This window comes from Artemia sp. Qi Xiang Cuo, chromosome 6 (assembly GCF_049724085.1).
Source record: "Artemia sp. Qi Xiang Cuo chromosome 6, ASM4972408v1, whole genome shotgun sequence".
NCBI classification, from domain to species: Eukaryota; Metazoa; Arthropoda; class Branchiopoda; order Anostraca; family Artemiidae; genus Artemia; species Artemia sp. Qi Xiang Cuo.
This window is the reverse complement of record NC_142799.1, coordinates 36,374,361-36,436,185: the sequence shown is the minus strand read 5'-3', so window position 1 is coordinate 36,436,185 and position 61,825 is coordinate 36,374,361. Positions and strand designations below refer to the sequence as shown.

Sequence of the window (61,825 nt, the reverse complement as noted above, 5' to 3'; positions counted from 1 at the left end):
TAATGTTATTATATAGTATTGGTTATTTGGAAGTATACAGACGTTTACAGGGGAGATTTTTCCTGGTAGTGGGGGGGGGGGTAGGTGGGTCGGTGGTTATGTGGGAGGATCTTTCCATGAAGGAAGTTTTCATGGGGGAATGGACATTGCTATGAAGGGGACGCCGGACTTCCCAGCATTATTTAAAAAAAGATCAGAAATTTAATATAAAAAAACAAGTATTTCAACTGCAACAGCAGCAACATCGAAACTTTAAACGAACACAAAATATTACATATGCAATTGGGTTCACCCCGTAATCAATGCCTCGCTCTTTAAGCCAAAGATTTTTTATTATTTTCATAAGAGCTATTTATTCTAATTAACGGCCTTTGTGATTAAGCGGTCATTTTTAAAGAATTGGAACAAAATTCGAACTTTCGCTTCAAGAGCAAGGTATTTACTAGGGGGCGAACCCCCTAATAAACGTATTAAAAATATATGAATATAGAAGTTCGTTACATTAGTTAATTCGTAAGTTACGCATATTTATTACTAATAAAAACGTTTGTAAATAAAATTAAACAAGTTTCGAGAAAGCCATTTAACTAAATAAAAGTAAATTAATATGAAAATTTTGTTTTAATTATTCATGTACGGTGAGCCAAGATCAAAACCTGCATTTATTCAAAAACGTTCAAAAATTAAATAAAAAAAACAAGTTTTTTAAACTGAAAGTAAGGAGCGATATTAAAACTTAAAACGAACAGAAATTATTCCGTATATGAAAGGGACTGTCCTCTCCTCACGCCGCGCTCTTTATGGTAAAGTTTGAATCTTGCTAACAAATTTTTTTTTTAAAACAATAAAAAACATTAGCGTAAAGAGCGAGGCGTTGAGGAGGGGACAGTCCCTCTCATATAAGGAATAAAATCTGTTTGTTTTAAGTTTTAATATCGCTCCTTTCTTTCAGTTTAATAAACTTGTTTTTTTTTTTATTTAATTCTTAATAGAACAGGCCTTTTCTGAAGCGTGTTTGTTTGGCGAGCAGGAAAGTGTAATGAATTAATTTTTTTTCCCGAAGTTCTCTTGATTTTCCTTATCATCTATTTCCGCTAATTTTCGCTTAAAATGAGATTTTATCACTCTTTTAGGCAACCCATTAAGCCATTGTTGAAGAGGGGTGATCTAATCTTTTGAACATAAAAGAGTTTTCTTGGTTTACTTGGAAGAGTTTAAAAAAAACTGTCCATAAAATTCACAGTGAAGCTCTGTTTTCTAATATGTAAAAAGTGGGTGAAAATACAACCATTCATAGCTAGAAGCTTTCTGTCTCCCAATTATATCAAAAACCGCTACTTGCACAGGATTTTTCAAATTATTTAAAATATCTCAGAAATGGCCAAAGGAATCGACTTTGAGGGAAAATTAGAGGGGGGGGGGTCAACTGAATTTTAAACAGAACTGGGGGGGGGGGGCAAAGGTAAAATGAAAGACACTATGTGTACCCAGGTGTCGAAATAGTATGTCCGCAATATCTCACGGACGACTTGGAGAATCGAGTTGAAACTTTCAGGCGCTGCTGGAGGAAAGAAGAGGGACAATGGGGCAAAGTACATTAAAATTTAGTTTTAGGAGAAGGAGAAGGGGTTAAATGATTTTTGTTTCCAATCTAGACAAGATAACATTTTTTCCACAATAAGCTTCTGCGGGACTTGCTACGAGAAAACTCATGCACGGTTGAATTATGACCTAAGAGAGAATATGAATGTAAATTAAAAGACACTATGTGAATCCGGGTTATAAAAATACCATATCTGTAATATCCCGAGAACGGAGATGGACCTTTGAAATGGGAAATCAAAAACTCTATTGCACTTTTTAAGAGTAAAAAGTGATTAGAGGCCAACCAACCCCAGTACCCTGTTTTCCTACCCACCCCCCAGAGTCCCAAGGATATCCTATCAGAATTTTGAGATAGCCATTTTGTTCAAAATAGTCGGAAGGCTCAACAAACATCCCTCCGGGGGATGACAAGGGTACCAAAGCCTCAGGGACAAGAGATGTAAATTATGCAAGTTGCCCGTAGTTTATGCATAGGTTTTACAAAGAAAGGGGAAAGGAACATGGGTGTTCAATTAGCTCCAAACTTTCAGAGACGATTTCCTGAGCTAAGAAAATTCTACATTTCGTAGAGACTATGTTTATGTGTGTGGTGGTGGGGGGCGGGGGGTGTTAGGGGCCAAGAACTAGGCAAAAAACTTTTTGTTCCTAAAGAGTTGTATTTCAAATGAGCTCCTATGGATTATTCGCAAGGCCAAGATTCCCAGGGTTTCCCAAAAATATCCTGTGGAAACGGCATGTGTACCCGATTTAATTAAAAGACGCTATGTGCACATACTTTTTCTGACTTAAGAAATTGAGTGGAAACTGTGAGGGAGTATTGGGGGATAAGGAATTCAATTAGATTTATAGTTTCGAATTGGAGGGGGGTCGAAAAACAAATATACGTTCATGTGGATTTCAGGATAGAATTTCAAAGGCGGATACACACAAACAAATAATGTGTGCTCCAGTCATCGAAATAACACACCTCCAATATCCTTGGAACGACTTTACAAATATTAATTTTATTAACCGATAAAAAAAAACAATGTCAATTAAAACAACAGACATTAATTGAAGAAAATAATTTCCAGCAAAAAAATTTTCAAAGAAAAGTAAAGAGCTGTTTTGAATCAAAATGAGCAGAAGTAAAGTCATATAGTTATTCAAACCCATACGAACCAAATATTCAGATGAAATTTGAATTGCGGACGCACAAAACGTCTTGTCCTGCTTCAAGGACAAGTATGCAGTAAGTATAAGGAAAAGAAATTACAATAAACATTGAGAGCAATTTTAAAATGAAAGGAAATTGCCACTAACAGGCTGAAAATCCATATAAAAAGGCCAGACCGTCATTTGCACTTTATTGAAAACAAAATATATTGTCAACATTTTCTCTTTTTTAACAGTAATTTATCAGAGACTGCTGACAATTCCAGGAATGAATATAATTATTTATTAAGCAATTTTTCAACGTTCACTAGTTCTTTTCACGAACCTTGCTCTATCATGGTTTTTTTTTTTGCCGATGTTCTGACAAGTAAATACAACACTGTTCCAAATACATTTCGGTTTCAATGAAATGAAAATGATATACAAGTCGTTCAGAGGTTTTGAGAAGGATGGAAGGCACAGGTAGCATATTCTTTCTGTAAACACTGATTAGCCTATTTTGTTGTTGTGTTGTTGTTTCGTTTCCAATCTTTGCACGGAAGTGCTCAGATCCGCTTGGAAGATACGGGGCAATAACTTTGGATTAAGGAGACCGAGGGGACGGATTTTCAGAGAAGCACACCAATTCTGAACACCACGAGCCTTCTATATGATGATACCCGGATCTACTATAAATGATATCTACGATAAATTTCTAGACCATACAGTTGTCACAGAGACTTCCATCAAGAGATTCTAGACCCCTAATTCTGAAAATATAGACGCTATGAAACTATAAAATTTTAAAGTCATGGATGCCCGGACTATGAAACTTCGAGGCTTGCTAGCACCTGGACCGTAAGGGCTGACGATCTTGGACTTTCTTGGGAAAGTTTTCTTGACTCTAGATATCCGCTTACCAAATTAAAGATGTATCAAGACCCTTTCACATGAAAGGTAGTTAGGGTAAAAAAAATTATGCAAGTCAAAGCTAAGGAGTTTTACAGGATTACCACAGTCTGGATCAGTTCTTAAACGTGTCAAATTAACCCATAAACGTCAATTTTGCTACCTAGCCTCAGAAATAAGCAGAGCTGATTGAACTGGGATTTATATAGTTTTAAATATAAGTTTAAAAGGGCTGTACATGGCTTAAGTTATGATATTTTAATATCTTGGATAAGAGCTATGAATAATATCGTAACAGCTATTATGATGTTGGTTCTACCTGACAATACACGTAATTCTGTTTCGACGATAGGAATTCGCTTATAGTAATTTTTTTTTTTTTTTTTTTTTTTTTTTTTTTTTGAGTCTATTTAATATAATTAATTAATTTAGTTTATTTATTCTAATTTTTTCTATAGTTTCCATTTTTATCTATATTTTCTTTTCTTCTCCTTCATATGTGAGTAGGTGATGATTTTAAATTTTCTTTTGTTTTTTATATCTGAGTTTGTAATTCGTATGTCTTCCCTCTTTGTACAGGCCAATGAGCCTTTGAGGGATTAATAACATGTAATACTGTATGTGTATTTAATGAAGAATAAAACTTATCTTATCTTATCTTCGAAGTTCTGAAGTTTTGCAGCATTCTTGTGGACATTATTTCAACCAAAATATGAAGCCAATCTTGAGGAATTTTGGAACATGCATTCCAGAGAAAACGTTGGGTAGCTCAGATCACACTCAAAGTGTCTGTTTATGGAGGGAAAATTTACCATAACCCTTGCAGGAGCCCTTTATAAGCAAATTGGCTTTCAAAGTACTTTTAGTTTGCGCAGTTACTCCTCTATCAGACAATTAAAAACAAGTTAAATAGTATTACACAAGTCGCACGAATTCTACCACATGAAAGTTAGTCAAGGATACAAAAAAAAAAAATCGATAGAAGTCATTCATTAATAGGGAATAGAAAAAAAGAAGACGAGATCACTCTCCAGACAATCAGCAAAGTTGGACTTTTAGGAATGTTCGACATCAATCGATCAAGGGAAACTTCTAATCAGATACAGAAAAAAGAGGGACATTAGATTTAATTTCCTATGGTACATAGGCTGCCAAAGACGAACATAATGAAACGAACGCCTAGGTGGTAGATACCACTACATTTCACACAGGAACGAAGCCAAATTATACGAAAAAACTAATGCTAGTTGAGATTAATACTTACTTCCCAGCATTCAATATAGAAGACGGGAGGTATCAATTAACCGCGTTAATCAAAAAAGGTTAAAACACTTTCTTTTCAAAAAATAATGAACTTAAGTTAAGTACTGAAGTGAGAAAGCAGCTCCTAGGTAGGTTCACAACTATGTACACAACTTTCGGAAAGGGTATAGGGAGGGGGGATTATAAAAACACAAAAACATGCAAAAATGCAAAAAAATAGTAAACCCTACAAGAAATAAAACAAGCATGAGATTTAGGGGGGGGGGGCAATGCTTTGAGGCCCCCGCCCAAGTTCATACTTGGTCTTGAGTATCCATGAAGGTTATCAATTCATAGAAGTTATTTAAAAATCGGTTAGTATTGTTGAAATACAATATCACATACAAATGGGCAAAAAGAAATTGTATAACAGACAAATTTTTGTCCATGTGTATAAAAAAAAGCAGAAACCAATGATAAAAAACGAAAACAAAAATAAACTTATAATGTACCAAAAATAAAATTGATATTCAACTCAAACTAAATACAAACAGAAACTGATAGATATATGAACTGGGAAGTCGTCCCCCTTACACCCCAATTATAGCCCGAGTGTCAGTCTCGCTTTACTGAAAGCATAATATGCTTTACGCTAAAGTTTGACTCTGTCTCACAACTTTATTTTTTAAAACAATAAAAAACTTTAGCGTAAAGAGCGAGGCGTTGCGGAGGGGACAGCCCCTTTCATATACGGAGTAATTTCTGTTCGTTTTAAGTTTTAATGTCGCTCCTTACTTTCAGTTTAAAAAACTTGTTTTTTTAAATTTAATTTTAGTAAAGCTCGAATGACACCCGCGCTATAATCGGAGTACAAGGGAGACGGCTTCCCAGTTCATATATCTAGTAATTCCTATTTGTTATGAGTTAAAATTGAATATCAGTTTTATTTTTGCGTAGAATATAAGTTCATTATTGGTTTCATTTTTATTAAGTCTAATATCTGTTTAAAAAACTTGTTAAACAAAAAACTTTTTTAAACAAGTTTAAAAAACTTGTTTTTTTAAATTTAATTTTAGTAAAGCTCGAATGACACCCGCGCTATAATCGGAGTACAAGGGAGACGACTTCCCAGTTCATATAGCTTGTAATTTCTGTTCGTTTTGAGTTGAATATCAGTTTTATTTTTTGTACATTATAAGTCCATTATTGGTTTCATTTTTATTAAGTCTAATATTTATTTCTTTTGACTTTTAGTTCATTGTTTTTATAATTTCTTTTATCTATTTTGCTCTGCCCAAGACATACCTTCGCTTATTACTTTTGTTGACTTTTGTTAATGATACTCGTGCTATAATTGGAGTGCAAGGGGGAGGGCTTCCGAGTTCATATATCTAGTAATTCCAATTCGTTTAGAGTTTAAGTTGAATATCAGCCTTTTTTGTACATTATAAGTTCATTATTGGTTTCATTTTATAACTGCCCAAGACGTATGTCTTGGGCAGAGCAAAATAGATAAAAGAAAATATAATAAACAATGAACTAAAAGTTAAAAGAAACAGATATTAGACTTAATAAAAAATGAATCAATAATGAACTTATATTGTACCCAAAAATAAAACTGATATTCAACTTCAAATCAAAATGAACAGAAATTACTAAAATATTTGAAATGGAAGTCGTCCTATGTCTGCTCAAGACATAGGTTCGCTCATTACTTTTGTTAACGATACTCGCGCTATAATTGTAGTGCAAGGGGGACGGATTCCCAGTTCATATATCTGGTAATTCCTATTTTAGATATTAGAGTTATTCAGATATTTAGATATTAATTTAGATATTTAGATATTAGATAACAGATATTAGAGTTAATAAAGAATGAAACCAATAATGAACTTATAACGTACCAAAAATAAAGCTGATATTCAATTCCAACTCAAAATGAACAGAAATACTTTGATATATGAACAGGGAAGCTGTCCCCCTTGCACCTCAATTATAGCACGAGTATCATTAATAAATGTTAACGAAAATAATGAGCGAACCATTGTCTTGAGCAGAACCAAATAGATAACAGAAACTAGAATGAACAATGAACTAAAGGTTAAAAGAAACAGATATTAGAGTTAATAAAAAATGAAACCAATAATGATCTTACAATGTACCAAAAATAAAACTGATATTCAACTTAAAGTAAAAAACAAAAAATACAAATGTTTTTACTTTTATAGCTTTAATAAATCCAATAATATAAACATTTTGATTACTAAATATCCGTATACATACATATATATATACATATATTATATATATATATATATATATATATATATATATATATATATATATATATATATATATATATATATATTAAACTAACAATGCACATTCATTTGTATTTTTTCAGTAAAGTACAATTTTCTTCTGGCCTAGGTAAGGCATAAGAGGGTTTTGCGCCCAACTTATGTTAATTTCTGCTCGTTTTGAGTTTACTCGGTTAATTATTGTAATTTCTGTTCGTTTTGGGTTTCATTTATTTATCTGATTTGTGGTAGTTTCACGCTTGGTAGATTATTTGATTTTATTTTTGCCAATTTTTTGTTTAATGGAGTTCTTTACTTTTCTTTGAAAAACTTATTTTGTGGAAAAAGTTTTTTAAATTAATTTCTGTTCGTTTTATATTGACATAGTCTTTTCAGGGAAAAAGAAAATAATACTTTAAATCTTTTCGTTTTTTATAACTTTATAGTTTGGCCTGCAAAATTTTGATTGGATGTGTTTTGGAAAATGGTGGGCGTGAGAGGGGCGTTAGTCGCTATCCAATCACTTTCAACTATTAAAAAGGCACTAGCCCTTTCAATTCCCAATTGAATGAGCCCCTTTGAAGTTTCTACGGCAACGCTTTCAATAAAAACTTTATATGACCCAGGGCATACCTTACAACCCTTGCCCTGAGGGCTGTGGGGGGAGGGGTTGTCATCCTTAAAGACCTAATTTCCAATTTTTCCACAACGTTGAGTAAAATGGCTATACAAAAATTTGGATTGGATGCGTTCAGGGATAAGGTTGGGGCGAGCCGGGAGGTTGCTGTCCTTCAATCACTTTTGACTATCAAAAAGGGAGCTATAACTTTGAATTACAAATCAAATTAGCCCTTTTTCCAGTTTTGACGATAATTATTTCAATAAAAACCTTGGATTCCTCCAGGGCATAACTTACAATCCTTGCCCTGAGAATTGTGGAGGAGTGTCCTCCTTGAATATATATTTTCTATTTGGAAATCAACTACGCTGAACAAAATGGCTATATCAAAATTTTGACTGGATGTGTTTGGGGGAATGAGGGGCGCGGGGGGGGGCGGCTAGTTGCCCTCCAATCTTTATCGACTATTGAAAAGGGCACTATCCCTTTGAATTTCCAATCAAATGAGCTTTTTTAGAAGTTTATACGACAACGCCTTCTTTAAAAACCTTATATGCCCCTAGGGCATAACTTAAAACCCTTGCCTTGAGGGCTAGAGGTAGTGTCCTCCTCAAAAATATATTTTCTATCTGGAAATCAACCACACTGAACAAAAGGACTATCTCAAAATTATGATTGGATGTATTTGGGGAAATGATGGGCATGGGGGGGGGCTAGTTGCCCTCCAATCACTTTCGACTATTAAAAAGGGCACTAGCCCTCTCAATTTCCAATCAAATGAGCCCTTTTTGAAGTTTCTACGAAAACGTCTTCTATAAAAACCTTATATGCCCCCAGGGCATAACTTAAAACCCTTACCCTGAGGGTTGTGGCGAGTGTCCTTCTCAAAAACATATTTTCTATCTGGAAATCAACTACGCTAAACAAAATGGTTATCTCGAAATTTTGATTGGATGTGTTTGGAGGAATAATGGGCATGGGGGGGGCTAGTTGCCCTCCAATCACTTTTGACTATTAAAAAGGGCACTATTCCTTTGAATTTCCAATCCAATGATCCTGTTTTGAAGTTTCTACGACAACGCCTACTATAAAAAACCTTATATGCCCCCAGGGCATAACTTAAAACCCTTGCCCTGAGGGTTGTGGGGAATGTCCTTCTCAAATGCCTATTTTCTATCTGGAAATGAACTATGTTGAACAAAATGGCTATCTCACAATTTTGATTGGATGTGTTTGGGGGAATGATGGGCGTGGGGGAGGGGGGGGCTATTTGCCATACAATCAATTTCGACTGATAGAAAGGGCAATAGAACTATCTATATCAAAACAAATGAGCCCATTCTGACATTTATAAGACGACCCCTTCCATATGAAGTGCCCTTCTCTAAAGGAAAAAAAAATCATATATAGTACATTGTGCCAATATCGTTCTTATATGTCCTAGGGCATAACTTAAAACCTAAAGTTTTAAGTTAATCTTTATTTGCCCCCCAATCACTTTCGACTATTAAAAAGGGCCCTAGCTACTCCAATTTCCAATCGAATGAGCCCTTTTCGAAGTTTCTACGACAACTCCTTCGATACGAAGTGCCCGGGTATGGAGAAAAAAAACACATTGTGCCCACATCGTTCTAATGCCCTTTCAAAGGGCACTAGCCCTTTGAATTTCCAATCGAATGAGCCCTTTTTCAAGTTTCTACGACAAAGATTTCAATAAAAACCTTATATAACCCAAGGTCATAACTTATAACCCTTGCCCTGAAGACTGCGGGGAAGTGTCCGGCGCAAAGGTATAATTCCCTGAACTTTGAACTGCGTGGAACAAAATGGCTATCTCAAAATCTTAATTGGATGTGTTTGGTGAAAAGGTGGGCGTGGAAGGGGTGTTAGTTGCTTTCCAATCACTTTCGACTGTTAAAAAGGGCAAAAGCCATTTCAATTTCCAATCGAATGAGCCCTTTTTGAAGTTTCTACGACAACGTCTTCTATAAAAAACCTTATATACCCTCAGGGCATAACTTAAAACCCTTGCCCTAAGGGTAGTGGGGAATTTCCTTCTCAAAAACATATTTTCTATCGGGAAATCAACTACGCTGAACAAAATGGCTATCTTACAATTTTGATTGGATGTGTTCGGGGGAATGATGGGTGTGGGGGGGGGGGGCTAGTTGCCCTCCAATCACTTTTGACTATTAAAAAGGAGCCTAGAACTCTCAATTTCCAATCGAGTGAGCCCCTTTTGAAGTTTCTACGACGACCCCTTCCATATGAAGTGCCCTTCTCTAAAGGAAAAAAATTATATATAGTACATTGTGCCAACATCGTCCTTATATGCCCTAGGGCATAACTTAAAACCTAAAGTTTTAAGTTAACCTTTATTTGCCCTTCAATCATTTTCGACTATTAAAAATGGCACTAGCTACTCCAATTTCCAATCGAATGAGCCCTTTTCGAAGTTTCTACGACAACTCCTTCGATACGAAGTGCCCGGGTATGGAGAAAAAAAACACATTGTGCCCACATCGTTCTAATGCCCTTTCAAAGGGCACTAGCCCTTTTGAATTTCAAATTGAATGAGCCCTTTTTCAAGTTTCTACGACAAAGATTTCAATAAAAACCTTATATACCCCCAGGGCATAACTCCTTATAACCCTTGTCCTGAAGACTGTGGGAGTAGTGTCCTGCTCAAAGGTATAATTTCCTGATCTTTGAACTGCGTGGAACAAAATGGTATCTCAAAATCTTTATTGGATGTGTTTGGGAAATGGTGGGTGTGGAAAGGGTGTTAGTTGCTTTCCAATCACTTTCGACTATTAAAAAGGGCACTAGCCATTTCAATTTCCAATCAAATGAGCCCTTTTTGAAGTTTCTACGACAACGCGTTATATAAAAACCTTATATTCCCCCTGGGCATAACTTACAACCGTTGCCCTGAGGGCTGTGGGGGGGTTGTAATTTCCAGAACTTAAACTACGTTGAATAAAATGGCTATCTCGAAGTTTTGATTAGATGTATTTGGGGACAAGGTGGGCGTGAGAGGCCGGTTAGTTGCCCTCTAATCACTTTCGACTATTTAAAGGGGCACTATCCCTTTGAATTTTCAATCGAATGAGCCGTTTTTAAAGTTTCTACGACAACGCCTTTCATAAAAAAACCTTATATGCCCCCAGGCCATAACTTACGACCCTTGCCCTAAGGGGTACTGTCCTCAAAGACATAATTTCTATCTGGAAATCAACTACGCTGAACAAAATGGCTGTCTCAAAATTTTGATTGGATGTGTTTCGGGAAATGGTGGGCTTCCAATCACATTCGACCAACTTCCAATCACATTCGACACATAAAAAGGGCACAAGCCACTCCAATTTCCAATTAAATGAGCATTTTCGAAGTTTCTACGACAACTTATTCGATACGAAGTGCCCTGCTCTAAAGGATAAAAATCAATAAATAATACATTGCGCCAACATCGTTCTTATATGCCCCCAGTGCATAACTTAAAACTCTTGCCCTGAAGACTGTGGGGGAGTGTCCTCCTCTTTATTTAGTCCCCGTTTCTTGTCTCGTTCTCAAGTGTCCCCGTTCTTCACTTAGGCAGCGCGATCGCGTCGCCTATGATTTAAGCAACAACTTTCTATATAAACCTTATATGCCCCCAGGGCATAATTTACAACCCTCGTACTGAGGGCTCTGAGGGGGTTATCATCCTAAAAGACCTAATTTCTAGAACGTTCAACTACGTTGAACAAAATGGATATCTCAGAATTTTGATTGAATGGGATTTGGAAAATGGTGGGCGTGAGAGGGGCGTTAGTCGCTATCCAATCGTTTTCAACTATTAAAAAAGGCACTAGCCCTTTCAATTTCCAATAGAATGAGCCCTTTTGAAGTTTCTACGACAACGCTTTCAATAAAAAATTTTATATGCCCCCAGGGCATAACATACAATCCTTGCCCTTAGGGCTTTGGGGTTGTCATCCTTAAAGACATAGTTTCCTAAACTTTCAACTAAGTTGAATAAAATGGCTATATAAAATTTTTGATTGGATGCGTCTGGGAATATGGTGGGCGTAAGAGGGGTGCTAGTAGCCCTCCAAACACGTTCGAATATTAAAAAGCTAACTAGTCCTTTGAATTTCCAATCGAATGAGCCCTTTTTCAAGTTTCTACGACAAAGATTTCAATAAAAACATTATATGCCACAGGGCATGACTTAAAAACCTTGCCCTGAGGGTTTTAGGGGAGTGTCCTCCTCAAAAATATGTTTTCTATCTGGAAATCAACTACCCTAAACAAAATGGCTACCTCAAAATTTTTGTTGGATGTGTTTGGGGGAATGATGGGTGTGGGGGGGGGGGGGGCTAGTTGCCCTCCAATCACTTTCGACTATTAAAAAGGGCACTAGAATTTTGAATTTCCAATCGAATTTAGCTTTTTTTGAAGTTTCTACGACAACCCCTTTTATAAAAACCTTATATGCCCCCAGGGCATAACTTAAAACCCTTGCCCTGAGGTCTGTGGGGGAGTTTCCTCCTCAAAAACATATTTTCTATATGGAAATCAACTACGCTGAACAAAATGGCTATCTCACAATTTTGATTGAATGTGTTTGGGGGAATAATGGGCGTTCGAGGGGGGGGGGGGGGGGCTAGTTGCCCTCCAATCACTTTCTACTATTAAAAAGGGCACTAGCCCTTTGAATTTCCAATCGAATGAGCCTGTTTTGAAGTTTCTACGACAACGCCTTCTATAAAAACCTTATATGCCCCAGGGAATAACTTAAAACCCTTGCCCTGAGGGTTGTGGGGTAGTGTCCTCCTCAAAAACATATTTTCCATCAGGAAATCAACTACGCTGAACAAAATGGCTATCTCAAAATTTTAATTGGATGTGTTTGGGGGAATGATGGGCGTGGGGGGGGGGTCAGTTGTCCTCCAATAAATTTCGACTATTAAAAAGGGCACTAACCAACCCAATTTGAAATCAAAACATCTCTTTTCGAAGTTTCTATGACAACTCCTTCGATACGAAGTGCCCGGGTATGGAGAAAAAAAAAAAACACATTGTGCCCACATCGTTGTTTACTTAGGCAGCGCTAGCACGCTACCTATGATATTTCGGGACGCTTTTATCCCAAGAAGCATTTAAACATTCTTTTTGTCACTACATTGTCACAGTCGTCAAATAGACAACAGATTAAACTTTAAATTAATTCCTCATCAATCCAAGCGGCACTATGTTGTCTTTAAATAGTCCCTACAAGCAAATTTCTGGGTTTCAAAACATTACAAATTTCGTCCTCCTTTCAAAAAAAACAAAAAAAAACAAAAAAATAAGCTAAAATTTACAGCTTTTTGAATAGAACTTGTAGAATAATCATAATCTTCCTTAAGATCAAGAAGAACCAACAGATTATTAGGTACCTTTAAGCCCTTTTAATTTCAATACAAGATACTAGATAACATCTTTTATTAGAATGATATAAATTGATACTTAGCCTACTTTAAAATAGAATTGAAACTCAAATTGACTACTAATTTTCATACCGCACGACTTTTGTTATAAAGTAATCATAAATATCAATAGGAAAGTGGTAGTCGATCATGTAATCTGTATCTCTCCATATCAATATCCAAGCCCTCCATGTATCTACCAAAAATACATAGTAAACAAGAAAATACTATATGATATAGTATATTTGTATTGTGCAGTTAAATGTGCAATAAAAAAATAGTATTTTTTCCGAGTTTTGTAAATTCTTTACTTTAGTGAAAACAATCCTTATTTCTAGCCTAATGTTCCTATTTCACAAAATGTTGGAAAAAACATCATAGCCAAGATTATAAGCCCTTAAAGGTTATGAGGTGAGGGTAGGTGCAATATAATAAGAGATTATAGGAGCTGTGTGTAAGTGTGTGTGTGTGCGTGGGGGGGGGGGGTAATATTCCAAAAGACATAATTACTGGACTTTCGAACAATGCTGAACAAAATGGCCATCTCAAAATTTTGATTGGATGTATTTTGGAAATTTATGGGCATGGAAGGGGGGATAGCCGCCTTCCAATCACGTTTGAATCTTAAATGGGCACTAGAGCTTTCAATGTCCAATCCAATCAATTTCAATTTTCAAAGATATTGCTGACACGCCATTTTGACAATCTATATATCAAACACTATTTTCTGATTCAGCTATTTTCATATTTCTCCTCAACATTTCCTTTGTTTATTGATGGTGGTTTGTGGTAGTTTTTATGCTTGAAGATTATTTGACTTTATTCCTGCTCATTTTTGGTTTAATGGATATCTTTAATTTTCTTTGAAAAACTGGTTTTGTGGAAAAAGTTTTTTGATCCAGTTTCTGTTCATTTTTATCCACATAGTCGCCACATAGTCTTTTTCGTGAAAAAAATAATATCTTGTATCTTTTCGGTTTTTTTTTTCTATATGGATCCGTAGTTTGGCTTGATATTTTTATGCTCGAGGGACTTTTTCAACAATTTTTAACCCTAACACAAATAGTATTGTTTAATTTAATTTTATACCTTATACCTTTTTATACCTCAAGCTAACCTGAAAAATGAAACTTAACACCATTCCCAAAAAATTCAACCTATACTCTTTGACAACTTGGATACACTTACACTCTTTTCATTTATTTTAGTTATAGCCCTGAGTAGTAACAGTGATAGTAATAGCCCTGAAAGTTTCAACTTAATGTCTCCAGTCGTTCTTGAGATATTGCTGAGGGGTCTTATTTGCAAACATACACTCAGTGCCTTTAGATCAGTGCCTTTAGTTCAACACCCACCAAAATATTCCATAAAAGCTTCATCTTAATACCCTTAGCTTGCGTAGTCGTAACAGTTGTAGTAGCAGTAGTAGCATTAGTAGCAGTATGCGCATAGTACCTTTGGTTTCTTAAACATCCCCTTCAACACACGATGAAAGTTTCAACTTAATACCATCAACCGTTCCTGAAGCATTGCTGATACGTCCTCTTGGCAACCTATGCGGGCATAGTGTGTTTCCATTTAATTCAATACAGTTTCAACATTCCCTATTTTTTTGCCTCAATACCCTCAGATTTATCAGCAGTAGTAGTAGTACCACCAATTTCAGTAGTAGCATTAGAATTAATAGTAGTTTCCTTAGCTTTAGTGGCAGTATAAGTAGTATAAGTAGTAATAATATCAGCAGTAGCAGTAGTATGAGTAGACTCAGTAGCAATAGGACTCAAAAATTATCTTTTGATTAGTTCAACATCCTCCACAACAAGGCCTCTAAGTTTCAAACTCACACACCAAACTGTTCCTAAGATATTGCTAATACGCCCCTTTGACAATCGCCCTTTTTACGATACGTCCTTTTTTATTCGGTTTACCTTCCCTCTCCTCGAAATTCCACTTTCATACCCTTAAGCATAGTTGTAATAGTAGTCACAGTAGCAGCATTAGCATTAACAGTAGTAAAATTAACAGTAATAGCACTACTACTAGTAGCAGCAGCAGTATTAACGTATTGCCTTTAGGTCAGTTGAACATCCTTCTCATCAAGCCCTGGAAGTTTCAACTTAATACAATTAGCCGTTGCTATGACATTGCAATCCTTTTCATAGCCTGTATATTCATATCCTTCTTGTAATTTTCATCTTAATGCTTGTAGCCTTACAAGCAGTTACAATAGAAATAGTAGGTGAAGCGGTAATAGTAGTAGCAAAGTAATATTATTAGTAGTAGCAAAGTAATAATATTATTGAAGCGGTAATAGTAGTAATATTAGTAGAAGCGAACACATATTGCCTTTTGGCTAATTTATCTTCCCCTTTAAGCATTCTACGGAAGTTCTAACTTGATACCCAAATCCATTCTTAGTATACACTCTTTTGACAACCTACGTGCACATAGTGTTTTTGATTTAGTTCAAATTTCCCCTCAATATTTAAACGTAGTAGTGTAGTAGTAGTAGTAATAGTGGTAACAGTAATAGTGGTGGTAGTTGTAATAGTAGTAGCAGTGATAGCGTGCAAATATTGCCCTTTTGGTCAACTGATCATCTCCCTTATCATTACATGAAAGTTTCAAATTAATATAATCAGTCATTCTTGAGTTACGCCCATTTAACAAGACATATACACATAACTTGTTTGTTTGCCCACATCACTCCTTACTTAAGCATAGCTAATGCGCCGCCAATAAAAATCCTTATATGCTAATGAAAGACAAATTGCATAATATATAACAATTGCCCAGAGGCTGAGGAAAGTGTGTCAACTCTCAGTTATTGTTATTTGACTTTTGAATATTTGAATCTCAAAGTTTTTATCTGATACATTTGGTTAAAAGGGGCGTTGGGGGGGGGGATGATTGTTTTTTGATCACTTTTTACTATTAAAAAGGACACTTAAAACCTTTGATTTCCAATCAAATTTTATACGACCACCCCTACAATAAAAACCTTATACGTTAAGAACAAGCAATTAGCATAATTTACAACCCTTGCCCCTGGGGCTGAGGGGGGGGGGGAGAGGTTCAAATCCGGAAGCACAGTTAATTAGCCTTTGGAATATGTTAAAAAATGGCTATCTCAAAATTTTGACAGGATGCATTTGATGAAAAGGGCATTAAGCTGGTTGCCCTTCGATCACTTTGGACTCTTACAAAGAACTTAAAGTTCAGATTTCCGATCAAATGAACCCCCTCCAAAGTTTATACTACTAACCCCTACACAAAAACCTTATAAGTTAGCAATGGGCTACTTACATAAGTTACAGCCTTTGCCCCTCGGGCTGGGAGATTTGTTAACCCCTGAGTTATAGTTATTTGACTTAAATTCCCTAGTTTTCTCTAAATTCACTTGATTCTTCTTCACAGTCAAAATGTGTTAATTCTTTATGTTTTTAATGGCACTATGGCATACTTAGTATCACAGACTAAGAATCTCCCTGAGCCTTAACTGGATATTTCTATGGGAACTATTTATCCTGTCTTTCTTGTTAATGAGATTTTTTCACTAAGACTAGAAGGTTATTGACGATATGCTTGTGCGAGCCATGGCTCAGTAACGACTTCTGCTCTCCTTAAGAAAGTCATTAATTAGAATAAGGAGTGTCCCGTTCGTCTCCTAATCTTCTCTTTGTCTCTTGGCAAAGCTAATTTTCGGTAAAGAAATAAAAGAACTGGACTATAAAGAGGTAACTTCGCGTCCTTTGGTCCTGTATTTTCTTTCTATTCTATTTTGGGTAAGACATTATTGCATCAAAACTTGTGATTCAAGCAAAAGACTGTATATAATTACCGAAGATTAGACATAATTAAAAACCCCCACACAAAAAAATATTTAGTTTGGGTACATAGCCTGTAACTCAAGTAAACATTTTTTTTTCGTGATAGATGGCAATGTTTTCAACTTAACAAATTTTGCTATATTGAGAAAGGCCTACTGTTTGCAGTTGTCGAATTTTTAGCTTCTCAGGGAAGATAATAATTTAATTCTCTTACATAGTAACTTTTGTTGCTAAAATTTAGGACAAAGGTGACGCTTTGGTAATCTTATAGATGTGGGTACCAAACATGGGCGCCCAAACGCTGAATTCCCGGGGGGGGCAAACCTCGTCTAATTGGCACTTTTAATGCTATATAATAGAAATCTCAGAACAAAAATATAAAAATAAGGCAACATCATTCAGCCAGGGGGGCGGGCGGGAGCCCCCCTGCCCCCCCATATGGGCGCCCATGGACCAAAGCAAAGTAGATTTATAAGTTCATAATTCAAGATTTGGCGGGCTTAGACTATATTCTAGGTTCAGAATCCGAGCATGGTGGAGACCAAAACAAAACTTACAAGGTTTTGAAAAATTGTTTCTACTTCAAGGATTTACACGAGAAATTTTTTTGGCTCGTTTATTACCCACATTTCTTCTTTTTTCTTTTTTTTTAAATTAAAACAAGCTACTACCAAAAGTGCAAGTTTGCAGTATACATGGTTGCGTAAGTTTTTACGTAACAAATTCAATAAATAATATTTCATTTTTACTGCCCTTAATACTCTATAAGGAAAGTACCAGGCTTTATTTAATGAAATTCATTGAAAAAACTTTTTCCACAAAACAAGTTTTTCAAAGAAAATTAAAGAACTTCATTAAGCCAAAAATGAGTGAAAAATAAAGTCAAACAATCTCCCAAGCGTAAAACTACCACAAATAACTATCAATAAATAAACAGAACTCAAAACGAACAGAAATTACAATAATTAGCCGAGTCAAACTCAAAACGAGTAAAAATTAACATGATTGGGGCCGATAACCCCCATACCTTCTTAAGACTAGAATATAATTTGCGCTTTACTGAAAAAATAACAACAACAACAAAAAACGAAATGACCGTGGATTGTCAGTTTAATTGACATAAACTGATATTTGTTCCTTAAATTTTAGATAATTATTTATTTATGAAAATAAAAAAAGTGAAAACATTAAAAACGCATTTTGTTTTCAGTAAAGCGCAAATTATGTTCTGGTCTTGAGAAGGCATGGGGGTAAGGTTGTCAAGTTCATTGTTCCTGTCATCATTCTTACCCTTACGAAACTTTTCAATCTTTCTTTTGAAAATGGTGTTTTTTCGCAAGTGGTTTAAAGCTTGCTCGTGTTATTACACTTCTTAAACGTAGATCACTGAATAATCCTGCGAAAATCGTTCCATATATCTCTTATCGGTGTTTAGTAAAACTTATGGAAAAGCTATACTTTCTCGACTTCTAGAATTTCTTAATTTTAAACATTTTTTTCATGATTTTCAGTTTTGTTTTAGACAAAACACATAACTGAGCATGCATATGCAACCCTCTTGAATTATTTACATTCAGCTCTTGACTCTGGTTTGATCTCGCTCTGCTCTTTTTCTCGGTGTATGAAAAGCATTCAGTTTGTTCACACAAGATTCTACTTCGGACACTAGTATAAGAGGGACTGCCTATTCTTTTTTTTTATATTTATCTGGTCGAGTCATCTCGGTTGATCCTCTCTTTTGTAACCATTCCGAAATAGAGTTCACAAGGATCTGTTATTGGGCCAATACAATTTTAAATGTATGTTAATGATTTTGTAAATGATCTACCACTAACTGTGACAAAAGCTAATCTTTTCTGGATGCACTTATTGCTAATGACAATACTCTCAGCACAACCGGTAAAACTGAGTCTGATCTTTGTTCAAAGATAGCAGCCCTTTTTGAAAGAATTATCCAGTAGTTTGATGTAAGTTGCCTTTTTTTAAATTTGGAAAGCCATTATCTCTCATTATCTCGAGATTCTCGAAGGGTTGTCCGGACATAAATGAAATACATGCCTCGAGAGGATCTTTAAGTAGAGCTAAAGATCGGTATGTTCGATTCTGAGGCATCTTGCTTAATGAAAATCTTACGTTAAGTATCATATTGGCCTAATCAAAATAAAACTCTCTAGGAGAATCAGAATTCATAGAAGGCTAAAAAGAATATTTTCAGGGTCTGTTGTTAAAATCCTTGTCAACAACCTAGTTCAGTCTTATGTTCCATATCGTCCTGTTATTTGGATTTCAACCTTTTCCTAGTCACTGAAGCCACTTCTGGAACTTTATGATAAAGCATGGACTATTATTCAGGAAACCAAACGTTCTTCATTTAAACCCTTGGTTGAGTTGAAACCTCTTTATTTTCCGTCATGTGCTTTTCACTTTTCTAAAGTTACATGGCAACCTTTCTGTTGTTCTATTTAATAATATATCTTTTTTTTAGCTTTTGATCGGTAATTTAAACTTGTTGAGCTTTATATATTTGGAATCACCATAAAAAGCTGGTTCTTTTGATTTATATATTGCTGATAAAACTCATTTTTAGAGTTTCTTTAACAGCCCAGGTCACTCCTTACTTACTGTCCATTACCACGAACTGTTTGACAAATAGGAAAAATGTATCTTGATTATTCAAGGAGATTTTTCTCCGGATGAAGAATGACATATTGCCAAATATTTTCTTTTCGGCCAACCTTCTTGGGCTAAACGGAGAGCAGGTCGTCCACGGTGGGGTGGGAGGATGTCATGAATAAAGGTTTGAAGGAAATAAAAACTTCCTAGGAGGGTGTAAAAAGGGAGGCTTTGAATAGATTGGGGTGGAGGAGGAGCGGGCGTAGCTGTGTTGGCCTCAGGCGGCTTGGTGCTGCGGTGAGTTGTTAGTAGTAGTTAATAGATTTTTTTCCTATTTTATGTAACTTCTACAAAATTTTTTACTCAAAAGACTAAATAAGCGACTACTATAACGAAGCCTGCAACGAAATATTATAAACGAATATAATCACAATTGGTATCACAAAGGATTCATTTTATTCATTTTTTTCTTCTTTTTTCTGAAATTAAAAGGATCTGGTTCAGTCCAAAAAAGAAGAGAAATGGAAAAGTATGATTAAAAAAATTCTAGTATAAAACTCTGTTTTATCTCGCATCCTTACCCTGAAAAATTGCGAAGTCCCATCTTCTAGTAAAATTACACGAAATGAAGCAGGAGAAATTCCCAGAGTTCTAGGTACTCTTTCAAGTTGAGTGATAAGAGGGCATAAACAAAGGAAAGCAAATTGAGAAAGCACTGGCTTTCAAATTATTTCGAGTCTGAAAAATCCCATCTCATTGTATTATGATTGATCGCACTATAAGACTAAGAATGCTGGAAATTTCAGTCATGAAAGGAAGAGGCGAAAAAGCTTTTGAAAAGACGGAACTACAAAAGTATTCTAAGATTTAGAAAAAAAATGATACAAGCTCTATCTAATTTCGGTCTAAAACAACTTTAAGGGGGTAAATCCAAAAGGGGATAATAGCTTTAAGTTGGGATTTTAATCCATTCGAGAGCGCAAAGAACAATTTTTTTGCCTTTACAACCTATGGAGTGATGCAACACCTTAAAGTTCCACTAAATTAAATTGTAGTGTTTCCACACATCGCTTGGTTTACACAGAAAAGATTGATGACGACAAAGACAAAAAAGAATAGATAGAGGCAAGTATACTGACATATCGTTTACGCACATAGGCCAGACATCACACGCATATCATAAGTTTAAACCAGTGTTGAGGGAAACTTTATCTTTAGCATATAACATCCATATTGAACAGGCTTCTGGTGGTTTAAATTAAATTGGGCCATTCTAAGGTTGGGGCTATTGCCGTTTATATCTTCCTCCCCCAACTGGGAGTGCCATCTCTTGTGGGGAGATCAGTTTGAAACCCATGTAGATTTCTTTGTGTTCGATTCCCTTTCTCTCTTGCTAGTCCCCAAAAGAAGCAATTGAGGGGGGGGGGGATTAAATACGGCAAAAATGTACCAAAATCTACCAGAAAAGTAGACTTGTACCATTAGATTTCCAAATATAGCATACAGCTTTGTACCAGGACCTTTGAATTCAACCAAAAACGGAACAATGGTACTGCGTTGGCAATGATGCTTATATTTGAGTCGGGAGGGGCGCTGTAATTAATTTTTAGCAGACGCCACCAGCCCTAGGAAGGGCTCTGGCTCGGGTTTACCCTTACATCATTTGCGCTGGGCCAGCTAGTATACAGGAACCACTGATGCTAATCTGCTTTACTATATAGCAGTCATGTAAAAATTATTTATTAGTTCGTGGCAACGAACTGTATGTAGAGTGGGACTTGTGCTAATAGTAACCAAAATTCTAAAAAAATGAATTTGTGTTTTTCCACAAAAGGATGGTAACGGATGCGTTTATTTATTGTTTTTTTTTTCAAGGTGACCATACCAAACTAATGGTCCTAGAATGTCTGAAGAGGGCTCATTCCATAGAACATTGAAAGTCCTGATGGTCTTTTGAAGAGTATAAGAGATCATACCCTAGTAAAGTGGCGTTTTCTGCCATTTTACAGTGGAATACAACAATTTTGGCCCGGCGAGCCAAAATGCTATTGAGTGAAAATACTAAGAAAGACAACCAAATCGGAATTACGAAAACTTACCTTTGCGTTCACAGTTTCAGATGCAATAATACCGCGCGGTGATGCATCAGTTGCTACAGATAATGGAATCCATACCAAATAATCAGTGAATACACACAATTATTTTTAAATTTTATTTGATCCATTTGATCCCACTGATTTGATCCATTTTAAACTTCATAAATATATGCACAGTCTAATCAAAGAAGCAGTTAGGGAGCAAGAAGAAAAAAAGATAAAAGTAAATGCTAAGAAAACCAAAGAAGATTAAAAGAAAGTGAAGATACAAGAAATCAAGAAAAAGGCGAAAAAGTTAAGAGACTGGACCTCGGGCAAGATTCAGAACTTAGTGAGGTGTCATCTGTCGAATATGGTGACAGTTCTGATTAATTATTCCATGTTGGAATCAACGAAGAAGAAGAAGACTTTTCAATTAGCATTTGGATTTGTCCTAGTCAAGCTTCGATCCAAGACCAGATTGTGTTACGTTGTAAGATAAGGAACCGAAAATGTAGGGGAAGAAATCACCATATAGGACATGAAGATATTCAATGGAGGGCGAAAATTCGTCTGGACTGAAGAGACATATGTAGGAGAGAAAAGCTGCGTAGTTCTTAAGCTGAGATCGCCAGTTGCGTTAGGAGGAACAGACAGGTGCCAAACAATTCTCTTTTCAGGAACATTTGAGTGAATTTTTTTTCCATAGTTCCACCGAAAGAGTCTTTCAGTGACGTCTTTTAAGAAATATCTAACTGAATATCGCTGTAGTTTTATGAAGTTTTTGAATATTGCTGACTTTTAAATGCTTATATTCGAAAGTTCAGTAAAAAAGTAAGAAAATATGCGCCTACCCTTAAGATAAGGTTATGTCCCAGTTTACCCGATCATTATATTCCAGTTATGGAGGGTATCGCGATAACTGGGACAAAATGACTGACTCTAGACTTTTGAAAGTTTCGAAAAAATAACAGCGCTAAAAATTGGTAAAAATTTCTGGAGAAACTAGAATGTTTAGGCTATCGGATGGTCTTTGAAGCGTTTAGATAGCTACATCAGGACTCGAGCAATACCCAAAAGAAGATTTTTTGTCCCAATTATAGCCGGTCTCCCTTGAGCCACCTCTAAAAAAAATAAAGTTAAAATCATTCGTAATGATACCCATTGGTGATGATGAAACAACAAATTATATTAAGGTTCCAAGTCAAATACCGTAACAGATTTGACATTTTTTTTACTTTTTGATCCATAGACAAAATCCACTTTAAAATTCCAACTGATTCTTTTTGAGATTTCATTACATGCAACTGGTATAACGGGATACTCACAGTCTTAAACATGTGCAGGACAGATAAATACGACGACTGGTGGATTACTTCAGAGATATGCAAACATATACATAAAGAGAGAAATAAGCACAAAAGATCTAACAGAATCCAGAGCTCCTACTGTTACAAAAATGGCATATTTGGCCGTATTTTTCCAGTGAACATAAACAGCATGAGTCTTCACATCCCTGCCCCCCTTTGGGAAAAACATCATATTTACCCTAACAATCTAGCTGCAATGTGAATCAAGAAGAATTTAGTTTCAAAAGGCTTCCAGAACAGAGAAACTAACTATTAAATTGATAAAAACTTACTTGGCCGTGTCCCTAATATCCTTGAGCCGATGCTTCAGGTACAATACAGCTAAATCGTTTTTCACACTATGAGCTACAAGAATTCTCCCTCTTAACATCTCCTTAACTTCTTGTTGTACAACAGAAAACTCTTCAGCTGTAACAACAATAAGAACATAAAAACTAATAGGAAACAAATAAAATCAAATTAGAAAGAAAGAGAAAAAATACAATTTGTTTAACATTTATAAGGAATACTGTTACAAATGAGAGTACGAGGAGTGCAATCTCCAATTGAATGTTGACAGTCCAAGAGCTTATCGTTTTCTATTGAAGAGGAAATTCCACTGAAAGTATTGCAAGTCAGAAGTTTGAAAACTGAGCATTAGAGCAAAAAATAACTTTTTTAAAGACTGATCCATCTCCAGAAAAAACGACAATAGCACGGCTTGTGTCACATATCCATCTTTCAAGGGATAGTGGGGGGGGGGACTTCAGGATTTCAGCTGAACAGCTCATAAAGTATTTGGTATTCAGGACATACATGAAAAAATCCGAACATTTGGTCTAAACATGATTTTTTGAATCATTCGATAATTCGAATACGACCTTTCGTCCAACAACTTTTGTTAGAACTTTAATTAGATGCTTGATTTTGTGTTTTTAATCGTTTTGCATGTATATTAATTGTTATTTTTTAACATTTGTATTCAATTGGGTGTTGACCTGCCCACTGCTTGGGGTGGGTTAGGACAGTAAGAAAAACAGGAAAAATGACTTCGGGATGTCTTTAAAAAGAAAAAATTTGAACATCAGACCGAAGAGATTTGATGTCGCCGATCGGTTACATAGGCTCCGGAACAAAGCTTAACAAAAATTAAATAAAAAAATAAGTTTTTTTAACTGAAAGCAAGGAGCTACAATAAAACTTAAAACGAACAGAAATTATTCCGTATATGAAAGGGGCTGTCCCCTCCTCAACGCCTCACTCTTGACGCTAAAGTTTTTTATTGTTTTAAAAAATAAAGTTGTGAGACAGAGTCAAACTGTAGCGTAAAGAGCGAGGCGTTGAGGAGGGGACAGCCCCTTTCATATACGGAATAATTTCTGTTCGTTTTAAGTTTTAATGTCGCTCCTTTCTTTCAGTTAAAAAAAAAATTATTTAATTTTTGAACGTTTTTGAATTAACGCATCTTTGATCTTGGCTCCCTGTACATGAATAATTAAAACGAAATTTGTATATTAATTTTACTTTTTTTGGCTAAATGGCTTTCTCGAAATTTTGATCTGACATAACTTACGAATTAACTTACGTAACGAACTTCTATATGCGTGTATTTTCGTTAAGTATATTAGGGGGTTCACCCCTTAGTCAATACCTCGCTCTTTACGCTAAAGTTCAAATTTTGTTCCAATTCTTTAAGAATGACTCCTTAGTCACAAAGGCCTTTAATGAGAATAAATAGCTCTGATGTAAGTACAAAAAAAAACTTTAGCGTAAAGAGCGAAGTAATGACTAGGGGGCGAACCCAATCATATACGTAATAATTTCTGTTCGTTTAAAGTTTTGATGTTGCTCTTTACTTTCAGTTGAAAAAGTTTTTTTTTCAATTTAATTTCTAATCCTTTTTTCAAATAATGCTCGGAAATCCGGCACACCCTTCATAGCAATGTCCCTTCCCCCATGGAAAGATCCTCCAACGTAACTCCCCCAACTACCAGAAAAAATCCCCCTTGAAAACTTCTGTATACTTCCCAATACTATATGTAAACATTGGGCGAAGTTCATAACTTGCAGACCATCCCCTGGGGACTGTGGGGGATTAAGTCATCCTCAAAGACATAGTTATTGTATTTTTCGACCATACTGAACAAAATGGCTATCTCAAAATTTTGATCGGGTGACTTTGGGAAAAAAATGATCGTGGGAGGAGACCTAGTTGCTCTCCATTTTTTTGGTCACTTAAAAAGGTTACTAGAACTTTAATTTCCGTTCGAATGATTCCTCCCGCGATATTATAGGACCACTGGGTCGATACGATCACCCCTGGGAAAAACAAACAAACAAATAAACACGCGTCCGAGATCTTTCTTCTGGCAAAAACTACATAATTCCACATTTTTGCATATAGAAGCTTGAAACTTCTTTAGCAGGGCTCTCTGATACGATGAATCTGATGGTGTGATTTTCATTGAAGTTCTATGACTTTAAGGTGGTATTTCTCCCTGTTTTCGAAAATAAGGCAAATTTTCTCAGGCGAATAACATTTGCTGGGTAAGATTAAGTAGTAAGTCATATAAAAGTTTCAGCAGTGATTGCGTAATATGCCTTACCACGGGTCAGTCACCTATTACTACGAACGGTACTTGCCTTACCAGACGGGTTTTCTGAGGCAACAGCCTTTTTTTTTTGGGTCAAACGGTGAGAGAGCGGTGGTTAGTCTATATATAGTAACTTGATTAGTTTTTTTTTTTGAACTTGGCAAAGTATAATGTACTCAACCATGTTTTGAGAGTTTGATTACTTGCCTTAGCAGACGGGTTTCTAAGGTGAGACCCATTTTTTTGGGGTCATACGGAGAGAGAGCGGTGGTTACTCCATATACAGTAACTTGATTAGTAGGGTTTTTTTTAAACTTGGCAACGTATAATGTACTCAAGCAAAAACCCTATAAAATGTTCATAAACTACATTCCAATTTTCATTATCGTTCCCTTCGTTCCCCCATTTCTCAGGGCAAGGGAGGGGGGGAGGGTCAATTTTGGAGGGAAAACCAAAAATGCTCAGAATCGAAAATAAATGGGATCTGCCTCAAGGCCAAGGCTCAGAGGCCCTTCCTTCCCCGATTTCTGAGGGCAGGGGAGGGTCAATTTTGGAGGGAAAACCAAAAATGCTCAGAATTGAAAAAAAAGGGATCTGCCTCAAGGGGACGGCTCAGAGGCCCCTCCTTCCTCCAGTTCTGATGGCAGGGGGGAGGGGGAGTCAAATTTGGAGGGAAAACCAAAAATTCTCAGAATCGAAAATAAACGCGATCTGCCTCACGGGCATGACGCAGCGGGCCTTCGGTCCTCATTGTCTGCGGTCAGGGGAGAGGGGAGTCAAATTTGTATGCAAACAAAAAATGGATCAGAATCGAAAATAAAGGGGATCTGCCTGGCGGGGTCGAATCATTCGCCCCTCCTGCATCCGGGTAGGACGGCAGGGAGGAGGAGAACTCAAATTTGAGGGGCAAAATAAAAAAAATACGAATCAACCATAAACGGGATATGCCCCGATGTGACGACCCAATGGCCCCACATTCCACCATGTCTTAGGGCAAGGGAGAGGGGGATTCAATTTTGGAGGGAAAACCAAAAATACTAGGAATCGAAAAAAAACGGGACCTGCCTCACGGAGAAGGCTCAGAGGCCCTTCGTTCATCCATTTCTGAGGACAGAGGAAGAGGGAGGGTCAATTTTGGAAGGGAAAACCAAAAATACTCAGAAAGTTCATTTTGAATTTCATTCATTTAAATGAAAGAGTTTGAATATTTCACAAGTGTTTTGTTGTGCTTTACCTTGTCACAGTTACGTTCTATTGATTTTTCTAAGTTCATTTTGAATTTCTCTCTTAAAATGCAAGAGTTGGAATATTTCAGTAGTGTTTTGTTGTGCTTTACCTTATCGCAGTTACATTCTGTTGATGTTCATAGTTCATTTTGAATTTCTTTCATTGAAATGCAAGAGTTGGAATATTTAAGTAGTGTTTTGTTGTGCTTTACCTTGTCACAGTTACATTCTCTTGATTTTTCAAAGTTCATTTTTAATTTCTTTCGCGAATTGCAAGAATTGGAATATTTCAGTAGTGTCTTGTCGTGGTTTACATTGTCACAGCTACATTCTCATGATTTTTCAAAGTTCATTTTGAATTTCTGTCGTGAAATGCAAGAGTTGGAATATTTCAGTAGTGACTTGTTGTGCTTTACCTTGTTACAGTTACATTCTCTTGATTTTTCGAAGTTCATTTTGAATTTCTGTCGACAAATGCAAGAGTTGGAATATTTCAGTAGTGTTTTGTTGTGCTTTACCTTGTCACAGTTACATTCTATTTATTTTCATAGTTAGTTTTGTATTTCTTTCATTGAAATGCAAGAGTTGGAATATTTCACTAGTGTTTTGTTGTGCTTTACCATGTCACAGTTACATTCTCTTAATTTTTCAAAGTTCATTTTGAATTTCTTTCGTGAAATGCAAGAATTGGAATATTTCAGTAGTGTCTTGTTGTGGTTTACCTGGTCACAGCTACATTCTCATGATTTTTCGAAGTTCATTTTGAATTTCTGTCGTGAAAAGCAAGAAATGGAATATTTTTCAGTAGTGACTTGTTGTGCTTTACCTTGTCACAGTTACATTCTCTTGATTTTTCGAAGTTCATTTTGAATTTCTCTCATAAAATGCAAGAGTTGGAATATTTCAGTAGTGTTTTGTTGTGCTTTACCTTGTCACAGTTACATTCTGTTCATTTTCATACTTCATTTTGAATTTCTTTCATTGAAATGCCAGAGTTGGAATATTTCAGTAGTGTTTTGCTGGGTTTTACATTGTCGCAGTTACATTCTCTTGATTTTTCGAAGTTCATTTTGAATTTCTTTCGCGAAGTGCCAGAGTTGGACTATTTCTGTAGTGTCTTGTCGTGGTTTACCTTTGTCAAAGTTACATTCTATTGATTTTCATAGTTCATTTTGAATTTCTTTCATTGAAATGCATGAGTTGGAATATTTCACTAGTGTTTTGTTGTGCTTTACCTTGTCACAGTTACATTCTCTTAATTTTTCAAAGTTCATTTTGAATTTCTTTCGTAAAATGCAAGAATTGGAATATTTCAGTAGTGTCTTGTCATGGTTTACCTTGTCACAGCTACATTCTCATGATTTTTCAAAGTTCATTTTGGATTTCTTTCGTTGAAATGCAAGAGCTGGAATATTTCAGTAGTGACTTGTTGTGCTTTACCTTGTCACAGTTACATTCTTTTGATTTTTCGAAGTTCATTTTGAATTTTTGTCGTGAAATACAAGAGTTGGAATATTTCAGTAGTGTCTTTTTGTGCTTTACCTTGTCAGAGTTAAATTCTCTTGATTTTTCGAAGTTCATTTTGAATTTCTCTCGTAAAATGCAAGAGTTGGAATACTTAAGTAGTGTTGTGTTGTGGTTTACCTTGTCACAGTTACATTCTATTGATTTTCATAGTTAATTTTGTATTTCTTTCATTGAAATGAAAGAGTTGGACTATTTTATTAGTGTTTTGTTGTGATTTACATTGTCACAGTTAAATTCTCTTACTTTTTCAAAGTTCATTTTGAATTTGATTCGTAAAGTGCAGGAATTGGAATATTTCAGTAGTGTCTTGTCGTGGTTTTCCTTATCCCCGCTACAATCTCAAGGTCTTTTGAAGTTAATTTCGGATTTCGTTTATTGAAAGGAAAGAGTTAGAATATTTAAGGAGCGACTTGATGCGCTTTATATCGTCACAGATACATTCTCTTGATGTTTTGAAGTTTCTTTCGAAATTCTGTCATGAAATGCAAGAGTTGGAATATTTCAGTTGTGTTTTGTTGTGCTTTACCTTTTCACAGTTACATTCTGTTGATTTTCATAGTCCATTTTGAATTTCTTTCTTTGAAATGCAAGAGTTGGAATATTTCAGTAGTGACTTGTTGTGCTTTACCTTGTCACAGTTACATTCTCTTGATTTTTCGAAGTTCATTTCGAATTTCTCTCATGAATTGCACGAGTTGGAATATTTCAGTAGTGACTTGTTGTGCTTTACCTTGTCAGAGTTACATTCTTTTGATTTTTCGAAGTTCATTTTGAATTTCTCTCGTAAAATAAAAGAGTTGGAATATTTCAGTAGTGTGTTGTTGTGCTTTACCTTGTCACAGTTAAATTCTGTTGATTTTCATAGTTAATTTTGAATTTCTTTCATTGAAATGCAAGAGTTGGAATATTTAAGTAGTGTTTTGTTATGCTTTACCTTGTCAGAGTTATATTCTCTTAATTTTTCAAAGTTCATTTTGAGTTTCTTTCGCGAAGTGCAAGAATTGGAATATATCAGTAGTGTCTTGTCATAGTTTACCTTGTCACAGCTACAATCTCATGATTTTTAAAAGTTCATTTTGAATTTCTTTGGTTGAAATGCAAGAGTTGGAATATTTCAGTAGTGACTTGTTGTGCTTTACCTTGTCACAGTTACATTCTCTTGATTTTTTGAAGTTCCTTTTGAATTTCTGTCGTGAAATGCAAGAGTTGGAATATTTCAGTAGTGTTTTGTTGTGCTTTACCGTTTCAAAGCTAGATTCTCTGTATTTTCCTAGGTCCTTTAGAATTTCTTTATTTGAAATGCAAGAGTTGGAATATTTCAGTAGTGACTTGCTGGGCTTTATCTTGTCACAGTTACATTTTGATGATTTTTCGATTTTCATTTCTAATTTCTTTCGTAAAATGAAAGAATTGGAATATTTCAGTAATGATTTGTTGTGCTCTAGCTTGTCACAGTTACATTCTGTTGATTTTCATAGTTCATTTCGAATTTCATTCATTGAAATGCAAGAGATGGAATATTTCAGTAGTGTTTTCTTGTGCTTTTCCTTGTCAGAGTTACATTCTCTTAATTTTTCAAATTTCATTTTGAATTTCTGTCGTGAAATGCAAGAGTTGGAATATTTCAGTAGTGACTTGTTGTGCTTTACCTTGTCACAGTTACATTCTCTTGATTTTTAGAAGTTCATTTTGATTTTCTAACGTGAAATGCAAGAATTGGAAAATTGGGGTCTTAGTCCACCACCCTGAATGCTGGAAATCCACTAGCTCAGTATTGGGGTCCCAGTCCACCAGCCTGAACGGTGGAAATTCACTAGCTCAGAATTGGGGTTTCAGTCCACCAGCCTGAATGGTGGAAATTCACTAGCTCAGAATTGGGGTCTTAGTCCACCAGCCTGAATTGTTGAAATTCACTAGCTCAGAATTGGGATCTTAGTCAGTGTTCAGATTGGAGCGTTGGGGTCCGACTATCTGGGCTTTATTTGTCAAGGCAGGTGCCCACCTCACCTGCCCAGAGTCTCAGGCAAGTGACCCTAAATTTGAAAAAGTGGAAATTGGCTCAGATTTTCTAAACTGAGCTTAGACAATGAATAGATACTATTGGGAAAGTGATTGGAGACGCTAAGCATCCGTGAACAAGTGCTAAATTGAAAGAGTAATTTGGGACAATATTTGGGGGCGTCCACCCGCCCAGAGTCTCCAGCAGGTGACCCAAAAATTTAAAAAACACACAGAGACGACAGACACAAAGAGACGAATCACACACAGAGACGACAAACACACAGAGACGACAAATAGAGACGACACATGCACAGAGACTACAAACACACACAGAGAGGACAAACACACATAGAGACGACAAACACACAGAGACGTCACACACACACACACACACACACACACACAGATACGACACACACATAGAGACGACACACACATAGAGACAACACACACACACACACACACAGAGACAACATCCACACAGAGACGACACACACACACAGAGACGAAACACACACAGTGACGACACAAACACACAGAGACGACACACTCAAAGTGACGACTTACACATAGAGAGACGACACACACACAGAGACGGCACACTCAAAGTGACGACTTACACATAGAGACGAGACACACACAGAGACGACAAACACACAGAGACGACACACATAGAGAGACGACACGCACACAGAGACGACAAACACACAGAGACAACACACAAACATAGGTACGAAACACACAAAGAGACGACACACGCACAGAGAGTACAAACACACAGAAACGACACACACACACACTGAGATGACACACACACAGAGACAATACAGACATAGAGATGACAGACATACAGATACGATACACCCACAGAGACGACACATGTACAGAGATGACACACACACACACACAGAGTCCACTCACACACAGAGACGACAAACACACAGAGACGAAAGACACAAAGAGAATAATCACACAGAGATCACAAACACACAGAAACGACACATAGAAACGACACTTGCACAGAGACGATTCACACACACACATATAAGAAACAAACACAGAGACGTCACACACACACAGAGACTAAACACATATATAGAGACGACACACATACATAACCACACAGAGACGACACACACATAGAAACGACAACACAGACATAGACATCACACACACACAGATATGCAAGACCCAACGATACGACACATTAACAGAGAGGATACACACACACACACAGAGACAACTCACACACAGAGAGGACACATACACAGAGACGTCAAGCACAAATAGACGAATCACACACAGAGAGGACAAACACACAGACACGACACATAGAGACGACACATGCACAGAGAAGATACACACACACACACACACACACAGAGTCAACACACACAGAGAGACGAGACACACACAGAAATGACAAACACACATAGAGACGACACACACAAAGAGACGTCACACACACACACAGATACGAAACACACATAGAGACGACACACACATAGAGGCAACACACACACACACAGAGAGATATCCAAAAAGTTAGAGTGGCGCGGCACTCTAAGTGAACCTAGATCAACCCAACTTTTTGGATATCTCTCTCACTATGACTCTGTTTGTGTGTCGTCTCAATGTGTGTGTCATCTCTGTGGGTGTGTCGTCTCTGTTTTTGTGTCTTCTAGTGTGGATGTTGTCTGTGTGTGTGTGTGTTGTCTCTATGTGTGTGTCGTCTCTAAGTTTGTGTCGGATCTGTGTGTGTGTGTGTGTGTGAAATCTCTCTGCGTGTGTAGTCCCTATTTGTGTTTGTCTTTTCTGTGTGTGTGTCTCATCTCTGTGTCTGTGTTGACTCTGTGTGTGTGTGTGTGTGTGTGTATAGTCTCTGTGAATGTGTCGTCTCTATGTTTCGGTTATCTGTGTTTGTCCTCTCTGTTTGTGATTAGTCTGTTTTTGTCTGTCGACTCTGTGTGTTTGTCCTCTCTGTGTGTGTGTGAGTGGACTCTGTGTGTGTGTGTGTGTATACTCTCTGTGCATGTGTCGTCTCTGTGGGTGTTTAGTATCTGTGTGTCTGTCATCTCTATGTGTGTGTTGTCTCTATGTGTGTGTCATCTCTGTGTGTGTGTGTGTGTGTGTCGTCTCTATGTGTGTGTTTAGTATCTGTGTGTGTGTGACGTCTCTTTGTGTGTTTCGTATCTGTGTGTGTGTGTATCGTATCTGTGCATGTGTCCTCTCTATGTCTCGTTTCTGTGTGTTTGTCCTCTCTGTGTGTGATTCGTCTCTTTTTGTCTTTCGTCTCTGTGTGTGTGTCCTCTCTGTGTGTGAGTGGTCTCTGTGTGTGTGTGTCGTCTCTGTGCAAGTGTCGTCTCTGTGTGTGTTTCGTATCTGTATGTCTGTCATCTCTATGTCTGTATTGTCTCTGTGTGTGTGTCATCTCAGTGTGTGTGTGTGTGTCGTTTCTGTGTGTTTGTCCTCTCTGTGCGTGTGTCGTCTCTTTGTGTGTCTCGTACCTGTGTGTGTGTGTTGTCTGTGTGTGTGTCGTCTCTGTGTGCGTGTCGTCTCTGTATGTGGGTCGTCTCTGTGTGTATGTCGTCTCTGTGTGTTTGTCGTCTCTGTGCGTTTGTCGTCTGTATGTGTATCTCGTCTCTTTGAGTTTGTCGTCTCTGTGTGCGTGTCGTCTCTGTATGTGTGTGTCGTCTCTACGTGTGTGTGTCGTCTCTGTGTGTGTGTGTGTCGTCTCTATGTGTGTGTCGTCTCTATGTGTGTGTCGTATCTGTGTGTGTGTGACGTCTCTTTGTGTGTGTCGTCTCTATGTGTGTTTGTCAGTTCTGTGTGTGTGTCTCGTCTCTCTGTGTGCGTTGACTCTGTGTGTGTGTGTATCGTCTCTGTTCAAGTGTCGTCTCTTTGTGTCGTTTCTGTGTGTTTGTCCTCTCTGTGTGTGATTCGTCTCTTTGTGTCTGTCGTCTCTGTGTGTTTTTTAAATTTTTAGGTCACCTGCTGGAGACTCTGGGCGGGTGGACACCCCCAAATATTGTCTCAAATTCCTCTCTCAATTTAGCACTTGTTCACGGATGCTCAGCGTCTCCAATCACTTTCCCAATAGTATCTATTCATTGTCTCAGCTCAGTTTAGAAAATCTGAGCCAATTTCCAATTTTTCAAATTTAGGGTCACTTGCCTGAGACTCTGGGCAGGTGAGGTGGGCACCTGCCTTGACAAATAAAACCCAGATAGTCGGACCCCAACGCTCCAATCTAAACACTGACTAAGACCCCAATTCTGAGCTAGTGAATTTCAACCATTCAGGCTGGTGGACTAAGACCCCAATTCTGAGCTAGTGGATTTCCACCGTTCAGGCTGGTGGTCTGAGTCCCTAATTCTGAGCTGGTGGATTTCCAGCATTCAGGCTGGTGGACTAAAACCCCAATTTTCCAACTCTTGCATTTCATGACAGAAATTCAAAATGAACTTCAAAAAATCAAGAGAATGTAACTGTGAGAAGGTAAAGCACAACAAGTCACTACTGAAATATTCCAACTCTTGCATTTCACGAAAAAAATTCAAAATTAAATTTTAAAAATTCAGAGAATGTGACTCTGATAGGGACAAGCACAAGAAAACACTACTGAAATATTCCAACTCTTGCTTTTCAATGAATGAAATTCAAAATGAACTATGAAAATCAACAGAATGTAACTGTGAGAAGGTAGAGCGCCAAAACACACTATTAACCTATTCCAATTCTTGTATTTAGCGACAGAAATTAAAAATTAACTTAAAAAAATCAAGAGAATGTAACTGTGACAAGGCAAAACACAACATGACGTTACTGAAATATTCCAACTCTTGCAATTCAACGAAAGAAATACAAAATGAACTATGAAAATCATCAGAATGTAGCTGTGACAAGGTAAACCACGACAAGACACTACTGAAATATTCCAATTCTTGCATTTCACGAAAGAAATTCAAAATGAACTTCGAAAAATCAAGAGAATGTAACTGTGACAAGGTAAAGCACAACAAGTCACTACTGAAATATTCCAACTCTTGCATTTCAATGAAAGAAATCCAAAATGAACTATGAAAATCAACAGAATGTAACTGTGACAAGGTAAAGCACAACAAAACACTACTGAAATATTCCAACTCTTGCATTTCACGACAGAAATTCAAAATGAACTTCAAAAAATCAAGAGAATGTAACTGTGACAAGGTAAAGCACAACAAGTCACTACTGAAATATTCCAACTCTTGCATTTCAACGAAAGAAATCCAAAATGAACTTTGAAAAATCATGAGAATGTAGCTGGGATAAGGTAAACCACGACAAGACACTACTGAAATATTCCAATTCTTGCACTTCGCGAAAGAAATTCAAAATGAACTTTGAAAAATTAAGAGAATATAACTGTGATAAGGTAAAGCGCAACATAACACTACTGAAATATTCCAACTCTTGCTTTTCAATGAATGAAATTCAAAATGAACTATGAAAATCAACAGAATGTAACTGTGAAAAGGTAAAGCACAACAAAACACTACTGAAATATTCCAACTCTTGCATTTCACGACAGAAATTCAAAATGAACTTAAAAAAATCAAGAGAATGTAACTGTGACAAGGTAAAGCACAACAAGCCACTACTGAAATATTCCAACTCTTGCATTTCAATGAAAGAAATTCAAAATGAACTATGAAAATCATCAGAATGTAGCTGTGACAAGGTAAACCACGACAAGACACTACTGAAATATTCCAATTCTTGCATTTCACGAAAGAAATTCAAAATAAACTTCGAAAAATCAAGAGAATGTAACTGTGACAAGGTAAAGCACAACAAGTCACTACTGAAATATTCCAACTCTTGCATTTCAATGAAAGAAATCCAAAATGAACTATGAAAATCAACAGAATGTAACTGTGACAAGGTAATGCACAACAAAACACTACTGAAATATTCCAACTCTTGCATTTCACGACATAAATTAAAAATGAACTTCAAAAAATAAAGATAATTTAACTCTGACAATGCAAATCACAACAATTAGATACTGAAATATTCAAACTCTTACATTTCAATGCAGGAAATCCAAAATTAACTTTGAAAAACAGGAGAATTTATCCGGGACAAGGTAAACTAGGACAAGACCCTACTGAAATATTCCAATTCTTGCACTTTACGAAAGAAATTCAAAATGAACTTTGAAAAAGTAAAAGAATATAACTGTGACAAGGTAAAGCACACCAAAACACTACTGAAATATTCAAACTCTGTCAAGTAAGCGAAAGAAATTCAAAATGACCTTTGGATACAAACAGAATGTCACTGTGAAACGGTCAATAAAAACAAATCACTACTGAAATATTCCAACTCTTGCATTTTAAGAGAGACATTAAAAATAAATTTTAAAAAATCAAAAGAGTTTAAATGTGACAAGGTAAAGCACAACAAGTCACTACTGAAATATTCCATCTCTTGCATTTCACCACTGAAATTCAAAATGAACGTAGAAAAATCAAGAGAATGTAACTGTGACAAGGTAAAGCACAACAAAAGACTACTGAAATATTCCAACTCTTGCATTTCAATGAAAGAAATTCAAAATGAAGTATGAAAATCAAGAGAATGTAACTGTGACAAGGTAAAGCACAACAAAACACTACTGAAATATTCCAACTCTTGCTTTTCATGAGAGAAATTCAAAATGAACTTCTAAAAATAAAGAGAATTTAACTGTGAGAAGGTAAAGCACAACACGTCACTACTGAAATATTCAAACTCTTTCATTTAACGAAATAAATTAAAACAGAACTTCTAAAAATCAAGAGAATGTAACTGTGAGAAGATAAAAAACAACGAATCACTACTGAAAAATATTCCAACTCTTGCTTTTCACGACAGAAATTCAAAATGAACTTTGATATATTAAGAGAATGTAACTGTGACAAGGTAAACCAAAACAAAACACTAGTGAAATATTCCAATTCTTGCATTTCACGAAATAAATTCAAAATGAACTTTGAAAAATTAAGAGAATGTAACTGTGAAAAGGTAAAGCACAACAAAACACTAGTGAAATATTCCAACTCTTGCATTTCAATGAAAAAAAATTAAAAATGAACTATGAAAATCAATAGAATGTAACTGTGACAAGGTAAAGCACAACAAAACACTACTGAAATATTCCAACTCTTGCATTTCACGACAGAAATTCAAAATGAACTTCGAAAAATCAAGAGAATGTAACCGTGAAAAGGTAAAGCACAACAAAACACTACTGAAATATTCCAACTCTTGCTTTTCAATGAATGAAATTCAAAATGAACTATGAAAATCAACAGAATGTAACTGTGACAAGGTAAAGCACAACAAAACACTACTGAAATATTCCAACTCTTGCATTTCACGACAGAAATTCAAAATGAACTTTAAAAAATCAAGAGAATGTAACTGTGACAAGGTAAAGCACAACAAGTCACTACTGAAATATTCCAACTCTTGCATTTCAATGAAAGAAATACAAAATGAACAATGAAAATCATCAGAATATAGCTGTGACAAGGTAAACCACTACAAGACCCTAGTGAACTATTCCAAATCTTGCATTTCACGAAAGAAATTCAAAATGAACTTCGAAAAATCAAGAGAATGTAACTGTGACAAGGTAAGGCACAATAAGTCACTACTGAAATATTCCAACTCTTGCATTTCAATGAAAGAAATCCAAAATGAACTATGAAAATCAACAGAATGTAACTGTGACAAGGTAAAGCACAACAAAACACTACTGAAATATTCCAACTCTTGCATTTCGCGACATATATTCAAAATGAACTTCAAAAAATCAAGAGGATGTAACTGAGACAAGGTAAAGCACAGCAAGTCACAACTGAAATATTCCAACTCTTGCATTTCAATGAAAGAAATCCAAAATGAACTATGAAAATCAACAGAATGTAACTGTGACAAGGTAATGCACAACAAAACACTCCTGAAATATTCCAACTCTTGTATTTTACGACAGAAATTCAAAATGAACTTCGAAAAATCAAGAGAGTTTAACTCTGACAAGGTAAAGCACAACAAGTCACTACTGAAATATTCCAACTCGTGCATTTAACGACAAAAATTCAAAATGAAATTTGAAAAATTAAGAGAATGTAACCGTGATAGGGTAAAGCACAACAAAACACTACTGAAATATTCCAACTCTTGCTTTTCAATGAATGAAATTCAAAATGAACTATGAAAATCAACAGAATGTAACTGTGACAAGGTAAAGCACAACAAAACATTACTGAAATATTCCAACTCTTGCATTTCACGAAAGAAATTCAAAATGAACTTCAAAAAATCAAGAGAATGTAACTGTGACAAGGTAAAGCACAACAAGTCACTACTGAAATATTCCAACTCTTGCATTTCAATGAAAGAAATTCAAAATGAACAATGAAAATCATGAGAATGTAGCTGTGACAAGGTAAACCACGACAAGACACTACTGAAATATTCCAACTCTTTTATTTCACGACAGAAATTCAAATTGAACTTAGAAAAATCAAGAGAATGTAACTATGACAAGATAAAGCACAACAAGCCACTACTGAAATGTTCCAATTCTTGCATTTCAATGAAAGAAATTCAAAATGAACTATGAAAATCAACAGAATGTAACTGTGACAAGGTAAAGCACAACAAAACTCTACTGAAATATTCCAACTCTTGCATTTCACGAAAGAAATTCAAAATTAACTTAAAAAAATCAAGAGAATGTAACTGTGACAAGGTAAAGCACAACAAGTCACTACTGAAATATTCCAACTCTTGCATTTCAACGAAAGAAATCCAAAATGAACTTTGAAAAATCATGAGAATGTAGCTGTGACAAGATAAACCACGACAAGACACTACTGAAATATTCCGATTCTTGCACTTTGCGAAAGAAATTCAAAATGAACTTTGAAAAATTAAGAGAATATAACTGTGACAAGGTGAAGCACAACAAAACACTACTGAAATATTCCAACTCTTGCATTTCAATGAAAGAAATTCAAAATGAACTATGAAAATCAACAGAATGTAACTTTGACAAGGTAAAGAACAGCAACACACTACTGAAATATTCCAACTCTTGTATTTTACGAGAGAAATTCAAAATGAACTTCGAAAAATCAAAAGAGAATGTAACTGTGACAAGGTAAAGCACAACAAGTCACTACTGAAATATTCCAACTCTTGCATTTTACGACTGAAATTAAAAATAAACTTAGAAAAATCAATAGAATGTAACTGTGACAAGGTAAAGCACAACAAGTCACTACTGAAATATTCTAACTCTTGCATTTCCCGACAGAAATTCAAAATGAACTTTGAAAAATCATGAGAATGTAGCTCTGACAAGGTAAACCATGACAAGACACTACTGAAATATTCCAATTCTTGCATTTCACGAAAGAAATTCAAAATGAACTTAGAAAAATTAAGAGAATGTAACTGTGACAAGGTAAAGCACAACAAAACACTAGTGAAATATACCAACTTATGCATTTCAATGAAAGAAATTCAAAATGAACTATGAAAATCAATAGAATGTAACTGTGACAAGGTAAACCACGACAAGACACTACAGAAATATTCCAACTCTTGCACTTCGCGAAAGAAATTCAAAATGAACTTCGAAAAATCAAGAGAATGTAACTGTGACAAGGTAAAACACAGCAAAACACTACTGAAATATTCCAACTCTTGCATTTCAATGAAAGAAATTCAAAATGAACTATGAAAATCAACAGAATTTAACTGTGACAAGGTAAAGCACAACAAAACACTACTGAAATATTCCAACTCTTGCATTTTACGAGAGAAATTCAAAATGAACTTCGAAAAATCAAGAGAATGTAACTGTGACAAGGTAAAGCACAACAAGTCACTACTGAAATATTCCAACTCTTGCATTTTACGACAGAAATTCAAAATGAACTTCGAAAAATCAAGAGAATGTAACTGTGACAAGGTAAAGCACAACAAGTCACTACTAAAAAATATTCCAACTCTTGCTTTTCACGACAGAAATTCAAAATGAACTTTGATATATTAAGAGAATGTAACTGTGACAAGGTAAACCACAACAAGACACTACTGAAATATTCCAATTCTTACATTTCACGAAAGAAATTCAAAATAAACTTTGAAAAATTAAGAGAATGTAACTGTGACAAGGTAAAGCACAACAAAACACTAGTGAAATATTCCAACTGTTGCATTTCAATGAAAGAAATTCAAAATGAACTATGAAAATCAATAGAATGTAGGCTAACTGTGACAAGGTAAAGCACAACAAAACACTACTGAAATATTCCAACTCTTGCATTTCACGACAGAAATTCGAAATGAACTTCGAAAAATCAAGAGAATGTAACTGTGACAAGGTAAAGCACAACAAGTCACTACTGAAATATTCCAACTCTTGCATTTCACGACAGAAATTCAAAATGAACTTTGAAAAATCATGAGAATGTATCTGTGACAATGTAAACAAGTACAATACACTACTTAAATATTCCAATTCTTGCACTTCGCGAAAGAAATTCAAAATGAACTTTGAAAAATTAAGAGAATGTAACTGTGACAATGTAAAGCACAACAAAACACTAGTGAAATATTCCAACTCTTGCATTTCAATGTCAGAAATTCAAAATGAACTATTAAAATCAACAGAATGTAACTGTGACAAGGTAAAGCACAACAAAACACTACTAAAATATTCCAACTCTTGCATTTTACGACAGAAATTCAAAATGAACTTCAAAAAATCAAGAGAATGTAACTTTGACAAGGTAAAGCACAACAAATCGCTACTGAAAAATTCCAACTCTTGCATTTCAATACAGAAATTCAAAATGAACTTCGAAAATCAAGAGAATGTATCTGTGACAAGGTAAAGCACAACGAAACACTACTGAAATATTCCAAGTCTTGCATTTCAATGAAAGAAATTCAAAATGAACTTTCTGAGTATTTTTGGTTTTGCCTTCCAAAATTGACCCTCCCCCCTCCCCGGCCCTCAGAAATGGGTGAACGAAGGGCCTCTGAGCCTTGCCCTTGAGGCAGATCCCCTTTATTTTCGATTCTGAGTATTTTTGGTTTTCCCTCCAAAATTGACCCTCCCCCCCTCCCCTGCCCTCAGAAATGGGGGAACGAAGGGAACGTTAATGAAAATTGGAATGTAGTGTATGAACATTTTATAGGGTTTTTGCTTGAGTACATTATACGTTGCCAAGTTTTAAAAAAAAAACCTACTAATCAAGTTACCGTATATGGACTAACCACCGCTCTCTCACCGTTTGACCCCAAAAAAATGGCTGTTGCCTCAGAAAAACCCTTCTGGTAAGGCAAGTACCGTTCGTAGTAATAGGTGACTGACCCGTGGTAAGGCATATTACGCAATCACTGCTGAAACCTTTATATGACTTACTACTAGATTAAACTTGATGAAACTTATATATTTGAAATCACCATAAAAATCTGATTCTTTTGATACATCTATTGATATTAAAATTCCGTTTTTTAGAGTTTCGATTACTATTTAGCCGGCTCGCTCCTTACTTACAGTTCGTTACTACGAACTGTTTGATAGCAGCTCGAGATAACTCTGGTCTTCCCTATTGTAAGTCAGTATATGCAAGCTTTACAAGCTAAAAACTGGATAAGATATTCTTTACATAAAATAAAAAAAAGTACGATTCCAAGTTTTACGTAGTAAAAACTACATAATGCTTTGATCCTCAAGAAGACTCAGATCCCGCTTAAGGATGCTGACATGGAATGTCAGAGGGTGACGGAAATTAAGATTATAATTTCAAAATCTCAAACGAACACCCGGCTCGAACGCTACATAATTCTAAGCTTACAAAGAAAAAAATATTATGTCTAAATTTTTCTATGGGACTAAAGCGAGTCACTTTTATCCTTACAACCATATAATTTTATGGGAGTAATTCTCCCCACACAAGAAAATATACCGCAAAACATATAAAATATACCGAAAAAACATCCTTTGTTCTTATAGATTTCAAAAACGCATGATTTTATGACGGGTTTCTACTTCAGTTTTTTTTAATCCCCCCCCCCCCCTCCTAGAAAAAGGGGGAGAGATATACAAAAGAAGATAACGAAAGCCAAATAACAAAATTTCCTCAATCACTATATAGAACAAAAAGAAAAAAAAAACTGCAGAATCAGGAAAATCTCGTCAAGAGATTTTTCAATTACCATGAAATCGTAGATTCTCATTCGACTTTTAGAAACTTTAACTTTAAGAAACTCAATATTTTCATGTATTCACATATTTTTAAGTTTCAAGCACCTGAGCAGTTTAAAGCTTTCAAAGTAATTTTGAACGCGTAGAAAATAAATACTAAGCCATAGTTAAGCATCTGATTCAATCATATATTTCATGGCTTATCCCTTTATTTATAACCTTCAAACTTCCCAATTTGAATCTTCTGACTTTCATTTTTCCATCATTTTTTAATTTATGAGAATCTATATAGTTTAGCCTAGTTTAGCCTCCATGTGGAAACTTCGACCCAAGGAAAAAGATAGTATTTATTGGTGAGATTCTTCGAGACTCGAGAAAGGGGAACGAATACGCATAAAATTCTAAGCGACGAGCCTATTTCATCGAAGAAATCAGTGCTAATTTTGTTTAGCCATGTGTCTAGATATTTAAATACAAGACGTTTCATAAATATAAATATCCAGGAGACATGGAATGGAAGGGACCATTGAGTATTGTTTTAAAATATGCATTTGCTATAAAAAGAACGAGCAAACAGAAAAACTACTAACCATTTCTAGCTAAATTATCCAACAAAATAAAAAGCATTGTTGGAAAAAATTGTCGACAAAACTTGAGCACGAAAATAAAAAGAAAAAAAATAATCGAAGAGTATAATATTAATTTCAAATTGTTCATTTAACAAAAGAAATGCTAATGACTATTAAGTTTTGTATTGCATTTTATACTTATTTGGATTTTGGAATGTTGCTTTAAATTTTTGTTTACACACTATAGTGCAATTTTTAATTTCCTGCCCAAGATAGATATTTCTGCAAAATGCTAGTAGTGCATTGTTTTGGGTAATTATTTCTGTTTACGCGAGCTAACAGCAAATTGTCAGAAGCTGACGTGGCGACAGAAACAGATCTTCATGCCAATCGTAATCTATTTTTTTTAATAAAACTTTTATATGTCTATTTTATATTTCTAATTCAGTCTATTTTATATTTCAAAGCCACATTCAAGAAAACATACAGTCAAACATTGTAAAGAATAACAAAATGATAAACATGTCGGTAGGCCACGTAGTTTTGAAGGAAACAACAAGAGGGGACATTGGGAAATATTGGCCTTTTGACAGCTAATTAGTACCAAAGGTTAGAATTTCAAGGTAATCAATTTTATATGAAAATATAGCTTTGTAAAGACAAAATTTTAATTTTTTTGGTTAAATTTTCTAGTAAATTGCAAATAATGGGAATGTAGAATTAAGTCGTTCTTTTACGTCATGCTTTGTATAAATAGAAAAAAAAAACTCTTGAAATACTTTGATTTAAATCTCTTCATCAAGAATTCATCAGGATTTCGTCAAGAGGTTTTTCTTCTTTTCTTTCTAAAAGGGAAACATTAAGTAAAAATAAATATAAAATGCTAGGTCAGAATTTTTCTCAGTTTAATTTCGAATTTATTCGAAAAACACTGAGGAACAAAATATATATAGAATGGGAAGTGTGGCTAAGAACAAATTAAAATAAATATACAAATAAACAAACAAAAAAAGAATATAAAGGAAGAGCCCATACAAAAGAAAACGGTAGAAAAAAAAATTGAAAAAAAAAATATTTAGGAAAAAGGTAGATAAAATGTACTAGGAGAAAAAAAATTATGTATGTGAGGAATTATAAAAGTGGAAAGCTATGGAACGTCGAGTAAGAGGTAAGATAGATAGGTAGTAAAGTGAAGGAATAATACAGAAATAGGGACAAATTAGATTACAAATAAGCAAGGATTTTTTTTTTAGATAAAAAAAAAGAAAGAAACAGGATTGATTTTTTTTCTTTCAGGAGTACGAAAAGGAAACAATAACGGGCTTGATTCTATCCAGTACGTGAAGTATCACAAACCTACTATTAAGAAAACGAAAAGGAAGAGGAAACGCAGAAAGGAGGACCAAATACCGCGGGATAAAAGAAAGAAAAGAAGAAGAATTTAAAATATGCATTAGAAAATGATTTTATATTTTTTCAATATTATAATCTATTTCTGATTAAAAAAAAAGGAAGAGCCCATACACAGTTTTCAAACAATTCGTGGCAACGAGCTGTAAGCAAGAAGTGACTCGTGCTAATCTAAAGATAACGTAACTGTAAGGATTTTTTTTATAATAACATACGCATCAATGGAATGGACTTATCATGTCGATTCCAAATATATAAAATCCTTTAATTTTAAAATTACTCATCGAAAGTTACGAGTCTGAGAAGATCTACCAAATTTTATAGCAGGAAGGGTGTGCGAAAGCACAGGATGGCTGGCCCCCAGCCCCCCCCCCCCATTGCACTTCCTCGCTGAGGGCCACGAAACAGAGATCAGCACCGCCGGTTTGGACCTTAAGGGTCTAGCGCCGTCATATTTACTTACCAAATTTTATAGACAGGGTGAAAACACTTCCCACAAGGAGAGTGATCTTTATGAAAACTGTAACAATCAAATTAAGCATATTAGGGAACACTAGTACAAAGGTTTCAAGCTCATAACCAATTGATTTAAACTTACTGAAAGCTATATAATCAGTTCCGGATACTATAATACAACGCTGCGGCGCCAAATTATCTTCTTTCAAATTAGCAGTTATCAATAGCGCACAGTTGCCAGACGCTAAATTTCATTGCCACAGATCCTTTTGTCTCAGCCGTTTCTCGCACATTTTCGGCAATATTCGCGCATTTTCTCTTCTTGGGAGGAAAACGAGAAGAAGAGGGGAGGGCACATGTTGCAACGGCCGTAGAGGTACCTGCCAGGTCCTTTGGCCCTTAAACTGAGGGGAATAGGTAGCGGGGCTCTATGCTTCCCTCTTTTTCCTCGACGTAAAAGACCCGATGTTACGGCGCACACAAGCGCATCCACGAACATAACCACGAACGATGGCAGGTGATAAGCTTGTGCTTAACCCGCTACTGAATTTTGTTTCTCGTGCTTTGAAATCTGGTAATCGGTCTGATGAGATTGCGAAAACAGCGGCAAAATTTTTCAAGAATGAAGAAATTCAAGTGGCGAAAGAATTAATATAGAGGGATTCTGCTATTAGTGCTCGTATGAGCATGAAAGTTATTATGACTGACAATATCTCTGACATTTTCAAATAGCTCAAATAATGCGACGAAAAGAAAATTGCCCTCCCTAAATACGGCATCTATGAACCAGACGAAGTACCCATTGTCCCTGGAGAAGTAAGCGCTGTTATTACTAGGAAAGTAAACGAAATAGGTTCTAAGCTAGACAGTTTTATCGAGCGTGATCGTCCCCCTGTTCAGAGGCCGCTCGGCGGATCTGGATCCTCGTTTCAGCGATCGTCCCCCACACCCCAGCCGACCTACGCAGTTGTGCTAAAGAAACCCCGTCAAGACTTGAGAACCCCAGAAATGAGAAAGGAGTACTTAGATAAGGTATGTGGCGACAATCGGTTTCCTTGCAGCAAACCGATTAAAGGCACACTCTGTGGTTCGGACAAACATCCATGCTACAGTTTCAGCTGTCCGAAAGCGCAAAAGTTACTTGCAGTTAAGAAATGAATCGCGAATTAAGTTTGATTACTTGGAACATTAATGGAAATGTAATCAACAAACTGCCAACCCTCAAAAACCTAATTCGCAGTCATAACATTGTATGTCTCCAGGAACATTTCCTGACAAAAGAAGGGACTTAACTGTTAAATATGGGTGCTTAAATCGATCTTTTGGCTGTCGGTGCAAAATCGAGTGGTAGAGGCCGGCCCTCAGGCGGTTTTGTAATCCTTGCTCCAAAATCTTTACGCGCGACAGTTTTCCAAGTATCCAATAATTTTCTTGCGATCAAGATTGAACAGACAATAATCTTCTCAGTTTATATGCCTACGGACTACACATCATCTAGTTCAGATTCCAAGTTCGATAGTGCTTGTCGGAAATTAGCAAACGCTATTGCCAATTGTCGCACCCAAGATTTGTCATGCATTGTTGCCGGAGATATGAACTGTGATTTGATGAATCCGGAAAGCCCTAGATCCCAAGTACTCTCAACTGCATGCTCTGGTCTAAACATAATGGAAAATGATTTCGATTCACGTATGTGCATAACTCTGGAGCAAATTCATCTCTTGATTTAATAATGTGTTCACATCAACCAGTTTCCCTTTGCCAGTCACATGTGGATACATCTATCAGCGCATCTGACCACTTACCAGTTGTTTATCTTTTCCCACCTAATACATCATCGAAATCCAACCCTGAACTGCCCAGTGGAAGAAAATGGCATCAGAAAGTTATGTGGGATAAAATTAATACCCCCTTGTACCAGAATGTATGTGACGATATTTTAGCAAGAATTCGCGTCCCTTGCAATCTACTTCATAAATCTTCTTCAGTTGCAGCAAGTGATAAACAAGTATTGATCAATATATATTGTAGCGAAATAGTTCATGCCCTGCAGTGTGCGGAAAAGACTGCAGTACCGATTTGTCGTGTTTAGATTGGCTCGGAAATATCCCGCTGGTCCGATAATTCGGATCTTGTAGATGTGTGTGCGGACACGAAATTCTGGTTATGCATGTGGATAGATAACGGCCGACCAAGGCATGGTATAGTGAGCTCCATCCGATTATATACTAAGCAAAGATTCGCAAAAACCTCGCACATCGCAAAAAGAGCACAAATCGTGCTCTGATTATTGATTGTGATAGTAAATCTGTAAAGCAAGACCCCAATCACATGTGGAAATTCCCAAAAAAGAAGAAACGTAAAGAATCAGTTGATGTTCTGCCCAGTGAGAGCGAGTGGGTTAAATATTTTACGTACGAGTTTTCATCGCCTAATGTTGATCTGGAAAATAAATTTTCTATTGAGCTCGATGCAAGTCTTGCGGAATGTGAACGGAAAGTTGGTTTTGTTGTGTCTAATTCGTCAGTTAGTGAGGCATTCTCGAAACTGAAGAAAAAGTTGTGGAGAGGGGTGGGTAACCTGTGCGGATTGCATCTGCAAGCAAGAAGTCAGAACCTTATTGAGCACCTTTGTCTCCTGTACCAAATGATTTTTAATGCTGGGATTGTTCCAGACCTATTCTCCACGGGTGTAATTACTCCTGTACTAAAGAAGGGAAAAGACACGGGGCAGTGTTCTTCTTACCGCCCGATAACTGTCGCGCCTGTACTGTGCAAGTTATTTGAATTGCTTGTTGTAAATAGGCTTAGTGCTACATGTAACACGCCGGATAACCAATTTGGTTTCAAAAAGAAGATGAGTAGAGAACACGCGATTTATATAATTGCTAATTTGTTTATTGACGCCGATGATTCAAATGAGACACTGTATTTTGCCGGTCACGATGTCAACCACGCGTTCCGACTCCAGTGTGCACCCTCAGATATGTTTGTCTGCTCAGAAGCGTGGCGTGGATAAGTCTATTCTACGCGCACTGAGGAATATGTATCAAACAGTTCGTGGTAACGAACTGTAAGTAAGGAGCGACCCGGCTCAATGGTAACCGAAACTGTAGAAAACGGAATTTTGATACCAATAGATGCATCAAAAGAATCAGATTTTAATGCTGATTTCAAATATATAAGTTTCATCAAGTTTAGTCTTATCTATCAAAAGTTAAGCGCCTGAGAAAATTTGGCTGATTTTCGAAAAAAGGGGGAAAGACCCCCTAAAAATTATAGAACCTTAATGAAAATCACACCATCATATTCAACGTATCAGAGAATCTTACTGCGGAGGTTTCAAGCTCCTATCTACAAAAATGTGGAATTTCAATTTTTTGCCAGAAGAATGATCACGGATGCGTGTTTATTTTTTTTTACTCTTTTTTTATTTTTTTTTCCCAAGGGTAATCGTATTGATCCAGTGGTCCTAGAATATCGTGGGAGGGCTCAACCGAACGTAAATTAAAAGTTCTAGTGCCCTTTTTAAGTGACCAATAAAAAATGGAGGGCAAACAGGCCCCCTCCCACGCTCATTTTTTTCCCAAAGTCACCTGATCAAAATTTTGAGATAGCCATTTTGTTCAGCATGGTCCAAAATATGATAACTATGTCTTTTAGAATGACTTAATCCCCCGAAGTCCCCGGGGGGAGGGCTGAAATTTATGAACTTTACCCATTGTTAACACATAGTATTGGGTATTGGGAAGCATAAGACCGTTTTCAGAGGGGATGTTTTCGGGTAGTGGGGGGAGGTGGGTCAGGGGTTATGTGGGAGGATCTTACCATGAAGGAAGTTTTCATGGGAGAAGGAACATTGTTATGAAGGGGGCGCCGGATTTCCCAGCATTATTTAAATAAAGATCAGAAATTATATATATAAAAAAAAAAACAGTTTTTTAACTGAAAGTAGGGAGCATCATCAAAACTTAAAACGACAGAAAACATTACCTATATGATTGGGTTCATCCCCTAGTCAATACCTCGCTCTTTAAGCCAAATATTATTTAGTACTTTCATACGAGCTATTTATTCTAATTAACGGCATTTGTGATTAAGGGGTCATTCTTAAAGAATTGGAACAAAATTCGAACTTTAGCTTAAAGAGCAAGGTATTGACTAGGGGGCGAACCCTCTAATATACGTATTAAAAATATAATAATATAGAGGTTCGTTACGTAATTTAATTCGTAAGTTACGTATATTTATTACTAATAAAAACGTTCGTAAATAAAATTAAACAGGTTTTGAGAAAGCCATTTAACCAAATAAAAGTAAAATTCAAATTAAAATTTTTTTTTTAATTATTCATGTACGGTGAGCCAAAATAAAAACATGTATTAATTCAAAAACGTTCAAAAATTAAATTAAAAAAAACAAGTTTTTTTTAACTGAAAGTAAGGAACGACGTTAAAGCTTAAAACGAACAGAAATTATTCCCTATATAAAAGGGGATATCCCCTCCTCAACGCCTCGCTCTTTACGCTAAAGTCTGACTTTGTCACAACTTTATTTTTTTTTTTACAATGAAAAACTTTAGCGTAAAGAGCAAGGCGTTGAGGAGGGGACAGCCCCTTTCATATACGGAATAATTTCTGTTAGTTTTAAGTTTCAACGTCGTTCCTTACTTTCAGTTAAAAAAAACTTTTTTTTTTTTATTTAATAGTAAATTAAAAGCGCGTGTAAATGTACCGTGTGTTAATGCTTTAGCCCTGTCTTCTAATCTTATACCAGTAGAGAAGGGAATACGCCAAGGGGCACTTACTTCACCACCGCTGTTCAATAATAGTATTATTTCATCGCAAGAACCGGTTCAGTCTCAATGTTTCGCTGATCCATTATGCCGACGACATTTTGAACGTGAATAGACATCGACTTGTAGGCATCGAAGAGACTTTCCCTGTTTTGAGTAAGGAGTACGGTACATAGGTCTTTCTTTCAATCCCCAGAAGAGTGAAATTCTCGTATATAATAGCTGCGTTAAAGAGAGTGTACCAGTTAATGTTATTTTCGGAACTTATGCGATTAAGTCTTCGTCTAAGATTATGTACCTCGGCCTTCCAATATCTAGCTATCTTAAAAAAACTCGCGATTGCTTATTTCGTTGTTCGCTGTAAAGACACGCAGAGCTGATGGAATTTTCGTTTCAATGAAGTGCCACTTTAACCGTTTTCTACTCGCAAAGGTGTATAAGACTTTTGTTTTGCCACATGTGCTAGCCTTATCTCCGTTTTGGAAAATATTTACTTCGTCTGATCGCCACAGTATTCGGTCTACTCTCTACTGATATAGTAAGAATCTGCTTCGTCTTCCAATTTGGACGAGGAATTCAAAAATATCTCTGAAGTACGGTATAGTCGACCCGCTTATAGCTGTACTGAATCACTGTGCTCGATTTACAAAGGTATTTGAACTAAGCCACACTTTGTTATGCGTCGCAATAACTGAAATTTGTCAATTTTTTTTGTCGTAGTAATGTTCTTAATCTCGTTTTTCTGTAGTTGAGTTTTATTTGGACATTTTGTTGGCATTTGTTGTTATTTTTTTCTCTTATTGTACTCCATTTACAACATTTTGTATGTTTAATAATGGGTAATAAAATAATAATAATTTATTTCTAAAGCTACTTACAATCTATACGAAATAAACAGATAACATAAACAACGATTTTTAACTGAACTACGGCAGCAAAGTTGGAGGTCATACCATAGCAATATAGCTTTATGAAAAGACTGTTGAATGCTCTGGATTGACTGTGCCAGTTCCATTATTATTGTGAACCTTGTATTATTGATTTCATTGTGAACTTTCTAAGGATTTGATTTCAAATTCTTACAATAGTTTCAATAATTGCAATTTGCGGAGTTATTAGGTAACCTTTTCTTTCAAATTGGCTCTCTCTTACTGTTACTGAACCTTGATGAAGCAAGATTAGAGAGCACAAACTGAGGGATTTAGAACTTTCCATCCTCGAAGTTACATTGATCCTTAAGCTACATAAGATTGATTCAACTAATATCTGGAATCAAATAACTCCACATATTTTTCGATGTTTTTTATTCCTTTTTTCAGTTTGTTCACCTATTAGGATTGTTCTTATTGCGTGATTTTTTTTTGTTCTCATTTTACATAACCGAAATATGATTTCAGTTATTGCTTTGGCACAGGTCAATTCACCTTTGTTAGGGTGGCCAAACTAGGTTGATGTAAGAGTTGTATAGCACACTGTCTAGAACATTAAAATACATACAGCCAACCAAAGATAAAAGCACGTTTCCGTTCTTCCAACAAACCATTGCTTAAAAAAGCACGTGCCAGCTTATAATGATTTACAATGCAACATGCATCAGACTTCAACTAAGCTTAGGGGCCTACTAAGCTAGAAATAAAAGGACGTTTCCAGTGCTGTTTAAGGGAAATATTAATATAGCAACATCCCATGTTAAAGGAGGTATGAGATATACTGACATAGTCATTAATGTAGATCTGATGGAAGAAACCAAGAAATGTAATTTCCGACATCCTATTGGGATAAGGGAACCCACGCTTCCCAAACCGCCGACCAAGAAAATGGCGGAGCAGTATCGCGCAAACGATGTATGACTTCACCCTCCACTGATGGAGACAAAGGTGTACCTTTATCACTAATGTGACCTAGTTTAATGCCAGCATATGAGTAAGAAAGGGCAGAATCCTTGCCAGACCGCCCCATATAACTTATGGGGCATTTGGCCAAAATGCAGACATTTATCAAATAAAGCAGAATAAAGCAAAGAGGGGAAGAGGGGAATAAAGCAAAGAATACAAAGAGGAGAAGAATAAAGCAACCGAGCTCCAAACACGCAATGAGGAAAGCACCATTCTAAGAGCGTGGTATTTATCATTCTAAAAACTTAGACGGTTGGAAACTATCCAATTACTGTTCTAGTGATGTTTCAGCCATTATGGTTAAAACATAACTAGTTTTGAACATCTGGTGGTATCTCGGGATAAATGCCTCAGGATCAAAGCCTGCGAAAGTAATGGAACTGGTAGAATTTGATAAAAATGAAGAATACCCTGTTGTAAGCGAGGCTCGTTGACTGATTTCAAGACAAGAAAAAGGAAAGAGGCGCTAGATTTAACAATAATTTCTTACCGCACGCTTGAAATACTCGAAAAATCTTATTGTATTAATTCTAATTTAGGGGGATAGGCTAGAGTATAAGATCTAAGGGAGGACTGGTCCAAAAGCTGTGGATGATGTTCGACTTTTTTAAGCCCTTACTGCTGATAGGGTACATCCCATCATGCTCCGAAAAGTACGGGAGAGTTTACAAGCCCATTATATTGGGATTGCTACGAGGAGCATCACTTTAAGATATATTCCAAATATGTGGCTAAAAAAGAAGAATTTTATACCTATGTCTGGGGAAAAAGGCTAGTCTAATCCCAGACCTTACCGACTGATCATACTAGCATCGTTTCAACTGGAAATGATGGAGCAATTAATAGATTGTTATCTGAATAGCAATCGAAGGACCAAAAATATGGTTGCAAAGAACCAAATGGATTTTGAAACCGGATGCTCCGAGAAAAAAGCTGTAAACCAAGTGGTATAGCGTGTAGAGAAAGCTCTTAGATATATGAAAGCTCTTGAAGCATGCTTTTGGCATATTTCTAGACATAAAAGGTTGTTTGACGGTGCTACTTTTGAAACCATAGAAATATTTATGGAAGAAGGGAACATAGACAAATCTGATTCAGAGTGTCCCGATAGTCTCTGGAATCAGTAAGTGGCCGTGGAGTTAAAGAGAATAAAAAAGTCAAAGAATGAGATAGCAGTATTCGCAAATAAAAGGACAAGGGAAGTTCTCATAACTTAAAAAATAGATGATTATCTGATAACACTATAAAAACTGGGAAAATATTTGGGGATCATTATTGGTCATCAGTTGAGCTGGAAAGCTCATTGTGCAGAGAAAGTACGGAAAGTCAGAGTTTTCCTAATCCAATGCCAAAGAATGGCAAGGATAAAATTGTCCTAGAACCGGACAAAATTAAATATCTGCATTAGACGGTATTTCGACCAATCCTCTCATATTATGCACTGCTCTTCGTCAAATCAACTCGAGTTATGAACCACATAACCCCTTTAATAAGGGTACAAGTAGTAGCCTGCTTAAAAATCACCTTAGCGTATGATACTACGTCCGTGGCAAAGGACGCCACACCTGACGTGGCATGCGACTGCCAATTATTCTGGCAGAATCATTGTCAGATGCAAAATATTCTACCTCTGGAATCTTTTCTATAGATTCCAGTCTGAAGAAAACTTTCTAGAGGAAGAAGAAAAATAAAGTGCTATTAGGCTGCAGACTGCTAGACTGATTGCAGACTGATTATTGAACTCAGAGACAACAGATACGAACTGAAAAAATCAAAACATGTGGACACCTGCAACTCGTTATTGCTGGAGCTGTAGATGCCTAAGTGCTCTAGATGCCTAAGGATAATATTGTCCCATAGTTAGAACTGAAAGGTTTAAAAGCTGTAGATGCCTAAGTGCTCTAGATGCCTAAGGATAATATTGTCCCATAGGTAAAACTGAAAGGCAATTTCAGACTGCAATAAAGGATAAAAAGGTAATTTTTTTTTTTTTTTTTTTTTTTTTTTTTTTAATGTTTTTTTTTTTTTTATGTACCTGGAGGACAAGTATGGTGATTTTGTGATTGGTGGTAGGAACTGCGTGCGAAGGGGAATGATTTTTTATTTTATTTTATTTTTTTTTAGGCCTAGGTTGTATATTTCTGCTGTGAATATGAAATTTTGATATATGCCTACCCTTAGGACAACCTGACCCCAGGTTCTTGGGTCGGTAGTGAGTAAAATGTATTGTCCTTGTGTGTGTTAATAAATTACTATTACTATTACTATAAAATGGACAGCGGCGAGGTTCTAAGCCCATGCAAAAAAAAAGACTAGAAAAATGATATACCAGAATGAACCGGGCTTGAATGAGGAGATAACAGGTTAAGGTGATATGCTACGGCCTTCCAGGCTGAAATTTTGGAACAGAACAGGCAGCTAAGAGACTAATGTGAATAGAAAGTACGGATAGAGATACGTGTATATTAATTTATAACCAATCATATTTCAAGGCGTTTGAGAATACTAAGAGCAAACAAAAACTGAGTTGTAACGCCTTGAAGCACTGAACAGACTAGCATTCAATGAAAATCGAATTATATTGATTTGGGCTCCAACACCCCCTGCGATTACAGGTAATGAACTGGTGGATGAAGCAACTAAGGCTTGGACATCACTGGTATTCTATGGATCGGAACTTCACATTCCCATTTCTAAAAGCTGCTGAAAAGCGGAAAAAAGGAGACGGAACTATGAGAGGGCGAAACAGAATTATGTAGTTTATGGGGTGTGAAGGCAATGGGTTTTTGTGGCCTGAGTCTTGACTGAACTTAGTGATTTCACCTATAATAACAACCACAACAATAAAACGACTTGTTTATATAAGTACCTTAGACGTTTTCTATTCCTGCTCATAATCGAGAAACGATTATTTTTTCTTCGGGAAAGTTAGCCAATTTATTGCCTGAAAGATAAATACACCATTCAACACTCTTTCCAAATATAATAATTGCAGCCTCCGCATATTCCTTTCGCTGCTCTGGGACTATAAAAGTGAAACATGATTACTTATGCTATATACGAAATAACAATGCTGTGGTTAAGGTAGGAAATGAGGTTGACTGATCAAATCAGGAGTTAAGCAGGGTCATGTTCTATCCCCCTTTATATGGATTATTTTGATGGACTTTATCTTAAGGAGCACAGGAAAGGCAATGGGATACCAAGGAATCAAATGGGGAGGAAAAACTCCTGGAATTTGACTATGCTGATGATTTAGGGATCCTAGATGAAAGTGTGAGCAAAATGAATGAACTTTTAGAGGTTTTGCGAGTTGAGGGTGCTAGAATAGGTTTAAAAATTAATGTTCTGAAGACTAAGTCGCTAAGGCTAGGAATAAGTTAAGATGAAAAGGTGACGTTGGGTAACGAAGAGACTGACCAGGTGGACAGCTTCACTTACCTTGGTACTATTATTAGTAAAGACGGTGGAAGCATTGAAGATGTTAAAAGTAGGATAGCCAAGGCTCAGGGTGCTTTTTTGTAAAAAAAAAAAAAGTTTGGAAGAATAGGAAGATAAGTCTGCAAACCAACATTTGAATATTTGAAGCTACAGTGATGACAGTGGTCAAATATGACTCAGAAGCATGGGCGCTCCGAAAAACGGATGAAGATTTGCTAGATGTTTTCCAGAAAAATTTGCTTAAGGATTGTTTTGGGTACCCGGCTGACTGGCCGTATTTAAAACAGTATGCTGTACAGAAAGTGTGGTTCAATCCCGCTTTCTAGGGCTATAAAGAGAGAAAGGTTGAGATGGCTAGAGCACGTTCTTCGGATGAAGGATGACATATTACCAAAGATTGTCTTTTTCGGCCAACTGTCTATGGCTAAACGGAAAGCAGGTCATCCGTGATTGGGATAGGAGGATGTCATAAAGAATGATTTAAAGGAAATGGGAACTTCCTGGGAGGGTGTAAAGAGGAAGACTTTAGACAGATCGGGATAGAGGAGGAGCGCGCATAGCTGTATTTGGTGCTGCAGTGAGTTGTTAGCAGTAGTAGTGATCATAGTAGGATCCACAAGAAGCATATCAAAGGTCAAAAGATTGCATCTGACTTATGAGAAGCGGTTCGGCCACCCTTCATACGTATATTAGATCCCTTACCATTTTCAAGATGCTCCTTCCTTATTCCGCTGACATATGTCCTAAAGTTTGTAACTTGTTCACCGGGCTTAACATACTTGTCATAGATGCAATGACCAAAATGGTTTACAATTGATACTCTAGCGACCACATTTTCATCATTAATGCCAACACCAACCATCTCACAGTCCATTGCCACAACTTTTGTAAGTCTTAAAAAGAAAATCGAACCAGTACTTAGAAAACGCTTTGATTATATAAAATAAGTTTTATTTTATTTTTAATAAGTGTCGTACATTAACCCGAGCAGTCTTGTTTATCAAACTAGATCTATATTATTAGGCCAACCTGAAGTGTTGGAGCAACCTGAGGTCAGTTTCACTGACGAAAGAATAAAAGATGCAAGGAATTGGTCTTGTTTTATTGCCCTTGATTGAATGGCGTTATTGTCAGCCTTAAAAGACTTTAAGAATGGCATATCTCAAGAAGAAATTTTTCATTAAAAAAAAAAAAAAAAAAACAAATAATAACACTTCCTTTAAAGACAGCCCGGGACTATACTTCACTCTTCAAACAAACCATAAAAGTAAATGGTTTATTACTTCGCCTCAAAACTAAAAATCTAACATAATCTGTGTGGTTGTTTCTAAACTTGCAACGTGAACAAGCGAAGGCTATATTATTTTGTTTCAAAACATAACACCTATTAATTATTTTTACATGTGATTGAGGCTGAAAAATCTTATTCTACGCCCATCACCAACTGATGACTGTGTAAACATTTTGCTAATTACTGCCAAACTAAGATATTGCATTGCAGTTTTATTTATATTTGCATAAACATTTACATGAAGACAGATTTTCCTATTCAATAATGTCCTGGAAGCAAATACAAGACTGACCAATTAGTAGAAGTATCTAACCCCCGGCTTTGAATAGCATGAAGCTTTACGATCCATGCCTACAAGTCACAAGTCACTCAATGTCTTGAAGGAGACAACCCTTGACAATTGGACCCTGAACCCTATGTAACATCTAACCAAATCTCAAGTGACTGAGGACACTTTAGAGCGGAACGTGGGGCTCAGAAGTGGTAAAGCTTCAACTATGTTGAAGCCCATCAACTATGTCCCTTGGCCCAAAATTACTTGCCTATAAGTTTCAATCAGAATGGAAGTTGAAGAACCACCTCCCCCTCTGAAAATCGTCATTCTCATGTCCCCTAGGCCCAGGAATTTCAAGCTGATAAGTCTATAAAAAAAATGCATGTCAAGCTGGGTACTTAAAAGCTGGCGAAGGGATTTAGCCTGTAAGGGTCCAAGGTCCCACTTTGTGCTACCGATGATCCAGATAAAATTCTTACAGGACTAAATGCCAAGTTTCTGTTTACTAGGAATACTAGCTGAAAATCCTTGCATGACTGCGGTTCAAACACTGTGAAATATGTCCTTATTTTAATAAAAGGTTTAAAAAAGGACAGCAGAACGACAGGCCCCTTTTAGCCCCTAGCTTATTTTTGCAGCGAATCAGATGTTTCACTCATTTTTGGGCTGTCATTGTCTGAACTTTTGCAGCTGTGTGCCAGAACTAAAGTTGTTAACCCTCTACAAATTTCCAAATTGGTTTATCTCATGAACGAATTTTTGCACAAATGCCGGTGAATTTACATTCATCAGCTCGTAAAGGAGTATCAATAAGCGCTAGAAAAATGTTATAGAAAACTGTAACTCTTTTAGTTCGAAATTTAATTTTCTTGCTTGGGACATATTTTTAATTTTACTGCTACGAAAGGAGCAAAAAAAACCTCTTATTTCTGAACCAATATAGGCCTAAAGTTTATGAAGTACATTGTAATACTGTTCCTATATCTCAGTCCTAAACACCAAAAATGAGATCACAAGTACAACATAATCATAAACAGAAATGACTTATAAAAGTAGGTTGCATTACTTTCAAAACCCATGGGAAAACTGACCTTTTTGGATCTACAAACTTTTCTATTGATTATTCTTCAATAAAAATTTGCCAATGGGGCAAAGGACTGTCGCACATCTTACTTTTTATTCAAAAGCATAAACACAAATTGATGAAACGACAGCTAGGGGGAACAACTTAAGATAGTCCTCTCTGACAGATGCTTTAAATCTCAACTTCAGCTCACACACAGTTATCTTTGGCTATGGACAAGAAAACACCATCCTTTTTGGCTACAGTCGATAATTATACACGGCTTTCCAAAATATAAAGCCATATTTGTCAATTCGACGGCGGTCCTCACTTCCAACAAAAACCACAGAGGATACCTTTATCACTTCATCACAACAAACAGAAATCGGCGGCAGAAGAGAAACCAAGCGTTCCTCCCCCAAGATAATCATATAAAATTTTCTAAAGATATATTATATGATCATCTTTTAGAGATACAACAACTTGGAAATTAAATGCATTCGCGCAAGAGCTTTCTATTGTAGAAAATTCATGCAGAGATTCCGGTCGCAGAATAACGTGATATAAACGATAATGATAAGTCTTCCTGTCTAATAGATTAAAAGATAATGCTAGAAAATTGAGCTTTCCCACAACAGGATTGATTAATATCCATAAAGGAACATATTAATATGCGTAAAAGGATACACGATTCGGATGAACTATTAAAGACAGACGGTGAATAATCAACAAAATCACATGCAAATAAAACAGCTCATACACAAAAGCAGGTAATGATTAGGGCCATAAATTCAATCGTTATAATTCTCCATAAAAAGTAAAGTTTAGCCAAAAATCAAAATAATTAATAATAGTGCTTGGATATGGCCCTAATGGTCTGGCCATTTTCGAAAAAAGTGACTAGCCGCAGTTAACAGGTAACTGAGTTCAAGGTTCAAATCGTTTGATGATCCTAATGTATAATGTTCTAGATGCACAATCACATGTAAACACAAAAGGCAAAAATAAAATAAATGGAAAAGCTCATTCAAAAGTGAAAAACACTGAAATTGAAAAGCAGAATACAGCATGGTATAGAGGAAAGGGGAAGGTCACGATGTTTCTTCTTTGCTTATCAGAAGAAATTGAAAGCTCATTATTTTAACACAATACCAATAACCCTGCACTTCCTTTGGGAGTTTCATCATCTTCCTTACTCGGAAATTAAAAAAGGTTGGCTGAGTTCGCAGTATTGCGCACCATCAATGGTCCCCTGAAAGTTTATAGGGAAGTAGAAGAATGTCGTATATCTCATATCTGTCTTTCATATATGCGTTTCCATTTATCTTTGTATCGACAAACGGCTTAACTTGTTCAAGCTAATAATCTGGAATTAATACAGAACAATCTCGATACCATTGGTGAGATTTTAAATGTTAAGATTGAGGCCCTAATTATCAGATAAATGTCTTGTTTCTTCTATGTATAGACTGCTTCCGTCCGCGTTTTAGTTTTTAATCTTAAACATGGTAGCATTAATATTTCTGTTTGAGTCATCAAACTAGCAGACTAAATCTTCTTTCATTGATTTCGCTTTCTTGATACTATCAAATTTAGTTTTAGACGGTCATTGATAAATGCTTCTTCTGATTGATTGGCATACCCACTGGCCCAAAGAGAGGCAATTTTACTTTTTGTGTTTAAATGTTTTCATAATTAATCCTAGTCCAAGCTCACGTAAGTCAAAATTCAAAAAGACACGCATCCGTAATGTTTCTTCTGGCAAAAAAAAAATACAAAATTCCACATTTTCGTATATAGGAGCTAGAAACCTGTACGGTAGGGTTTACTGATATGCTAAATCTGATGGTGTGAGTTTCATTAAAATCACTTGATGGTTTTGGGATATTTCCCCTTTTTCCAAAAATTGGGTAAATAATCTGAGGCTCGTAAATTTTGATGAGTAACATTAAACTTGGTGAATTTTATACATTTTGAATAAGCCTGAAAATTCGATTCTTTTGATATATATTTATTGTTATCAAGACTCTGATTCTTAGAGTTTTTGTTACTATTGAGCCGTATCGCTCCTTACTTACAGTTTGTTCTTACGAACTGTTTGATATGAATAAAAAGTGAGCTTGATTTTGGCGGGTCCATATCCAAAATTGAAGCCCAACAGCGCGCGGAAGTTCACTTATCATAAATTGGAAAGTAGCTATGAAAAACGTTTCAGCTATTTAACGATTGAGCGCTGAACAAATGCTAGATAAAACGAAAAATAAAACATGGGATGCGGGCTATTCGTGGTAGGAGATTTAATCGTTTCCCAAGACATCCGGTCAAAATTTTGACATAGCCATTTGATTCAGCATAGGTGAAATGACCCATGACTATACCTTTAGGGATGACATGACCCCTCCACCCCCTAGTCCATATGGAAGAGCTGTTTCCACGGGGATAATTTTCTGTGAGGAGAAAAGTTTCTTGGGGGAATTTTCTAGGGGATCTTTTACACAGTGGAGAGAGAAGGAGGTTTCCTGGCATGAATAACGGTTTGAATAACGGTTGAAAATTAAATAAAAACAAGCAAGCTCTTTTAACTGAAAGTAAGCAACAACATTGACACTTATAACGGATAGAAGTTATTTCGTATATAGAGGCTGCCCCCTCCTCAATCCCTCGCTTTTTACGAGCTGCCCCTTCGCTCTTTCCGAGGACTGCCCCCTCGTGTACACAATAGGGCAGAGCAAATATACATAACGACTACTAATATAGAACCAATCATAGGCCGCGTTGTTCCGTAACTGTAAAATTCAAAAAAAGCTAAGTTGTTGGTTTGATTAAAATGTAACAATCATCATAGAGGAAAAAAAAAATCTTTTTTTGGAATTTATGCTCAGTTGACTAGGTCCTGAGAATGCAACTGATTAAATTTTAGTGAGGACTTAGTCAAACTAGTTGCTAAAAAAGATATATAGTATTGGACAGTCAAAATGTTTCTGCCATACGTTTTAGGGATTACTCTTTATTTCGAGGGATGTATGAACGTGCAAAATGGAGTCAGTGAAGTGCTCTGACACTAATTCTTTTATTTATTTTTTTTAATACACAATGTGGACTTGAGCGATTTAGCATCTGAGAGGCTCCCTTAATTCATTAAACTCATAACTATGAGAAAAAATATAATATATTTCAAAACAGGAGCTGAGCCGTAAGCAATTGAGTTAATGTAGGGAAAAGATGCGTGGAAGAAACTACAAGTAAAGTGGATACGTCCCCCCAGATCAACCAGCTGCTACCCTCCACTCACCAAATGCAATTACAGCTTGACTGGGAATTCCTTACAAACTAATTATTTCGGGGAAAATGCTTTCGGGCTATTCTTTAATTCCAAAAAGCAGTCATAAATCCAGAGGGACGCAATGCAACTCAGTATGTATTTAAATACATAGGAAATCATGTCAAGATTTATCTCCCTTGTTCTTTGCTACCGCACACCCATTTCACTATTTCGTGTTCTGATGCTATAACTTTGTAACAAAGAGAAAATATGGCCTGACTACACAAGGAAGCTATTAGTAGTAAGCTAGAATGCACTCCAGCCAGTGATTGCGTAATATGCCTTACCACGGGCCAGGCATCTATATATTTGAACCCTACGCCTAAGGCATAGATATGTGTGTAGGTTTTCAAGTAATTGGGTTACCATGGTCATTTGCCAAGAGGTACCATTTCTACAGAAGTTATAGTAATTTGAAATATCATGTGAAATTTGATTGAAGGTATATACTTTGCGTACGCGCCCGTACAAACAGTTTTTTTCTGTTAATTTTACTTTTACTGGTAATTACAATATTTGCCCGGGAATTAAGAAATTTAAAAATTTCATTATACTGGTAAATAAACCTTTTCCAAGAGTTTTTACCAAATTTAAAAGTTCAATGTCTTTTTTTTTTTTTTTTTTTTATTTTTAAATAAAAAACGATTTGTATTTTTTTTTTGCCAATTATTTTTTTTATAAATTAAGGTTTAATATTATATTATCCACCAGTTTTTAATAGTTTATATTCGAGATAACGCTACAAGCATTTTTTGTAAAAAACATTTACATAGAAAAATGGATAATTCTAAGCAATTTCTGGTGAGTAAAAAAAATATTCTCATTATTATATTAAAAGGAAATTGTCTTGTCATTAAGTTAAGTGTATTAATTGTTACAAAAGCTTCCTTTTTTGAGTTTCGGTTTTTTCTTACTTATAGCTCGTTATAATGTACTGCTTGAAAATGTATTTCAGTGATATTTTAGATCTTAGTAGGCCATTGATGCTTTTAATCTTTCGAAGAAGAAGAATCAAAACAATTTAGAATCTATGCTGCTTACGGTGATTGACCGAGTCATGTTAATTAACTTTTCCACTTCTTAAATTTCTATTTATACATTTGATTGAAATCTGATAGTTTAAAGAGGAAAAAGGCTGTTATACCAAAGAGTTTAATAATTTCTGACTAAATTGACTTTGAGTTTCACAAAATGTTCATAACCGCATGATTAGTAACAATTTTACGCTTGGGTATACAAAGAGGAGGCTCGCTGAAGGAAGTGTCAGTGACCGGATAATACTTAATAAGAAAAAACAAATCTGTTCTTATTCTAAAAAAAAAATCTAAATTTGTAACAATGAGTATTTTATTTTGTTAATAAAGGAAAATACAAATATTTATTTAATTGAAAAAAAAAAATGTTTTACACTACTTTAGACGCCTAACATAAACTGAATTATTTTCCAAACCCAAAATGCATTTTTGCTACATGCTAAATTTTTGTCTTTTTTTTTAAAGGAAGAACATACGTGCAATAAGCCCCCTTCTGAAAAAAAAGCAAGATTGAGCGAAGGTATATTAATGCAAGCTGC

General features: G+C 36.0%; 1 protein-coding gene across 1 annotated transcript; it reads right to left on the bottom strand.

Moving 5' to 3' along the window:
• Positions 1-23,418: 23,418 nt before the first annotated feature.
• Positions 23,419-57,373, bottom strand: LOC148951181 (RNA exonuclease 4). The gene is made up of 3 exons (XM_089090172.1): positions 57,041-57,373; positions 55,005-55,195; positions 23,419-23,558 (listed from the first exon to the last, which is right to left on the bottom strand). The coding sequence occupies exons 1-3, from the start codon at positions 57,055-57,057 to the stop codon at positions 23,419-23,421; spliced, it is 348 nt and encodes a 115-aa protein (XP_088946298.1). The 5' UTR covers positions 57,058-57,373.
• Positions 57,374-61,825: the final 4,452 nt, after the last annotated feature.

Coding starts and splice junctions, on each gene's coding strand:
- LOC148951181 (XM_089090172.1), bottom strand. Junction 23,559..55,004: donor GAAGGAGCATCTTGAAAATG/GTAAGGGATCTA, acceptor TTGTTGTTACAG/CTGAAGAGTTTTCTGTTGTA.